Raw genomic sequence first — 72089 nt, forward strand, 5'->3', positions numbered from 1 at the left:
TCCCAAAGCACCAGCCACTGGCTCAGATTTTGGGTGCAGGTGAGTCCGAGCACCAAATCGACCTGTCCCAAATGATTTCCCCAAACTATAACATGGCTTTTCCACAGGCACGTTTTTGTGGTAACCAGCTAGATGCCCACCCACCTCTGCAACCAACCCACTCCACTGCTGCCAAATCAACGTGCCAAACCGAGCCAAAGCGTCTCGAAACAAAAGACTACTCAAAGAGGGCAGAGAAACAAGGAGGAAGTAAAAAGCGGAATCCTCCCAAACCGAAGCTCAAGGTTCACTTGAGCCTAGCCCACTCCCCTCGTGCGCGTTTCGCCTGATTGATACTGTAGTATAGTACAAGTGTCCAACCCGAAAGCGAGAACGTCACGACGGAATTCATTTACTATTGTTGGCCATGGCCGCCTATGCTGGGCTGTTCCGCGTCGCCCTCGTCCTCATCGCCGCCGCCGCGACCTGGGCGGCGGCGGCGGGGCTTCTGCGACGGGCCAAGGAGGCGGAGTTCATGGACTGGATGGTGGGGGTGCGCCGGCGGATCCACGAGAACCCTGAGCTCGGCTACGAGGAGTTTGCCACCAGTGAGCTCGTGCGGCGCGAGCTCGATGCCATGGGGATCCCCTACAGGCACCCCTTCGCTGTCACCGGCGTCGTCGCCACCGTCGGCACAGGCGGCCCGCCCTTCGTCGCGCTTCGGGCTGACATGGACGCGCTCCCTATGCAGGTTCTTCTTTGCCCTCCCTGCCCTCGCTTCCATCTGCTTTACTGTTCGGATTGTACTCTAACTCTTTTATGTTTGTATATATATTGGGCCGTCGCGTTTTAGCTTTGCTGCCTCCGGTAAATGAAAATTTCTTGGTTCGGCTGCCGATCCATTCCTATATTGCGACCATAGAATTTCAGGATTTGTTCAGCACCACTTGTTACCTTTGAAGAGGAATTGTTCTTGTTGACGCTCGGGTAACTCTTTATATATATATATATATATATATATATATATATATATATAGGGAAAATCCATCCTACCACCCGGTGGTAGTTACCCCACATGTCTCATATACTAACACGTGGTACTATATATACTACTTTATTATTTTAAATATGTTCATATACTATATCTAAGATATTTCAAAACAAGTTACATGAAAAAATTGCATATGAGCCCATAGTTTTTGTTATATTTGTGAAATACATATATATTTGTACGTAAAAAAAGCATACTCAAAAAATGGTACATACTCCCTAAAAATTTGTATATATACTACCTAATCATTTTTATATACTACATACTACACGTACATACTCTCGGTTTCGATAGATACTACATACAACATACAAAATGCAAGTGGTGATAACTACCACTGCTTGTAGGAAATATTTGTCCTATATATATATATATATATATATATATATATATATATATATATATATATATATATATATATTAGCAAAACTAAGATTGCAAAAATAAAGTAAAATCAGAATCTCTTAAACGAGCCCTGATGGGCCGATGGCTTCAGTTGACCTCTCAGCACTGCCGTGTGAGAGGTCATATTTCAAAGTCGGAGGATAGAGAATTGTATCCCAAATCTTCAAGTCGGGAGGCTCGATATCTTTGAAATTGACCGTGGCTTGAGGCAAACACTCGGTACAGTTAAACTTCTGAGTCTGGACAGATGGCTTGAGGCAAACACTCCTTTTCTTATTAAAAAAAGAGGGACATACACTAGCCTAGTCATAGCAGTTCCCTAGACATTTGACCAGGATCATACAAGAGTATGTTTATGGTTATTGTGGGAATGAAACATGTGATTAGCCTATATGCACGTATATAACAGTAAAGCTAAAATTCAAGCTTGCCTTGTGTGGCGATGAGACAATTATGCCATATTGTTATACAAGTAGATAATAATTTTGGGGCAATTATTATATGCATTTTCTAGAAGAGGATAGCATAATTGCTATTCCCAGTTACTGGATATTTGTTGTGTTTATTTGAATTATTTGTTGGTGCTAATTTAAGCATTGTAAGCGTCCTCTGCCCACACTGAAATATGATTAGGCTGTATTTGGCTATCACTTTTATCTATTTCAAGGGTCATGTTACTTATGATACCCTTATGTGCTGTCTTCAGGAAAGCGTGGAATGGGAACATAAGAGCAAAGTGCCTGGGAAGATGCATGGATGTGGCCATGATGCACATGTTGCTATGCTATTGGGTTCTGCTAGGATTCTTCAGGAGCACCGTGACGAGTTGAAGGTTAGTAAAGAAGCTCTTTTCTGGATTGTAAAAAGCGTTGTAATTTTCTCATTTTACAATGAAAAGCCGCAAGACGATTATAATTTTCTCTTTAACGCCGAAAGGGTGCTTGAAGGTTGACAGTTAAATATAGATTCATCATTTTGTTGTTGCTTTGAGTTTAAAAGGTAGTAACCTTGCAAACAAATAAATGAAAATGTAATCATAAGATCAGTATATATCAACACTCCACGTGCTTTATTTTCATACTTCTCCTTCTTTTCTTTCTTGTAGAAATCATCTGTTTACCAGATTAAAACTTTGACAGAACTAAATTATAACAATTCGATGTTCATGTCAGAGTGGTGATGTATCACTTTTGGTGGTATATATCAACTTTTATGGTTCAGAAACTACCTGATTCTTAATGCTGGCCATGGTAAATAAGGTTTTTGTTTGATTAAAATATAGGCGATAAAATTTTGGTATTTCCTCGATGTCCACTCCAGCACTGATGCTTCCTGAACTTCTTGGAGATTTTGCCAAAGGGCAAGTGCAATGATTTTTGTTTCTTTTTCCTCGACACTTCTTCTCAAGAGATGCACAATGTTGGTGATTCACTGTTTCATATTTCAAAACAACCATCACATTAGCAGTAATACAAATGCATATGTAATGCGCATGTGCATTCAGTTCTCCAATAATTGATCATGCAGCTTTGTTCAGACATCATACAGCTAGTCAAAGGATAGTTTGGTCCCCACTTCCCCTCAGATCAGTTATGTACAAACTGAACCATGTGGCTGCCTATATATCAATTATGTCAAGATCTCACAATCCTTGGCCAATTTTTTTTCCTATCTTGCAGGCATCAAATTTTATTTACCTGCAAAATTTGATGTTACAAACGTCTTGTTGTTTGTTTACCGTAGGGTACTGTAGCCCTTCTTTTCCAACCAGCTGAGGAAGGTGGTGGTGGAGCCAAGAAAATGGTAGAAGCCGGAGCTGGGGAAAACATAGAGGTCATGTTTGGACTTCATGTAGCTGACAGTGTGCCAATTGGTGTGCTGGCATCCAGACCTGGTCCTATAATGGCAGGGAGTGGATTCTTTGAGGCAGTAATAAGTGGAAAGGGAGGGCATGCTGCACTTCCTCATCACACTATTGATCCGATACTGGCTGCATCCAATGTTATTGTAAGCCTTCAGCAACTTGTTTCCCGAGAAGCTGACCCCTTGGACTCACAGGTGCTATTCAATCCTTGAGCTACTTGATTTATTTAATGACTGCTACTTTTTTTATATGACTTACATAGTTTTCTTTATCATGGCTATGTGATTTAGATAGCTCATTTGGTGGAGTTTGCGTAGATCATTTTGACCCATTTTTTAATACTCAAAACGTGTTAGGATCCTGAGGATTAACATGCCCATACCTATTAAAACAGTTATTTGTTCTGATTTACTGCAGGCTAACTAATCACATCCTAACATGGAAGCCTGTCTACTCCTAATATACCCAGAATTATGATCGTAACTACCAAAATTTCTTCGTTATCTTGTTATGGCGCTGCTAGAAGGAGGGCGCAAGAAGGCCGGCCAGGGGCCTTTTGCCCACGGCCGGGCAAGATGGAAGGATTTCCTTCTTAATTCTTGCTTTCATTAGATTGATACATCTCCTCTCTTTATATAGAGAGGTTTACTTGACTCCCAAGCAAGGCTTACTTGACCCCTAAGCAAGCGACCCTTATCTCTAATTAACCCTAAGACTAACGGGCTATACCGCCAGCCCAGGCCATTAGGCCCATTACGTACTCTAACATATCTAGTATCTGAATTCACAAGTTTTTTGACTTACACTCCTGAACTGTTTGTCTAGCATTATGGTTTAATAGATGAAATGATTTTCTGCATATTACAGTCCTATCATATGGATTGTCTTTATAAAATGTTCCCCTTGTCATGTTTCATACGTTCTCCCAGTCGGCTGCCTTTAGGCTATAGATATTTGTTATATGGTAAGTGGTGATAGCCCTAGTCATTCCTTTAGCATTGCCATATTGTTTTGGGGGTCCCATTCGCCCGTAGTCATTCCTGTGTACCCCAACATCTCATTACCCTCCTTTTTGTTGGCTTTATTCTGCAGGTAGTAACGGTTGGAAAGTTTCAAGGTGGTGGAGCCTTCAATGTTATCCCTGATTCCGTGACAATAGGCGGTACCTTCCGAGCCTTTTTGAAGGAGAGTTTTAATCAATTGAAGCAGCGAATTGAAGAGGTAACAACATTATAACTTGGGAATTGTGTGTTGTTTATGTGTCATTAAGTTCCGTGTGATTTGCTCTTGAAAAGATGAAGAAATAAAATTGACTTAAAGGAGTACGGTTGGTGCTTGAATTCCTCGTAAAAAAATTATAGTTATGCTTGCTATCAAAATGGCACGTCGAGAACCTACACTATCTGAATCGAAGATAACTAAGGCATAAGCCCCATGTGTTGGTAGGAGACCTCAATAAATTTTGTTGAAAGATTACTTGAAACATGTTACAATACATCAACGCCTCCAAATAATAGGAAGTCCTGATAATTGAAGGGAAGTGTTAACATTAACTTTTGCAAATTGACTTACTACAGTGCTGAAAATTGACATCTCTAGAAGAGTCGAGATAAAGAAAACAGAGTGTAGAATCAAGGAATATTGTTTAATGCATATCTGATGGTTGGTGTAGTTCGAGGTGAACAGACTGCCCCTGTCTATTGTACTATTTATAGATGTAAAATGATTTAACAGTACTATTTATACAAAGTGTTACAGCAGCTCGGCCTGTAGCCACCTATGTCAATTTCGCACTACGAACAAGGATAATCATAACCAAATGAGCCTGGTGGTCATTCTGTTGCCTGATTATTATTCTGTAGTACCACTTTAAATTATGAAAGTTGCAGTGTTGCATCATTTGGGTTTTGTAGAAAGGTAGTGCTTCTTGCTGCTTATTTTATCATGAACGGTCAAAGCTGGTATCGCTAAAAAAGGATATACAGACTCAAGGATCTGTAGTTTAAATTTCGTTTGTTTAACTTCAAAGGGTTATTTTTTGTCTCAGGTCATAGTCACACAGGCATCTGTCCAGCGCTGCAGCGCAGTTGTGGACTTCCTTGACAAAGATAAGCCTTTCTTCCCTCCAACAATCAACAATCCCGAGCTTCACGATTTCTTTGCGAAGGTGGGCAGTGAGATGGTTGGCCCCAACAACGTGAGAGAGAAGCAGCCACTGATGGGTGCCGAGGACTTCTCCTTCTACACGGAGGCCATTCCCAAGACATACTACTACTTCGTGGGGATGCTCAACGAGACTCGTGGACCGCAGGCGCCTCATCACTCCCCCTACTTCACCATCAACGAGGATACACTGCCCTATGGTGTGGCCATGCAAGCATCGTTGGCTGCTCGCTATCTGCTTGAGCACCAGCCTGTTACCGCTGCTAAGGTGGAACCTCGCGACGAGCTGTAGATGGTGTCCGTGTTGAATGAAACGGAGAAGGACAAGGACGTGCACAGCAATTGTTGGTGTGTGTGTGTGTGTGGGGGGGGGGGGGGGGGGGGGGGGGGGGGGGGGGGGCGGCGGTAAGGCTCTGGGCCAACTGAAGCAGACTTGTTCGAGGAGGACCTCTGTATCGCCAGGTGATTATGCAACTGCTTGTACATAATTTCCTGATTCGTTTTCGCATCTGCACTTAGCCGGGTCTATGTGCAACCTTTGAGTGCAGTGCTGAGACAAAATAAAACACCTCGGGGATGATGAATGTATCGTTCCAGCAACTACTGCCTCCGTTCCTAAATATTACTGTCTTTTTTATAAGATTTCAATACTAAGAAGACTAGGCCCGTAAGGGTTCAATTTTTCTGGTTTTTTCAGATTTTTTTTACCTTGTTTCTATGATTGACGCGTGTGCGTGATGGCCTTCTAGGGTGTCATCGAGTTTATTTTTCTTGCGGTCATGTTTTGTTTACTGTTGACATTGACATGTTGTGTGCTCTTGTTTATTGACGCGTGTGCTGTGTGGTCTTTTGGAAGGTCCCTATTTTCTTTTTAAAAGACTAGCAAAAGGTCCGTGCATTGTAACGGGGGAGAAATTGGCGGGTTCATCAAAACAGTCACCGGCATGGTATGATAGCATTAGATTGTGCCATGGCAGGGAGGCTCACGCTGAGGTGTAGACAAAATGTATATCAACTGCTTCTTAATCACAAAATGATCCTTACTAACTTCGATGATAAGGAAACTTCTTCAAAATATTGAAACCTGCACTTAATTAGCTTTATAGACACGTAGCATTTGCAGCAACACTAATTGACCTCACAAGGACATGCGGTCGACTTTGGGTCAATGTCGGTCATCCTTGCAGCATTCATGTGGTCGGCTTTGCAACATCATCCTTCTGACTTGAAATACTACCGACCGTCCTTGTAGCGAATGCATAGTCGGCTTTGCAACACAGCAGTCCGGCTTTTCCAGTAAATGAAGATAATGGCAACTGACGTTGATTGGCATGCTTCCGCTAGATGCATAGGACATTCGGTCTTGGAGTGTTGCATCCCGCTTGCAGCAACATTTGCAGGGTCTTGAATTCGGGTTACAACAACGGCGCTTGATCAATCAGGCTGTTTTTTGAAAAAAAGATATAATTTGGTCGCACAAAAAACATTCATGTATCTTCGTTCTTGGAGTGTCGTGTATTCCGTTTTGCACCATTGAACGTTCGATCAATCAGGTTATTTAAAAAAATGTAATTTGTTTGCACATAAACATTCATGTATTTTCAATTTTTTATAATGCGCCAAATGCTATTTTCATTTTTCTAACACTGATATACGATTTTCTCCTTATTACCGTCGTCCAAAGCGAGCTTGATGCTTGTGTGTGTGCCTCATCAAATCCTTGTATTTAAATTTCCACTTAATTACCCGAAAAAAGTTTCCACTTAATCACCCAAGGACATGGACCAGGCTTGCCTTCACCCGTCCTTTTGATCCCATGCATCCATGCTCCGCACCGCATGTTAAGCATCCAACGGTTTCAATTCGTTGCTCTTTTTTTGCAGACAAAAAGAAATTAAAAATCCTCGTATTTTCTCGTCCACTTCTTCTTCGGTACAACCCCTGAACACATCAACGGTCCAGATTAAAAGATACCCTTTCGTGAGAATAAGTGAGTAGAGATAGAATGGGAAATTCAGGTGAGGGAGGCGTACCGCGGCGTAGCGAGGCGCGTGTTCGTACGGCCCGCTGTACGCCCGTACGTGGGCGGTGTACGCCGCGTGAGGAGGAGGGCGGGCCCACACGTACTAAACCCCAATCCATTAATTCGGCGCGGATTAGGCGAATCCATTAACGCCGGTGTCGGTCCGCGGGCGGCGCGGATTTACACGCCACCGCCTGCCGCGTGCCTGCGCATGCCACCGCTTGACCGCCCGCGCACGCCGCCCCCTCGCGTACCAGGCATTAATCGCCGGCGCCGATTCACACGCCGCCGCCTGCCATTCTGTGCCCTTGACCGCCCGCTCAGCTGCCCCCCGGCATTGATCGCCGGCACCCCACCCACCCACCACTATGCCCTATAAAGAGTGCCTCGCGCCCTCCGTCGGCTCGCGCACCACCCTCGCCTCGCCTCGCCTTCTTCCCCTGTCGCCGGCGTCGCCCTCTTGCGCCCTTCCCCCTCGCGTGCCGTACCTTTGTTGGAAATATGCCCTAGAGGCAATAATAAATTAGTTATTATTATTATATTTCATTGTTCCTGATAATCGTTTATTATCCATACTAGAATTGTATTGATAGGAAACTCAGATACATGTGTGGATACATAGACAACACCATGTCCCTACTAAGCCTCTAGTTGATTAGCTCGTTGATCAATAGATGGTTACGGTTTCCTGACCATGGACATTGGATGTCGTTGATAACGGGATCACATCATTAGGAGAATGATGTGATGGACAAGACCCAATCCTAAGCCTAGCACAAGATCGTGTAGTTCGTTTGCTAAAGCTTTTCTAATGTCAAGTATCATTTCCTTAGACCATGAGATTGTGCAACTCCCGGATACCGTAGGAGTGCTTTGGGTGTGCCAAACGTCACAACGTAACTGGGTGGCTATAAAGATACACTACAGGTATCTCTGAAAGTGTCTGTTGGGTTGGCACGAATCGAGACTGGGATTTGTCACTCCGTGTAAACGGAGAGGTATCTCTGGGCCCACTCGGTAGGACATCATCATAATGTGCACAATGTGACCAAGGAGTTGATCACGGGATGATGTGTTACGGAACGAGTAAAGAGACTTGCCAGTAACAAGATTGAACAAGGTATCGGGATACCGACGATCGAATCTCGGGCAAGTATCGTACCGCTAGACAAAGGGAATTGTATACGGGATTGATTAAGTCCTTGACATTGTGGTTCATCCGATGAGATCATCGTGGAACATGTGGGAGCCAACATGGGTATCCAGATCCCGCTGTTGGTTATTAACCGGAGAGTTGTCTCGGTCATGTCTGCATGACTCCCGAACCTGTAGGGTCTGCACACTTAAGGTTCGATGACGCTAGGGTTATAGGGAAAGTATGTATGCGGTTACCGAATGTTGTTCGGAGTCCCGAATGAGATCCCGGACGTCACAAGGAGTTCTGGAATGGTCCGGAGATAAAGATTGATATATAGGAAGTATGGTTTTGGCCACCGGAATTGTTCCGGGCATCACCAGTAGTGTACCGGGACCACCGGAGGGGTCCGGAGGTCCACCAGGTGGGGCCACCAGCCCCGGAGGCCTACGTGGGCCAATAGTGGGAAGGGACCAGCCCCTAGGTGGGCTGGGGCGCCTCCCACCAAGGCCTAAGACGCCTCCAAGAGGGGAAGGGGGCAAACCCTAGGGCAGATGGGCCCTAAGGCCCACCCTAGGTGCGCCTCCCCATCTTCCCCTTGTGGCCGCCACCCTAGATGGGATCTAGGGCTGCCGCACCCCTTGGGGTGGGAACCCTAGGTGGGTGCGCAGCCCTCCCTCTCCCCCTATATATAGTGGAGGCAAAGGGACAGCCCAACACACGATTCAATCTCCCTGTTGGCGCAGCCCTACCCCTCTCCCTCCTCGTCTCTCGTAGTGCTTGGCGAAGCCCTGCTGGAGTCCCGCGCTCCTCCACCACCACCACGCCGCCGTGCTGCTGCTGGATGGAGTCTTCCCCAACCTCTCCTTCTCCCCTTGCTGGATCAAGGCGTAGGAGACGTCATCGGGCTGTACGTGTGTTGAACGCGGAGGTGCCGTCCGTTCGGCACTAGGATCATCGGTGATTTGGATCACGACGAGTACGACTCCATCAACCCCGTTCACTTGAACGCTTCCGCTTAGCGATCTACAAGGGTATGTAGATGCACTCTCCTTCCCTCGTTGCTAGATTACTTCATAGATTGATCTTGGTGATGCATAGAAAATTTTGAATTTCTGCTACGATCACCAACAACCTATTCCTCTCGCCGGCGAAGGCACGCCCCAACTTGACGCTTGAGGAGGCGGAGGAGCTCGCCCACTTCGTCATCCCCGCCGCGCCCGACGTGCGCCAACCGGCGAGGTGGCGCCTGAGCGTCGATGGCGTTCCTGTGGCGTCGGTGCCTGAGGTTGGCACCCACCTCTTCGCCCGCGCCGTCGGCCTGTACAGGGCTCGCCTATCGCCGGAGGAGCTCGCCAACCCCCAGTACGTCCCCAACAACCCCGACTGGGCGGACCGCCTCGCCGACGATCACCTGCGCCGCCTCCACGCCTACGCCGGCCCGCGCCCGCCCACGAAGCACAACCGCGCGCGGCGGCATCAGCTCTGGGATGGGCGCACCTTCGGGGAGGTGGTCGCGCCGTACCGTGCGCAGGCGGTCGCCGGCGCCGTGCCAGCTCCGCCGGGGTACGGCTTTGAGCTGTACCGCCGCGGCGAGGCGCGCTCGACCCGCGCCCGCGTCAACTTCGGCGCCATGCACCCGCCTTTTCTCCTACACGAACGGTCTACGGAGAAGGAGGTCAATTTTTTGACATCTTCAGAATGGCCTGAAATTTTGCATGTGAGTTAGTATGCCCACTGCCACACAGAATAGCACACTCACACAGAATAACTGTAACACCCTCGATGCGACTATAGCTCCCATGTGTCGAGGCACGACTTAGAGACATAATCGCATTGAAGGCATATGTCGCAAGTTAGGCAATCTTCACAAACATCCCATGTAATGTAAATAATAAAGGGGAGATAACATAGTTGGCTTACACTCGCCATGTCAATCAAGTACATAAATAACATTACATCATCCAAACACTCATGGCCCGACTACGGCGCCAAAATGAAAGAGAACCCAACATGCGACACGGCCCCGTTCACCCCCAACTGGGCACCACTACTGATCATCGGGAAAGGAAACATAGTAACATTGAGAGTCTTCGTCGAACTCCCACTTGAGCTCGTACGCGTCTCCTGGAGCGGAATCATCAGGCCCTGCATCTGGTGTAATAGTAATCTGTGAGCCACAGGGACTCAGCAATCTCGCACCCTCGCGATCAAGACTATTTAAGCTTATAGGTAAGGCAAGGTAAAATATGAGTGGAGCTGTAGCAAGCGACTAGCAAGTATCGTGGCTAACTTATTCGCAAAGGAAAGCGAGAAGAGGAGGCAAAGCGCGAGCGAGAAACTAGAGAGCAACCTGCGCAAACATTACTCCAACACCGTGTCCACTTCCCGGACTCCGCCGGGAAGAGGCCATCACGGTAACACACTCAGTTGATTCATTTTAATTAAATTAAGGTTCAAGTTATCTACAACCGGACGTTAACAAATTCTCATCTGCCCATAACCGCGGGCACGGCTTTCAAAAGTTCAAGTCCCTGCAGGGGAGTCCCAACTTAGCCCATGACAAGCTCTCACAGTCAACGAAGGAATAGACCTCCTCCCAAGACGTTCCGATCAGACTCGGTATCTCAGTAACTCAAGACACTTTGACAGAGCAAGACCAGCAACACCGCCCGAATGTGCCGACAAATCCCGATAGGAGCTGCACATATCTCGTTCTCAGGGCACACTCAGATAGGTCAAGCTACGAGTAAAACCAACCCTCAAGTTTCCCCGAGGTGGCCCCGCAGGCTGCCCGGTTCGGACCAACACTCAGAGGGAGCACTGGCCCGGGGGGGGGGGGTTAAAATAAGATGACCCGCAGGCTCCGGAAACCCGAGGAAAAAAGAGGCTAGGTGGCAAATGGTAAGACCAAGGTTGGGCATTGCTGGAAAAACTTTAAACAAGGCGAAATATCAAGGGGTTCCCATTATAACCCAACTGCATAAGGAACACAAAATCCGGGAACATAACACCGATATGACGGAAACTAGGGCGGCAAGAGTGGAACAAAACACTAGGCGAGAGGCCGAGCCTTCCACCCTTTACCAAGTATATAGATGCATTAAGATAACATAGCAATATAATGATATCCCAATAAGTAAATAAAAGATGTTCCAACAAGGGACGACCTCCAATCTTCACCTGCAACTAGCAACGCTATAAGAGGGGCTGAGCAAAGCGGTATCATAGCCAATCAATGGTTTTCTAGGACAATGGTGGGTTAGAGGTTTGACATGGCAATTTGGGAAGGCTTTCAAGCAAGTGGTAGGCATCGTAGCAATGGCATAGTAAAAGAGCAAGCAAACTAGCATAGCAAAGATAGTAGTGATTTCGAGGGTATGATCATCTTGTTTGTACAGTTGTCAGAGTTGACTGGATCCTCGAAAGCAAACTCAACGGGCTCCTCGTTAGCGAACTCGTCTCCCGGCTCTACCCAAACAAGACAAACAAGCAACAAGGATACAATCAACCACGTGCAAGACCAAGCAATATGATGAAATGATGATATGTTATGCGGGATGCGATGCGGGATGCAAAATGCAAGATATGACAGGAAACGCATGAACCTGGCCTCAACTTGGGATTTCAAGTGTGCCACTAGAAAGATGAGATGAAATCGCTTGAAAACGATATAAAGAACGCCGGAATCGGAGTTACGGTTTGGAAATGGCAAGCGATTCAAAAACGACACCGGTCTGCGATTTACAGCAAGTAGGCATCTAAATGCAATGAAATGAACATGCTACAACACCCAAACATGGCAACAAAATACATGGCAGGAAAGCATTCAAGATGCTTAACAAAAGTCTAGCACTGAGCTACGGCCAATTCATCCATTAGGAGGTTCAAACAAGCATGGCAAAAACGCAAATGGTAAAACATATCTCAGACTTAGTGAAATTAACACTTGTCTGAAATTTCAGATCATATAGCCCTCTTCGGAGCAACAAAACAACATGCTACAGGACCTGAACATGACAAAGAAAGACATGGCATGGAGCTACTCAACAAGCTTAACAAAAGTCCCTTAGTGACCTTGAGCCAAAAGGGATCACAAAATATACTAACAAGCACACGAACATAGCAAAAACATAATCAGTTTTCCGACTTAGTGAAAACTGGGACATGCTGAAACATAACTCACGAATTCATGTTTACGAGCTCGATGCACTCACCACGGTGCACGTCATGGCAAGACAAGCATACACCCCTTAAGAAGGCACAAAATGCAAACTAGACATGGTAAGAACAATGGCATAGCATGCACGGATCAACTACAATAACATCGGCAAAATCGCAAACAAGTTGACGATCTGCCCAGATTCGCAACGAAGCAAAAGTAGAGCTCGATTGACTCAAGCTAGGGTGCTCTATAATTGCAAACAAAGACATTGATGGATAGAGTACTACAAGATTAACAAAACATCCTTACTGATCATCCTCAAAAGAGGCACGGATCACTAGGAAACAACATGAACATATGGCATCGTGAGATAAACAATCCCAAGACTTAGTGAAATCACTAAGTCCCTGAAAACAGAATTAGCAAGTACACCACTTTGCAAGCTTGCACAAGTCACCACACACATCCTAAAAATACATGGGTTGCACCTCTGGAGAGATGACAAAACCCTTAACAAAACACATGTAGAACTCACGGGCATATCATGCACACATTAATCATGGCAAAAATGACAAAAGTGCTAAATGGAGTAACATATCTGACAATTAACTCAAGTAGCCCTCTTCTAACAGCATTTCGGGCATTAAGATGAGCTCAAATGAAAATGATGCAATAGAATAAAATGATGTACTCTCTGAGATGAACATTTTGATATGCTATATGCATGAATCGGAGCTACGGATGCGAAGTTACGGAGCCGCGAACATGGCAACTTGGATCAGGAATTTCGGGGACTTAGTGAAAATTATACCTTCGGAAAAAGTCAAACCGGGACGAAGTGGTGCGGGAGTGGTGCGGGACGGAGGGATCCGGTTCGGGCGCGGGCGCGTTTGGATGAAGGGAGTGGTGGATCTCGTCCACCTTCTTCTCCGGATCCGGCCGGCGAGGGACGAACTCCGGTGAGGGCGGCTCCGGTCGCCGGAGGACGACGCCGGCGAGGCAGCGGCTGTTAACGCCGGTGAACGGAGGCGGCGGGTGCGGCACACGAGGCGGCGGCACATGGCGTGCGAGGCGGCGGCGCGCAGCACGGCGGCGCAGGCGGCGAAGACGGGCGGCGCGGCGAGGAGCAGTCGGCGGCAGGGCGGCGCGGCTCCAGGCGGTGAGCGTAGTGGCGTCGGGCTCGCGCAGGCACGGGATCGGCGGCGCGAGATCCGGGCCCGGGCGGGCCGGATCTGGGTCTCCTTGGGCCCGCGGTGGGAGGAGAGAGAGGGCGGTGAGGTGGCGGCGCGGGGTTGGCTGAGGCGGCGGAGGCGGTGACGTGGCGGCGCGGGGTTGGCTGGAGTGAGGTGGCCGGCGAGATGGACACGTCCGGCGCGGCGTGGATGCGCCCGGCGGCGCGAGAGGAGGAGTTTTAGGGTTTCGTCCGTGATTCGAATGGGGGGAGATATATATATAGGCATAGAGGGAGCTAGGAGAGTCCAAATGAGGTGCGGTTTTTGGCCACGCGATCATGATCGAACGCTCTAGGACATGGAGCAGAGTTTGGTGGGTTTTGGGCCAAATTGGAGGGGTGTTGGGCTGCACACACACGAGGCCTTTTCGGTCCCTCGGTTAACCGTTGGAGTATCAAACGAAGTCCAAATGGTACGAAACTTGACAGGCGGTCTACCGGTAGTAAACCAAGGCCGCTTGGCAAGTTTCGGTCCAATCCGGAAATGTTTAATCCTCACACACGAAAGAAAGCTAGAAATGACCACCGGAGGAGAACGAAGCGCCGGAATGCAAAACGGACAATGAGGAAAATGCTCGAATGCATGAGACGAACACGTATGCAAATGCAATGCATATGATGACATGATATGAGATGCATGACAACGACAACAACACACGGAGACAAAGACCCGAACCCGAGAAAATAAATATAACTTAACGTCGGAAACGGCAAGAGTTGGAGTACAAATAGGGAAAGTTACATCTGGGGTGTTACAATAACCATACGCAATTTGAAGGATGTAACAAAATTCTCCGTCGGGACGTACAAAAAAAATCTTTAAGCGCGGATAGTCATACCTTACAACACTTATACAGGTCATGCTATATCAGTCCATAATAATTGTGAAGTGACATAGCAGAACGTACATAAGCATAATGAGGTATGGCTACCACAATTAAAAATTTGATGTTGTAGACGAATGAAGCTATTTAAACACGTTATTAGCCGTGAAAACTAGCAATGTGGGACTAAAAAAACAACACTGTGGGCGGTTGGCGCCACTAGAGGCGCACACACGGCCGGCCGCCACCTCTTCACCCATGCGCGCCGTGGGCCGCCCATGCGCGCCGTGGGTTGCCTGCCTAGCCCAGCAGTTTGTGCCGCGCGCGCCGGATGTTAAAAAAAATTCATTGCATATTTATTTTTCATGCACTAATTTATATTTTGTATTCAACATGGACGAAACGCACCCAATTTTTGCATGCGCGTGTGAGTGTGAGTGACCCCCACGGTCTCGCACGTCAGATTAGGATGGAATCGGAGTACGAACGGAAGTTGCGTCACGTCGGGAGACATTTTCTGGGTATTTTCACGGAGAAAATCGTAGTAAATGCATCGAGTGTCGAAACGCACCCAAATTTTGCAGGTGTGCTTGTGTGCCATACTGTAGCGTGTGGAAAAAAAATCCCGATGTTTCATGGCTTTGCGAAAGGGAACACCTATTGAATGCATGTCACACCCCAAACCACACCTCAGGTTTGTACTGTGAGTATGTGCCAACATGGACGAAACGCATCCAACTTTTGCGTGCGCGTGTGACCCCCACGGTCTTCCACGCCAGATTACGATGGAATCGATGGTGTGATTCCATGTTCCATAGAGAAGTGGATAAGTCTCGTTGAAAAATTTACCACCGCTCAATGATTTAGGTTCTACAAAACAGGCTTGGAAGAGATGTTGATCATTCCGTCAGTACAAATGAGAGATTTTTTGCTACATTTTATGATGTTAGGTTATAACCCAAACAGCAAAAAATTCATGATACAAGAACATAGTGGCAGTAAAGGCCTTATTTCACTTAGACCGGACGATGTGTTTTCAATATTTGGGTTTAAGAATAAAGGTGAGGATGTTTTTGGCATTCTTGCGATGGAAGGAAAAGAATTAATAAAGAAAATTCCTATTCAGTACGTTCACAAAAAAATGGTCACATAATGATAGATGACTTGATTCAAAAAATTGTGAGGAATAAATCCGCCAACGATGAATTTCTTCGGATGGTTGTTCTTGTTTTGCTGGGGACCATTATTGCACCCATGTCGGCTGTCTCCATACCAAAGGAGTACTACGCGTTGGTGCATGACGTGAAGCGGATAAGCACGTTGAATTTTAACGTGTTCACTTTGTTAACTTGTTTGACGGAGATTGATAAACTCAAGCAGGACGGCCGTGTGAGGCAATGGCCATGTGGCAACCTAGCCCTACTCCAGGTATGCTATTAATTAATGCTATTTCATATTCCTTTAATTTATGCGTTCGTAACTTATTTTGTCATTTTTTTGTAGTACTTATATTGGGAGAAGGTGCAGCCAACCACCGGCCATAAAAATGACCCGTTGTCGTTGCAACTTCCCCTAATGAAAAATTGGACTGAATCTAAAGCGGAGAAACGAGACAAGTACGACCTGGAAAATGGTCGTGGCCATGGATTGGTAATATTATAATTCTTATTTACTAGTACATTGATTATGCATTGAGAATGTTATGTACTCATGTTGTCATTGCATACTCACTTTGCAGATTGATGACTGCATTATGAAGGAGTATAGAATGAAAAAACTTGCAGATGAACAAGCTAAAAGCAGTAAGAAACATAGTAGCCAAAAGTCATCCATTACGGGAAAGAAAAAAGTGGACAATGTGTCCGAGGTCCCTGCTAATCTAAAGCCTTTTATGGACCGGGTTATGAATGATATGAAGGAAATTCGCAAGGAATTATTTCGTATGCCGGAGTTATGCGCACAGGTAAAAATGTAACAACTCTGGTATGCACTCTATTAAAATCGATAAATTAATAAAAAGATATAACATGTGACTGAGCTTAATTTTGCAGAGATTGTTAGAGAAAATGAATAAAACAGGTGTACGGTACAAACCGGGCACAATGGCAGAGGAGGAAGAAAATCTGTATGGACAGAATAGTGAGTCCAGTTATGAAAACAAGTATCCTAGAAAATAATTTCAGTATGATGACAAACACACACCTAATGGCCGAAATGGCAGTGGGCATTATGATTTGGATTCTGAAGAAGGGGATTCGTTTAAATTCAGTACTGGTCACTTGAGTAGCTTTAAAGATGAGAAGGAGGATCCTATAGATGTCCCGGAGCAGTCAGAAAAAAAGAAGCATCATCTCTAAAAATCGATGAAATAGAAGCTACAAGATGACAAGTCCCTCAAAATGAGCAAGAAGTGTCACATGCCTTGTCAGATGGTAATAGCGAGGTAGAAGAGAAGAAGGAGGTGATTCCAGAGAAGCGAAAGTGGTGTGCATCAAAGTACACAAAATCTCCTCATGTTAAAAAGACTCCGAGAAAACGTGCGAAATGTTCCGCGAAAACGAGTAAGTTAAACATGCTATGAATATATTTTTGGAAATTATGTAGTACAAATTTGTACTTTAACTTTATTGACTTGTGTTGTAGAACTGTTTAATGAAACAACCCCTCAATTTGATCATTCTGTGGATGATATGATGCGTGCCGCTGTGCAGTATGTGAAAGCGTACAAGCACTCACCAAAACATAAGAACCATGAAATATTCAACAACGATAAAGATGATAAACTTTCTGCGTCAAGAGTTTGCCAGATACTTAACCATGCATGAATATCCGGTGATGTATGTATTTTTATTGTCATGCTTATGTCATACGTTAAGTATGTTGCAACCATGTTAAATTTAGTCATTTATTTCAGGTAATTGACACTTATGCGACGTACATATCGGATTCAAGTATCGTTAAAGACAGGTATCTTGTACCCACACATAGATCTTACTGGTTATTGAACACTCGGTCAAACTCAGTAAGACGAGGAAAGTCGATAGACGATCCAGAAGGTTTAGCACATGCAAATGAACCTCTCAACAGATGCATGACAGAATATTTTGCAAAACCGAAGGTACCGTTTGTATTGCAAAATTGTATTTTCATTACTATCTTATGTAAAAGCCGAGCTTACTAACAATATTTAAGTTATGAAATAGGCTTATTTTGCTTTAAATAAGGATAAAAACCATTGGATTACATGTGTTTTGCACACTAGAAAGAAAGAGTTCCAAATTCTTGATTCTTTGAGGGGGGAAGAAAATATCTCTGAAGCTACCAGGAAATTCGTTGAAATTTTTGTAAGTTTCGTATTCATGTGTGTACAATTAACCATATAATTTGTTTACCGTATGTAGTCAACGTGTTCATATTTCTTTGTCAGAGAGAGCAACTTGCAGGAGATATTCAAGATGCAAATGACAGTGCTATTATGTCGTTCCCGGATGTGTCCGCATGGCCTATAGTCCCCTACGACATGCCTCAACAAGAAGATGGGTGAGTTACATGTAGCATGTGCTTTTGAAATACATTAATTGATCAAGTGCTATCTTACTTAACGTGCTTTCAAAATTGCATTTATGTTTTTTTAACACAGGAACTCATGTGGACTGTTCGTCCTTCGCTGTTTTCAATACTAGGACGAAGAAAAATTTATTACTGCTATTTCTCAGATGGGTACTTTTTAAGTATGAAAAATTAGTACATTATATCATATATAAGTGATGAAAATAATATTATTTTTATTACTTTTCAGGAATCTATTGATAGTTCGAGAGAAAGAATGATAGCTGGAATTATTATGTCCCCGAAAATAAGCTTACAGAAGTGAAGAACAAAGTAATTTGACTTGCGAAGAGGAAACAAAAATAAAAATATCATACGACAATTCTACATGATTGCCGAAATATTATTTGTTCATGACTGAGGATTATGTGTGGATGCTTTATTTTTTTATGTGAGTTTCAAATATTTTTAGCATGTCAAGTTTATGTACCCTGGCAATTTTATTAAAAATACATTTTAATCATTTCTTATTTTATTATTTAATTTATAATTTATGTTCAATAAGTGTTCTCGCGAATATACGATTTGGGGTTTTAAAATACTTCGATGATATATGATGACGATCTCAGAGGCGAGCGCCGGCCGCGCCGCACGTTCGCCGCTACATGGCGCACGTGGGCCGCGTCATCTGGCCAGCGGGCCCGCGCCGCGCGTCGCCCTAGGGTTGGCCGTTGCCGGCCCCGAGGTTGATTCTACATCGGCCCGCGTGCGCGCCTCAGCGCCTGAGGGCGGTGTCTACTGGATCCTCCTCGTATGTGCGCCCCTCTGCGGCCGAGGGCGGCGTCAGCCTCGGGATCGCCCTCTGTGTCGGCTCCTGAATCCTCCTCGTACGTACCGCCTCTTTGCGCCCGCTGGCGCAACTCACGGGCCAGCCGCGCCTGTTAACGTTATTTTTTTAAATTAAAGCAACCGGCGGCTGTGCAGCGTCTCTGATCGCCCAACATGCATTATTTATACACAAAATCATATATTTGTACGAAAAAATTGTATTATATTACATATCATATTAAATTTGTATAATGCATATCATATTATAACGTAAAATTTGTATGTCGCATATCATATTAAGCACAATGAGTATAGTGCCAACAAATATGACATAAGTAAACACCGATTACAAGTCTCCCGTATCGATGTAACGAAACAAATATGTAAGTATTATTCTTTAAGACAACCAAATAAATCGTCAACTGTAATCAGAAGTTGTTCTCTTTATTCAAACATTTCTTTGCTATGATCATCATGCCATGTTCCTGCATAGAAAAATTGTAATATACGTCAAAATTTTGTAAAGTATTAACTAAACAAGAAAAGAACGTTAATGAAATGGTGTGCACATAGTTTGGATTCTGAGGACAATTGTTTTTGAAATGACCTTTTCCTCTGCCTAAACCGCATAGACGTACATGAGGTTTCTCATCAAAACCTTTGGGTCTACCGTTTGTAGTCACGCCAGGTTCCTTACCACGGCCTTTGTTATTCTGCCCTTTCGGTGCTCCTTTCGTATTGATTTTTTCTGGATCACCAACAAAAACATGATTTTGATTTGGCACAAAAGCATCATCATGTGCAACTCTATGCTGTCTCACATAATCTTCCTTCTGAACATCCTTATTTGCTATCACATCCTCCAGAGCAGCCTTCAGTTTATCAAATAGAAATGGTTTATGACATGCCGCATGATTTGCTTTCGCAGACAAAATAGTCAACTCACTGTACTTAGTTCTCTCCTCAGTACCTGCCCATCCCCATGCGAAGAGATCGCTCGTGCGTTTCACGGGCAGTCCACCTCTAGCATTCTTGCTGAATCTTCACAGCACTAAGCACCTAGATAAGTCCTGCACGTTCAACCTGGCTAAAACATAAAGAACATGCTTGCATGGAAGACCTTTACGTTTCATACTATCACAACTGCACTTCACTGTTTCTTCTGAATTACTAGGTGTATAGTCCACTTGGAATCTCAGTTGCCTGTTATTTTTCCATGAAACTGTGAATCTCCTACTGACGGCTCCACTCAGTCTATCTATGATCTTAAGATCCGCTGCCTTCTTCATTTCTTTCTGCAAGAGGTAAAAGTTCACCGCAGTGAAGTCACGGGCAGCGGCTTTTTCAATGCATTTGAACTCGTCGAGTACTGGTACAGGGAGTGTCTGTGTGGACATGCAGTCGTCGTGTGACTCGTTCTCACGGAGCCGAACAATGCAGTTCTCATAATGCACAACCATATCAACAATTGTCATGCCAGAGTCAAGATGCATATGAAGGCAAGAGTCTAGACTCTCGCTCCTCTGGTTACTCCGCATACCAAGGAAGAACCCACTGGTGAGATATGACGCAGCCCAAAGCCTTTTCTTCGGGTACATCCTACGCAATCATGTTTCAGTTTTCTCCGACTCACATTTAGCTCTAAAAGCTGCCCATCTCGCCTCAAACTCATCATGTGTAGTGGCATAATAAATAAGAGACCTGAACTCCTTAAGGGACTTGTGGTGGAGGTGTTTCTGCATGTTTTTCTCAATATGCCACGAACAAAGTCGATGCCACACGTCATTAAGGACCTTCCTGACGGTCCTTATCATGGCTGCGTCTCCGTCAGTAATTACAGACCTCGGCTTCTTCTCACAATGAGCTCTTAAGAAGGTATGCAACATCCAAATGTATGTATCCTCCATCTCATCTGACACAACTGCACAACTGAACACAGTGGTGCAACGATGATTGTTTAGACCAACAAAAGGTATGAATGACATTCCGTACCTATTAATCTTGTAAGTGCTGTCGAAGATGATTACATCACCAAAGTCAAATTAATCCCGACGTGATTGAGAATCACACCAGAACATGTTCTTCAGCTTTCCTTCTGCGTCAACAGTGTGCTCAAAGAAAAAGTCTGGATCCCTTGTCTTTCTCGTCATCATGATACCAATCACAGTGTCCGCATCACCCTTTACTAGCAACTTCATTTTCTCCCTATAACACATGTTATAAAGCTTCCTCCTCCCGAAACCAGCCAGTGCATATGATCCATACCTACTAACGAAGTTGTCATAAATCCAATGTTTTTTGAGCCCAGCACCTGCCATTGCTAAGATCTCGAGCTTCTGGTATTCCTTTATCTGATTATGAGATCGAAGATATATAACTTCATCTGGTCTAGCAAGAGTGTGACTATGATCATCGCTGAAACTGCTGACATACCAAATGGAGCGCTCTCTGTCAACCTTCACAGTTAGATGGGCCTTGCAATAGCACCGAGTCTCCGCTCTCAGCCTGCGCTTCTTCCCTTCCATGGTACAAAACTTGGCCTATCGTTTCCCAGACCTTGAACAGAGAAACCTCCTCAACCGCCTACGTGCGTCGATACCCTTACTATATTTCAAGTTGTCCTTCCTAATGCTGAAGCCACGCTTTTTCGCATAGTCGTTATAGAAATCATATGCCTCCTCGTCTGTCCTGAACGTCGTGGACATCACCGTCCAATGCCTGTCCAGTGATTCTTGCTGGTATTCATCATACCCAGTATCAAAATTGCACTCATCACCATCGGCATCATCATCGTTTTCGCACGTGTCACCATCCTCTTCCTAAAAAAAATACAAACAACTGTATATGTTAGTAAATAGTTGTATAAGGACTATCATATGTATTCACTTTCCACTACTTAGTTTGCTCGAGCTGTCATTATAAGATGCACCGATATCGTTTTCGTCATTGGCATCATCGAAAAAATTTCACTGATAGTACCCTTCCACTTCCATCTGCGCAAATTGTAAATATGATATATAAGACTTGATGCGTATTTAATTTCACTTTAAAATAACCTACATAAATCTAAACCTACATGGCTTCCGCTTTCAGCATATGAATCATCTACATCCATATCCTCATTGTCATCATCCCCTCCTATCTGATCACAGTCAAACATGTTATTGTCATCGCGGATGCTTGTATTTAATATGGTTGAGAACATGCAGACCACTTACATTGCCATTGTAAGACTCATCCAAACTCATATAATTTTCGCCATCATGTTCGTCTTCATCCAATGACAATGATCCGTCGTCGCTACCGCCATCATCATCGTCATATCCTATTTCAACCTCAATCTATACACGTTCATATATAATCAAATATACATTCAAACATCACATAACATCTTCTCAATTAAAATCCGTTCTTAAATTACCATGCCAGCGCCTCGCGTACCTCGTTGCTTGTCGCCGGATACGAGCTGCCGGCGGCGGGGCGGAGGCGTCTGCCCGACCGAGGCGGTTGTCGGTGTAGCGCACAACGCATACGGTTTTTTTTCGTCGGCCAGGTACTGCCGGAGATGGCGACGGCGGCGCGAGAGGAGGCGGGTGAGGCGTGTTGAAGATAGGGTTCGCCGATCATTTTTTTAATCACTCGGGCGTACGCAGCGGGCGCGGGCGGGCGTGCATGCGGACGTGGGCGGCCGTGCGCGACAGCGCCGTACGGCGGGCGGGTAATATTATACGGCGTGTGAAAATGACCGCCCTACCCTTTATACGTCTTGGGGGGGGGTTGTACCGAAGACCACCTCTTTCTCGTCAATCTTCCCTCAGGATCCCCCGCTTTCTTCTCTCATCTCTCATTAAATCAAATCCCGCTTTAATATAAGCCCAGTGTGCCAGCATGAGCCTCCCCCACACTTTCTTCTCTCATTTAATCTCTAATAATTACCCACAACCATGGAAAGTACGAGCCCGCATTCTTCTCTCATCAAATCTCTCTCTCTCTCTATTTCCCACAATCCGGCTTAATTATGGGTGCATGTTTTCTCCTTCTATCGAGTCGTCATCTTCTTTCCGTCTGTTTATTGATTCTCAACATGGCTTGCTGATATTTTAGACAACTTGCAAGCGTATTTAAATTGGTGAAACTTGATATAAAGAACCGAGGTGGGACTATCTATAGCAAAAAAGGCAAGGTAGCTCGTTTGGCTGGGGACACCTCTGTGTCACGGGAGGTTGTGAGTTCAAACCTCACTTGATCGCTTGTTTTTCTAACTGGCTACTATTTTTTTGCTGCTCCCGAAACGGCCCAGTTTGGCCCATGCAGGGGATGCACGGAAAAAGAAGAACTACAAGGAAGCCCACGAACAGAATTCAGCACATACATATTTTTTAGTACCACCTCGAATATAAAAAAGAATTGAATCTCAAAAAATAAAAAAATAATAATATGGGTGAACGGATGAAAATTTTAAAGAAACGCACCTTGCTTTATTAGTAGGGGTATAGATAGATTCACTGTGGGCTGGGATGGTTGAATTCACGTGGTCATTATAGAGGCATGTGGATTGGTGTTGTTCCACGCGCCTTTGCATGGCTCATGCATGTGGCCACGTTACTATGTGACTTTGACGGTTGTTTCTTTCGTCGCCACGTTTCAGTTTTTAAATCGGTTTGTGTTAGTAGCTGGCCTCTGCGATCTCTCTCGAAGTCTCCCTTTGCGCCGCTCACCGTGTATAAAAGCGCTCGCTCCGGCCACCTCACCTCTGCATCGCCCCGCTACCAAACTAGAGCAGCTCCCACGCCTCACCTTACCGCCGGCTGTATGCCATCACCAGGCCCCCATATCTCCCTCCCAACTCCCATGTAGGAACCCCATCTCCTCTTCGCGTGGCTGACGTGATGTCGCACGCAGGAGTATGGAAAGTAGTGCGTCTAGGCCGTGACGGCGTGTCGTTCCCGTCGTCGTCGTCGTGGGCCCTTGCAAGAGGGTTAGGCGGCGCTGTGGTGGAGGGTACTACGCCGGAATGGGAAGGCCACGGTCCGGTGCTCTGGGCTACCGCGAGAGCAGCTTTGGCTGGGAGGGATACTGCTCAGGCGTTTGGTGCGGCGGCAGGGTGCGCAGCTCGCACATCCAGTTTGGCGGCAGGGCGTTGGCACAGCGCCACCGGCGCCGAGGCATGCGAAGAACAAGACGGCAACACCGCGGGCCGCCTCGGCGCACATCGTAGTCGTCCACCTCGACATCTCGGCGTACGCTCATGAACCGTCACGGAAGCCGTCGCGGATGTTGAGGACAGGGGGCCACCGATGGCGCATCCGCGGAGGGGACGCTCCGCCGTGCTACCACCTGACGTTGATCCTCCTCCTCTGTTGGCCGTCTCACTTAGCACACGGCCATACTCTAGCCGGCTGCTTCGGTCCGGCAATTGGCTGATACGACCACGTGTTCTGTCACTACCGAGGTTACTGTTATTTCATCTGAAGATGCAGAACACTTTGTCTCGATTATTACGAGTGAAACTACTAATTTGCATTGCACTGACAAGAGGAGGAATGTGCATGTCAAGAAACGAGCTAGACACATGTTACCAAGTCATCCATGCATGCAAGCAATGACGTGTAGAATTAGGATTGAGCAAACAAAGGAATCTGCATGCAAATTTGATCAGTTTTTGTTTGGTCCAGAGATAAACAAGGCCACGTGCATCCGTAAGATATTAGTCCTGTACGGAGTCCTGACCAAGTACGTTTTCCATCAGGTGCGGCCACCCGATCAAGGAGTATACTCGTGGACGACTATGAAGATTGAAGAATTGCTTTCTTTAAAAGGAACAGGATGGGGTCCACCTACACATAGCACAAGAAGCCGCACCATCAAACAAGTCGTCGTTGCTTTTGTTTCCTTAGATCGGATTAGATAAACCAAGTCGGTTAGTATGTTTTGGTAGGTCAAGTTTGTGTTTTCCTTGAATTAGGGGTGTGGCTAGCGTGTTAGACCAAACCATGGTTTGGTCAGCTATATTACTATAAATAGCCATAGGTCGGCCATTGTAAAGAGGAGGTTATGATTTATGAATAGACACGATGTGTTCTTAGGGTAAATACCCATATCGAGTTTTGGAGGAAGCTCTAAAAATCCCTAAGTTTCGAAGGAAGCTTTAGAAAACCTCTGTGTTGCGATTTCTCTTCGTGGAAACTGTTTTGCGCATGAGTACCGTCGTCGAGATTGGTTTTCTCGTGCTGGACCGTAAGGTTCAATCCCTCTACTTCGCGTATATCACGTGCGCGGGCGAGAGGCTACTACTGCCGAAGGTGAAGTGTCATGAAAGGTCGGGCCGCAACAACGGATCGGATCTCGCCACGAGGTCCGGTCTACATCACTGGCTGTCTCACCGGGCGAGTTCTACCTCGCGCACCACTGCCGGGCGGCCTCCCCTTCCTTGCCTGAAGAAAAGCAGTTGCAGCTCACAGAAGACGACATGCTGACCACGCCGACAGAGAAGGTTGGACGTTGCGGAGCAGGCGATGTCGAGGCCCGTGTGGCTGATGTGTATGGTCTCTCTCCCGCCCCTCCGATTCTCTAGCTAGAAGTTGACATTTCGGAAATTATTCTCTGTCCCTAATTCTCTTCTTTTTATTGTGCTTCTTTTGTTTGTATTCACGCCTCGAGCTGATGTTCTGAAGTGTGGTTGTACAAAATATTGTCAGATCTCTTTCCATGCACATTAGTTTGTTTTAATGCCTTGGAGTAGAAATCAAATCGACAGGGATACAAACTTGAGAATGAAGTTATATGTTTGCTGGATTTTGTTTAATGTATCTACATATAGTGCTTTCTTGTGAATAGTTTGAAATTTTGATGCACTGTCGGTTTTTTTGCCTTCCACTCGGCGACTCTGCATCTCATAGTGCTTTCTTATGAATAGTTTGAGAGGCAGGTTGTTATTGTACACATGCCTAGGTTGTTACAGATGAGGCATCTGTGAAGCAACTTTCTGAATGAGCATAAACATCATGGAGGACTTCAAGAACCCAAATGTTCCCAAGGCCTCAAATTTAGAGAGTTCATCAGATAAGGGCGATGTTAATGTTGGCGTGAAGTCAACAGAAAACCTGATGGAACAAGTTGCATTTTGAGACAGTAGCTGAACTTCACTGGTTGAGTTGCAGTGGTGTCTCTCCGTTTATCCAGATTACCTAATTGATTCTTCTTTGTCAATTGGATCCTTTTTCTAGAGGAGTTGCTCTTTTAATTTCAGTGTGGATAACTGAAGTAAATGATCGGCAGGACGGAAAGAGAATTGTGTAAACTAATTGTTAGCATTTTCATGTTCAATAGCGAATGTATGGCACCATTCACTAGGCAATTCTCTGGGTAATAATGTGAGGCTAGCCATAGCGGGGGTAACTTAGGTAGTAACTTAACACATCTCAAGACAATTTTGTTTATGTGGCAAGTATTTAATAAGGAGAGAAGTGTTTGGAGTAACATAATATGTTACTGTAACATAGCGCTTCCCGAGGTAAAACGAATCTATAAGGCAATAAATAAAACAATCTATGACACTACTACTAAGATACTTTGCACTATGGAGGTAGTAACTTAAACTAGTGTCATATGCATGACATTAGTATAAGTTACTCCCCACTATGACCAGTCTGAGCTATCTTTCTATCAGTTTTGCATTTTTCACGAGAGCACTGATATGTTTTCTCTACAGGTTTAGGGGCTTAACTAACCTAGAACCATTCTTCGCCATGGAAACCATACCTCCATCCTGGCACTAAATTTCGGTGCCGGTCAAGAGAAAGTTCAAGCTTGCCAAGCGTAGCTTTCTTTGGTCTGATCTAATCATGGAGGAAATGTAGGAAAATTAGATGGATTATGGATGGAGTAGCTACTACTCCCTCCGTCTGAAATTACTTGTCGCAAAAACACATAGAAATAAATGTATCTAGAACTAAAATACATCTAGATACATTCATTCTTGTGACAAGTAATTCTGGACGGAGGGAGTACATTTCTGAAGTATTGCCAAATAGTAAACTGCGCGCAATCGTATATTATGAGCAAGTGTCTTTAAGAAAAACAGTGGAGGGCTTCCGGTTCCCGTGTCATTCTTTCCTTAACCGTCTGTATCTCTTTTGTAGGGAGATGTCATAGAAGACAGTAAAACCTATTCTACTTCCTAATTTGCTCAACGCGTGTGTAAGTGTAACCTGCTGCACTTTTTGTCTCTGGGATTATAAAGGGAATTCAGACGGTTTCTTTTCCTTAGTTTCTGAATTGGGGCCATTTCTTGGACCATCTCTTTATGAATTTGGTAGTGTTGGGCAGAGCCCATTGTAGCGCATTCTGCAGAAGGTAGGGGCTCAGTCTTGGGAAGAGGATTTGTAACAGCGTATCCGCGGCAGAAATAAAATTAAAAATTCTATGCATAGAAAAAAGGTTTTTGGATGGATTTTAGTTCAGACTATATTTTCTTCACCACGGATACATTTCTTGCTATTTTCTACAAAATTTCATATTGGAGACAACAATCAGTATGGAGCGGCGTGCCTTCACAACATAATCATCGATGACCACAACTACAATGCTTTGAAGACAATGTACTGGCGCTACTCGGCCGCGTAAGAATAGAGCAGGACCAAGGATGAAGAGTTAGAAATATAGAAAGAACAAAAAGCAAGTTTTCAGCAAGACAAATCAACACGAACAAGGATCCTCGAGAAAGTTTGTCTCCAGTTTGATATCTTGCCGATCCGTCTAAAACCAAGACATGCATCCAACTACTGAACATTTTTTTACACTCCAAACGAACCACCACAAACAAGAGCAAAACAACTAGCTTCGTCTCTCTACCACTACATTACATAGACAAATCCAGCCTGAGGATCAACATCTTTATGCGCCCAGTACCCACTATATTACTACATACTATAAATCTTTTATGTATGTGCCAACTAGATGAACCGTTTCCTGTATAAACTACTTCGCCACAATTCTCCTACCTATGTACCAACTTGATGTACCATCCACTTGTATGAAGTAATTTACCACAATCAAATTTGGGACGACTTACAAAAAATTACAAAATAACTAAATAGCTGATTAGTCCATGTAGCGCGGCGTGCCGCCGCGCGCTACCCGCTAGTATAGACTACATGCCGAGCAAAATGGGTGAATCTCACTCTAAAATCCGTCTATATGCATCTGTAACTAATCCACATTGAAATCTCTAGAAAGACTTGTATTTATAAACGGAGGGAGTATTTGGGTTGTGTAGAGTGGGGACAAACATGAATTTTATGGCATGATTCCATCTTTTAGTAGCAAGAAATGGTCGAAAATATTCCAGCAAAAAGAAAAAAAGAAACGGTTGAAACAAAAGGTAATAGCACTGCAGGTCCTTGAACTTGTCCTCTATGTGATGGTTTGGTCCTTAAACTTGCAAAAATGGATTATTTGATCCTTGAACTTGTTCTCAATGTGCACATTTGGTCCTGGGCCAATCAACAACAACCAAGTGGAGCCAGCTAGGCCGAGCCGATCAGTGTCACAATTTTTGCGTTTAGCCCCTTTCTATTTATCGAGATTAACCCACGGGATACCTCTGCTGGAGTGGATAGCTAGCTCTCTGTAGCCTCGCCTCGACGCACCCATGCCAGCTGCTTGACAGCGGGGACGCGCGGAGGAACACGTCGGCCGAGGTGCCTAGGCTCGGCCGGGGGCGGGACGGTGGCACCGTCGTGTGGCGGCGAGGAGACGGCCGGGAGGTACTCATCGGTGTGACGCGCGAAGGTGGAGCGGCTGAAATGCCTCATCAGCCTCTGCCTACCCTGCAAAGACCAAGGGCTCACGGTGCCAGAGAACAAACGCATGAATGCAAGCATGCATCGACGACATGGAGGAGTTTTGTGCGTGCGTGCACATTCGTTACCTGTATGTACGCGGCGCCGATGTTGATGATCTTGCCGCTGCCGAGCGACCGGTTCCAGCGACGTCCGTGCAGGCGTAGTGCAGCCCGCGCGCCGCGTCGGCCGTCGTGAGGTTGACGAAGGCGTACCCCTCGTTGCTGCAACGCTGCCTGCTTTAATTTGCATGTTGCAAAACAGAAGAAGATAGTGACCGTGGAGTTTTTGAACTGTTGGAAGATTCATTCAGGCTAGAAGACCAAACTAATTAAAGTTATGCATGCTTTCATTGGTTGTTTGTTCCCTGGCTTTCTTTGGTTGTTTGTCGCTCGAAGAGCTCTTCGCCGCGCTGCGCCTGCCCCACGCCCTCGCTGGTGTCACGCTCCTCTCGCTCGACAACGGCGCGCTGGTCGGCGCGCTCTTCGTGACCACCGTCGTCGCGCTCGCTGCCGTCGTGGAGATGCGCGGGTTCGTGCGCGACCTCTGCTTCCTCTTCTTCGCGCTCTGCAACTTGTGCGCATGCTCGTGAGCGGCACGGTCAACGTCTGGGTGACCGCGTCCTTCGTGTCCATCTACGTGGCCTACGTCATCCTCGTCTGGACCTCCCAGTGCTGCGCCGAACCGGGGAAACCGCCACACCCCGACCTCGCGGCATCGCTCCTCCTAGAGGACGACGACGACGACGTACCTCCCCTACCGTCCTACTCCTCCAAGATCACGCAGGCTCCACGACAGCAGCCTGCCTGCATTACCTCGTGTGCGAGCTCCGTATGCCGTTGTACCTCCTGCGCCGCCTCACCCTCTCGGACATCGCCGCGTACGCTGGTCTCGGCCCTGCGCCGTGGCCTTCGCCGCGTTGGCGCTCGTGCTCCTCGCCACGACATGGACCTCGCACAACCCGGCGAAATCATCCTCGCGCCACGCCGCCACCACAACAGCGACGACCACGCGATCCTCCTCGCCGGCGGCGTCCTTGGCCTCCTCTCGCGGCCCTCGTCGCGGCCACAACGGACGCCGCGTCCCCTCCCCACGGGCGCCCGCGTGGCGTGGCTGGCGGTGGGGTTCCTGATGAGCATACTCTGGGGCTCTGGGCATACACCCTGGTGTGAACTGGTGGCGCGAACTGGTGGTCATCGGGTACCGTACATGGTGAGCGCGAACGCGAGCATGCTGGGCGTGACGGTGCTGGCATGCGGAGGCTCGTTGGGCGACCTAGTCTCCAACATGGCGATGGCGACGCACAGGGGCCCCGACCATGCGCAGATGGCCGTGTCATCCTGCTGCGCCGGGCCGCTGTTCAACACGGTGGTGGGGCTGAGGCTTTCGCTGACGCTGGCGGCGGGCGCGCGGTACCTGGCGCCGTTCACGCTCCTGGCAGACGCAGCGGTGTACGAGACGGTGGGGTTCCTGTGCACCGGGCTGGCGTTGGTGCTGGTGGTGGTGCCGGCGAGGGGCATGCGGCTCGACCGGGTGGACGGGGTGGGCCTCATCGTCATCTACCTCGCCTTCTTCGGCGTCCGCGTGCTTGTTAGACTGTATTTACATGTGTATATTGTAACGTTTTATACCACCTCATTATATATATATATATATATGTGATAGGCCACCCCTAGAGGGTTATGCCGGTTCCCCCAAAGCCTATTGTCTTACATGGTATCACGCTAGGTTACGTCCGCTTCCGCCTAAAAACCCTAAACCGCCGCCGCCGCCGCGCCCGCCGTCGCCGTCGCCCGACTGCTATGACGTCCGCCGCTGCGTCCGGCTCCACCGCCACCGGTTTTCTGCCGGCCTCCCTCGCGGCACTTCTCTCGAGGCCGCTGGATGCCGCCTCCCTTCAGGCGCCGATCGAGACACGGAGCGTCGGCTCCCTCTTCGCGCTCCCGCCGGCTGCTACTTCGCCCGGGCAGGCGCTTGTGGCCCACACCGCCGCCGCCCCGTCAACCGCGGCTGTCGCGCCCTCGGCCACTGCGCCGCTGGTGGCGGAGGACGTCGCGCTGGCAGGCTTCGCGGCGTCAACCGCGGCCATCGCGCCCTCTGTCACCGCGCCGGCTGCCCCTCTGACTGTCTCCACGGTGGTCTCACCTCGTTTTTGGAGTGATGCTTTCACCACTGCATGTTTTCTCATCAATCGTACTCCCACTCGTGTTTTGAATATGAAGACTCCCATTGAAGTTCTCCTTAATGAACAACCGGACTACACCTTTCTCAAGGTGTTTGGGTGTGCTTGCTGGCCCCATCTCCGTCCATATAACAAGTGTAAGCTCGAGGTTCGTTCCAAGAAGTGTGTTTTTCTTGGTTATAGCTCTCTTCATAAAGGATACAAATGTCTTCATGTGCCCACTAATCGTGTCTACATCTCTCAGGATGTTGTGTTTGATGAGCATGTTTTTCCCTTTGCCAAACTCCCTGTGTCCACTACCGAGCCACCTGTCATGCATTCATCCTTTGTTGCTTCTGACCAATTTGATGATGTTGCATATTCTCCTCTATTGTTGCCTAACCATGGTGCAGGCACTGGTCGTGGGGCTCGTTTGGAGATTCTGAAAGTGCCATCTTCCTCTTCGTCGCCATCGCCTTCATCCTCGGCACCTTCTGTTGTGCATGAGGAGCACATGGCGCCCCTGCATGGCCTCGGTTTCCGTGCTCATGCACGGCCGATCGACGTCCTGGCCCGGTCGCCTCTGGCTTCTGGGCTGCCTTCGCCATCGTCGCGCCCTGCAACCCCGCCGACTGGGCCGGCCTCCTCGGTCCCCGTCTCGCCCAGGGCGTCGGGGCAGTCATCACCAGGCCTGGCCTCGCCCGCCCTTGCCTCGCCCAGGGTGTCTGGGCCCTTCTTACCAGGGCCGGCCTCGCCTGCTCTCGCCTCGCCAAGGCCGTCTGGGCCGGTGTCACCGGAGCTGGCCTCGCCCACTCTCGGTTCGCCCATGGCCTCTGAGCCCCTGTCGTCGGGCCAGTCTTCGCCATGCAGCCCGGAGTCGTCTGTCCCGAGCTCGCCTGAGGTGATTCCTGCATCTCCGGTGACCGTCATGTCTCCGTCACCTTCGCCTCCGCCGGCTCCTGCTACTGCTCTACGTCCACATACGCGCAGTCGAAGTGGCATTTTTTAGCCTAAGCAACGTCACGATGGCACAGTTGCTTGGTTAGCGGCGTGCATGTCTGCTGCTCTCGCAGATCCATCCTCTGAGCCACGCACGTATCAAGCTGCTATGCGCATTCCTCATTGGAGAGAGGCCATGGAGCAGGAGTATCAAGCGCTTCTTCGCAATCAGACATGGACTCTTGTTCCTCCACAATCACGGGTAAATGTCATTGATTCCAAATGGGTTTTCAAAGTGAAGAGGCATTCTGATGGGTCCATTGAGCGCTATAAGGCTCGTCTGGTTGCTCGTGGTTTTCGACAGTGTTTTGGACTTGACTATGAAGACACCTTCAGTCCAGTGGTCAAGCCTACTACCATCAGACTTCTTCTCTCTCTGGCTGTTACTCGAGGTTGGTTTCTTCGTCAGCTTGATGTTCAAAATGCTTTTCTTCATGGTGTCTTGGCGGAGGAGGTTTACATGCGCCAGCCTCCGGGTTTCTCTGATCCGGATCGCCCTGATCATCTCTGTCGTCTGTCCAAGGCAATTTATGGTCTGAAGCAGGCTCCTCGTGCTTGGCATGCTCGTCTTGCAATGGCTCTTCGTGCTCATGGTTTTGCATTATCAACTGCTGACTCCTCATTGTTTCTTCTTCAAAGGCCTGAGGTTACTATGTACTTGTTGGTCTATGTAGATGATATCATTTTGGTCAGCTCCTCTCAGTCGGCTGCTACTGCGCTTGTTCGCTCACTTGGTGCTGATTTTGCGGTCAAGGACCTTGGGAAGCTTCATTACTTTCTTGGTGTGGAGGTTACTTCTCGTGCTGCTGGCCTTGTTATGACGCAGAAGAAGTACTCTCTGGATTTGTTGCAGCGAGCTGGGATGCTTAAGTGCAAACCGACGACTACACCCATGTCTACCACTGATAAGCTCAATGCTGTTGATGGTGTGCTTCTTTCTTCTTCTGATGCGACAGAGTACATGAGTATTGTTGGTGGGCTCCAGTACTTGACGATCACGCGACCAGACATTTCCTATGCTGTTAACCGAGTTTGCCAGTATCTGCAGTCACCCTGTGACACTCATTGGTCTGCTGTTAAGCGGATTTTATGCTATATTCGTTTCACGGTGGCTCATGGTTTGCATATTCGGCCGTCTGGCTCTGGTTGTCTTTCAGCATATTCTGATGCAGACTGGGCTGGCAATCCGGATGACAGGCGATCCAACGGGGGTTATGCTGTCTTCTTTGGCTCTAACCTGATTGCCTGGAGTGCTCGGAAACAGGCTACTGTCTCGCGTAGCAGTACTGAGGCTGAGTATAAGGTTGTGGCCAATGCCACATCAGAGATCATCTGGATACAGTCCTTGCTTCAGGAGTTAAGTATACCCCAATCACAGCCTCCTGTTCTTTATTGTGATAACATCGGTGCTACACACCTTTCTACAAATCCGGTATTCCATGCCCGAACGAAACACATTGAAGTTGACTATCACTTTGTGCGTGAACGTGTCTCTCAGAAGCAACTACAGATCAAGTTTATTTCTTCCAAGGATCAACTTGCTGACATCTTCACCAAGCCATTGCCTTTGCCACAGTTTGAGATTTGCAGGCGCAATCTTACCCTTCTAGATTCATTAGAAAGTGGCTAAGATTGAGGGAGGGTGTTAGACTGTATTTACATGTGTATATTGTAACGTTTTATACCACCTCATTATATATATATATGTGTGATAGGCCACACCTAGAGGGTTGTGCCGGTTCCCCCCAAAGCCTATTGTCTTACAGTGCTCGATAACCTCGGCCTCTGGTTCGAGTAGCGACGACAGCAAACAGAGGAAGCTGCTCTGCTCCCGTCAATGGCGACCACTGATGTACGTAGATGGAGGATGATAGTTGATAGATCAGATGCTTGTACAGTCGTAGTAGCACTAGCTAGTACTATAGTATTAGCCTGTAGGTGATTACCGATGGATTAGTTAGTGGTGTAATTGTTGCTTGTTTTGGTTGGCATCAAGATGATTTCCCCACGAGTTGAAATCGATAAACGACAGGGAGCTAAATGCAAAAGTGCGGCGCTGACTGGCTTGGTCCAGTTGGCTCCACTTGGCTGCTCATGATTGGCTCAGGACCAAATGTACACCTTGAGGACAAGTTTCAGGACCAAATAATCCACTTTTGCAAATATAAGGATCAAATCATCACATGAAGGACAAGTTCAAGGACCTGCGGTGCTATTACCTCTTGAACACAAGGGTTTGAGCATCATAAGTCTGATTATTACTGGTGTTCTGGCTTGAGAGTTGGACACCTGTCGATGTGGCTTGAAAGCATCGGCCCGCTGTGGTCGTTGGAGAAGGATTAGAGGCTCTGCGTGAGTCCCAGAGACCCGATCGGCAGGCAGGTCGCTTAACAAGCGTCGTGAATCCAGTATTTCATTTCTCTTTCCTGTTCAACCCTGCGTGCATAGTGTGGATTTGTAGCTGCTGCTGCATATTGACTAGAGGATTGTTTAGGGTAAGAACCACAAGACAGTACGTAAACGTGGTTGCATGCCAAGCTTTTTCTGTTTCACGACGAACCCCCAACTGCTGCCCATGTGAAAGAAACAGGACCGCCACCACTCAAAGTCACACGTACAGCATGCGACTGTTCGTAAAGTTGGTCCTGTCTTTTTTTTTGTTGCCTTGGCAGAAAAAAGCCGGCATGGAGATCCTCACGCTTTTCCTTTCGTGTCGGGGTGGGACACCAAACATGCCACAAACAAGAAACCGCGAGTGATCTGGAACCATGGAAACTCGACAGCACAATGGGCTAGAGATTATCGTTCTCAACAAGCCTGCTTCTTTTTATATCTGTCTGATTGATTGATTGATTGATGTCGTCGCAGTTATAACGGATCAGCAAACATGTACTATATAACACACCAGAATAATCTTTAACACACAGATGATAGCTGAGCGAACATAATCGTGACAACAGTAACAATATCATAAATCCGTAATAATCAGGCTAACAAGTAAAGTACATACATGGCCAATATAAAATTATATGGTAGAAACCTCTCAAATCCTCAGCTAACACGAAACCAAATCCTCGCACAAAGGCGAAACACGCCTCCCAACCATCAAGCTAGTTCCACTTCAACTAGTGTACCGGTAGATCTAACGACGGTACGTGCGTCTCAGTGGCGGAGGAAGGCGAGGAGGAGCACGGCGGCGCAACATGCTGAGAGCGGTGCCAAGACTGTGGTCACCAACGCGCCGGAGACCGGGGCTGGGGCGATGGCGGGCACCTCAGCGGCGGAGGCAACGCCGGCGAACACGGCCAAGGCCACGAAGATCACCAAGGCGACTACGGCGGAGGGAACCCTAGCCATCGATCTAGGTTGATTCCCGGAGGTAAAGTGGGATGATGGTCTAGCTAGGGTTTTTGATGCGACGAGCAATGGAGATGGAGGGAGATGCAACAAAGAGAGGGGGCCGTTATATACGGAATGACGGAAGGGAAGAGGAAGGGCCAGGCAGTTATATTCCAACCACAACTTGCTTGATAAAGTCGAATCGCGTTTCGAATTCCTTTTTTGGGCAGAATTATCGGCTTCCGTAAGCGGAATTTTAAGGGTCTCAACCGCGACTCAATGTTTTAACTTTTTTAATACAAGAACAAAATCTGTTTTTTAGGGGTACAAGAACAAAAATCTGATGCCTCCTAATTCGATTTGATTTGATGGGGTTCTGTACGATGGGCATAGGCCAAAATCATTATTCTGACCTTATTAGAAATCTTCAGCATAAAATGACCTTTTTTAGAAACTATTTTACAATCTAACCCTTTCTGAATCGCCAAACCTCATGAGCTCATGGTGTTACTGTCCAAAGTAGGCCATACTATTCAGCGTTGCTAGCCGGCCACGTGGCAAGTCAAAACGCCGAAGTTGCCCGCGTTGGTAGAAACGCCACACCTGTTGGCGTTGCTGGTGGGCGTGAAAACGCCAAAGTACTAGGCGTTGCACTCCTGATCCATTGCTACAACTAGCATCCAACATACTTTTGAGTTTTGATTTTGATGCATATATAAACATGCGCTAGAGAACAAATGATGTCGCTCTCTCCTGATTAAACGACGCTCACCTGCATGCAACATGCATGTGATCGATCCACCCTTCCATCCTCTTAATTAAGAGCAACTCTAGCGCGCTGATCCATTTTATTTACGCGTGTCTGTTTAGATCACCGTAGACAGAAAATGCACCAACCCAAATGAAGGCGGTTCGTTTTTCGTCCGCCTGTCGATCCATTCCTGGCTCAATTTTGGGCCTTGTTTGCGTTGGCGCGGACACGAAGCAAACACGCAGCGCGCGCCTACTCCTTCCCTGGTCCGCCAGTCGGTGGCAAAACGAACAGCCTCTCCCTCCAATTCCCCAAAACCTCACGCCCGCCCGCGCTCTCGGCCGCGAGCCATGGACGACGACCTCGATGCCACCGCCGGCCTCGCCTACCTCGCCTCGTCCGGCCTCACCCCGCCCCTTTCGGCAAAGGTAAGCCCCGCGCCCCTCACAAGACTGTGGTGCCGCCCAAGAAGAAGAAGAAGAAGCTGACGCCCGCAGAGCGGGCCTTGGAGTCGCTGGCATGATGCCAGCATGAACTTTGGGCGATGCCATGATCTATTGCCACGGGCCTTTTAAATTTCTGCACAGGCATGAAATGGGCTGCGACCTTGCGGGCGTTGGGCGCACTAAAAAAACAGGGCGAACGCCGGGCGGGCGGTCGATCCAAACAGATAAAAAACGGATAAAATGGTCGTTTGTTTTGGTCGACGTGTTGGAGTTTCTCTAACTAATGTATCGATCACAATCACAGGCCTGGTCAGTCAATCAGAGCTTAATTCCGTGGAATAAATAATCAACTGTTGCATTTTCTCTTGGGATCTTGCCCCTTGGAGGCCACGACGATGCACCTCACTCATATGCTTGTTGCATTTTCATGTGTAGGAGAATACAATCTTGCCATGCAGCCATTGGATCAATGTCGTCGCAAGATCAGTCAAATTGTCTCATGAATTGTCGGTGGTACGTATAACATGCATGCATCAATCGGAAGAAGGGTCAAACTGTTTCATGCATTGCCGGCGAGGTAACATGCATGCATGCTGGATGCTAGTTGTAGCAATGGACCAGTAGGGCAACGCCTAGGACTTTGGCCTTTCCACGTCCAACAGGAACGCCAACAGGTATGGCGTTTCTACCAACGCGGGCAACCTCGGGGTTTCAACTTGCCACGTGGCCAGCTAGCAACGTTGAATAGTACGGTGATTTTATTTTGAACAGTAACACCACAAGGTTTGGCGTTTCAGAAAGGATCAGATCGTGAAATAGTTTCTCGGAGAGGTCATTTTGTGTTGAAGATTTCTGACAAGGTCAGAATAGTGATTTTGGCCATGAGCGTATGGGATTCGACAACTGGAGAAGTGGAGAGGCGGCAGGTGGTTGGTGCTGGACAGCGATGGGTCAATTGTCTCAATTGGCATGCTTCGTTGCTTCTCTCTACACTTTGCAACATCTCATTGGCTGTCGCGTCCTTGAGATATAAATTCTCGCCAAGTTAAGTTACAGGGACTCTAGACGGACGCGGATTTTTGGGACATGCGGCCACACGATGCCGCTATCCTGGGCGTTCGCGTGCGCATCGTTGTAAGGGTATCTTTTGCCTTAGGGTTTTGGTGATGATGACAACACACGTGGACTAATCGTGCGCCATAGTTTTCTCAGGTACACTTTGTGTGGCGCAAGACGGTTAGGCTTTCCCTCTATGCGAAAAGATCGAAGACGGAGTTTCCGACGTTTTATTTCCTTTGGTCGTAGGATATCCGTACTATTAAGAGGGAATCCACATCCGAAGGTATTGAGTGAATCCTTCATGTACACATTCTCTGCAACCCCCATATACCCTCCGTTCGAGGAGAGAGAGGTTCCCCATCCTCTGTTCTGTGCAGTCCTGCTCTTGGCGGTTGTACCGCTTCATTAAGCGGTTGTACCGCTGGCCGGTAGTTCCGGTCTGACCACCGCCCCTAGTACCGCTCAGGGGTGACTCCCTTCTGTACCAGGTGCGGTGGTAGACCGGTGGTGGAACGGTAGTTTCGGTTTTTCTTGATAAACCGGTACTACCGGTGATCAGGGCGGTAGTTCTGCCTCGGACCCCACCGCCAGGAACTGATGGCCCAGTGGTAGTTCCGGTCCAACCTCCGCCCCAACTACCGACCTGAGGGGTTTACTTTCTGTATGTGGCCCAGTAGTGGAGCGGTGGTTGTGCGGTAGTTCCATTTTGTTCCGATAAACCGGTACTACCGGGTGCTCCACCGGAAGTTCCGCTCCTATGCGTTTCTGCACATAACGGTTGGATCTTGGGGGGCCTATTTAAGGAGGTGCTTCTCCTACCTCCCACCTACCTCTTGCCTCTCCCTCCCTCTCTCTCTCTCTCTCTCTCTCTCTCTCTCCTTCATTACTGCCATTAAAAGCTCTCTTGCCCGATCTCTCTCTCTAGCCACTCAAACTCATTGATTTGCTAGGGATTGAAGGAGGAGACCTAGATCTACACTTCCACCATAGGATATTTGATTCCCTCATACTTTCTTGTGTGGACTCTTGGGTGCTTGGGTGCCCTAGATGGAAGAGGTCACTTCGGAGCCACATTCCATTGTGGTGAAGCTTTGGGGTTTCGTTGGGAGCCTCCAATTAAGTTGTGGAGAGAGCATCAACCTTGTTTGTAAAGGTCCGGTTGCCGCCTTCAAGGGCACCAATAGTGGAATCATGGCATCTCGCATTGTGTGAGGGTGTGAGGAGAATACTGTGGCCCTAGTGGCTTCTTGGAGAGCATTGTGCCTCCACACCGCTCTAACGGAGACGTACTTCCCCTCAAAAGGAAGGAACTTCGGTAACACATCCTCGTCTTCACCGGCTCCGCTCTTGGTTATCTCATGCCTTTACATGTGCAAGCTTATTTGTGTTATATCCCTTGCTTGCTTGTGTGCTTATTGTTGTTGCATCATATAGGTAGCTCACCTAGTTGCATATCTAGACAACCTACTTTGATGCAAAGTTTAATTTGGTAAAGAAAAGCTAAAAATTGTTAGTTGCCTATTCACCCCCCCTCTAGTCAACTATATCGATCTTTTCAATTGGTATCGGAGACTCGTCTCTTTATTAAGGACTTTGCCGTCCGAAGAGTATGGTTGACACCGTAGACGGTGTGAAAGGGCACTCCGGTGTGAATCCAATCTCGTCTACGGCCGATGGGGGAACCGCGGTCTCTCGTGAGGAATTCAATGTGGCTTTGGACACATTGAAAACCTCCATGATGACCGAGGTTGAAAGCATGTTTAATAAATTTATAGAAGGGCTTACATTATCCATCACACCGTTGAAAGTGGGTGATCCCACTAACAAGGTGACGGATGCTAACCGCGACAAGGGGGAAGCTACTAGTCAAAAGGCTCCTTCTTCTAGCGGTAAAAATGGCACCGGCATCTTTGCCCATGTGGAACCTCCACTTGTTTATGGTGGACCAATTCCTTCCACTCATTTGAACCATGCCGGTCCTCCCCCTAAGATTGTGAAAAATGAGGACTTTGATTCTTGGGTTTATCGTTTTAAGCGTCATTTAAATCATGTGAATACTAATCTTTGGAGAATCATTGAATAAGGTTTCTATCCGCATGACCGAAGCAACTTCACCCCTAGAGAAGCCACGGACAATCAATTCAATGAGAATGCTCTCTTCATCATTCAAGATGCAATTCCACCCGAAAATCTCCCTCATCTTCGGCCCTTCGCCATGGCCAAAGATGCATGGCATTGTGTTGTTTCCCTATACCGGGGAAGCGCAAGCATTCAAAGCTCCAACGATGAAGTGGTACAAGATGAAGCCGATGAGTTTGCAATGAAAGAAGATGAAGAACCTCGTGAGCTTTATCGGAGAGTAACCAAACTCGCGGTCTCACTGCGAGATCATGGGAGCAAGGACACAGATGACAATTGGATCAAGCGCAAATTACTCAATGCAATGATGCCTTACCACAATGCCATGTCCTCCATCATTCGTCAAAGGCCGGACTTCCACACATTGTCTTCAAGTGAAGTGTTGGGTGAGTTTGTGGCTATGAGCATCTTGTACAAGACCACCGACAATGAGGTGCTACGTTCTCAAAGAGCCAAGAAGCCTAACCTTGCATTGAAGGCCAAAGTTAGTGTGGAATAAGAAGAAGAAGAAGAAGAAGAGGAAGAAGGGGAAAGCAACCCCGAAGATACAAAGTATGCCTATCATGAACACATGGCTCTTGCTTCAAGGCAATTTTGGAGCAAGAAGAACACAAAGCCCAACTTCAACAAGAACAACTCAAGTGGCGCGAAGGTCAAGCAACGAGTGAGGACTTGCTATAATTGTGGCAATGTGAGCCACTTTGTTGCGGAATGTCCCTATGAGAAGAGGGAAGACAATGGTGCAAGCTCATCCGAAAGGACAAGGCCAAGTCTTTCCCCAACAAGAGCAACTTCACCAAGAAGATTCCTCCCAAGGCGTTGGTGGTCCAAGAAGAGTACAATGAGGATGATGATGATGATGAAGATGGTGAGTCAGTTGCCATGGCCTCCATTGCCATTGCGACAACTCCACGGGTGTCTCTCTTCGACCCTCCCAATGAGAGCATCACCGCCAAGTGCCTCATGGCTAAAGCCACCAACAAGGTAACCCCCAACATCAAAACTACCATCATTAATAATCCCTCTTTGACGGATTGCATTGATGAACATGATGGTTCTAGTGTGGAGGAGAATGAGTTTGAGTCTTTTATGAGTAAACTCAAGGGTAAATCCAAGAAGCACTTCGTTGCTCTCTTGGAACAACTTGGTGAAGCCAATAACACGATCGAGGCTCACGAGGATACCATCTCTAAGATGGAGGGGCATAGTCATGACTATGCCGATGAGATATCGGATCTTTCCAATGCCCTTGAGGAAGAGCATGGTCTTCGTTTGGCTTTTGAGGAGTCACACAACGATGATCATGCTAAGTTAAAGAAAGATCTTGATCATGCTCTTGTTGTCTCTCGTGTGCTAACCTCCGAGAAGGCCATGCTTGGGGTTGATCTTGCTAGACTCAAAGAGGAGTTTGACTTACTTGACAAGGTTCACAAGGTCTTGAAGGGTGCTCATGCTAGCCTCAAAGAGTCTCATGATCAACTCCAAGTAAAGCTAACCAAGGAGAAAGCCACATTTCCTCATATGGTCTTGATTGATAATGCAAATGCCACTAACCCGTGTTGTGAGCATGTGCATCTTGTTGAGGAGAATGCTAAGTTGAAGGAGCAACTTGAGAAAGGCCTTGTGTCTTGCATACAAGGCGAGAAGAACCTCAACGATCTTTTGAGCAATCAAAAGGAAGTTGTGGCCGAGGAAGGGATTGGGTACACACCCAAGTCTAAGAACAAGAAGAAGAATCACAAGGCCAAACGACCTCCTCTCAAGCAAACCTTTGTGAAGGAGGGAGAGGGTGCTGTTAAGGAGAAGAAGAAGAACACCATGAAGGGTGGTGATGCCAAGAAGGGCAACACTTACCTTCCCAACAAAGCCGACGACTTTAACCCTTCTTATGTGTTATGCCGTGCTAGTGATGGATATGTTTATGCCAAATTTGTTGGTTCTTCTTATGAATACATTAAATGGTATATTTGGGTTCCTAAGACCCTTGTTACTAACATCAAAGGACCCATTACAAAATGGGTACCTAAAACCAAGCATTGATTTCTTGTAGGTGTTTGCTTCCGGTGGGGGATCATGGTTGCTCGATAGTGGAGCAACTAATCATATGACCAGAAGCAAGGACTTGGTGATGGATGTTCACAAGATTCCATCTATGCCCAGCAATGTCGAGTGGGGTGATGTCTCATCCTCTAAGGTATTGGGACTTGGCAAGGTTGTCATTTCTCATGATCTCACAATCGAGAAGGTCATGCTTGTTGAGTCCCTTGCATACAATTTACTTTCCGTTCAAAAACTTGCACTCATGGTCTTTGCCACTTTCTTTGATGTTGATACTGTGGCCCTCTTGTGCAGCAAGACTCTTAAAGTAGCCTTTGTTGGGCATGTCGAGAACGGTCTCTATGTGATTAACTTTTTGGAGCGACCCACTAAGATCGTGATAACCCACAAGTATAGGGGATCGCAACAGTTTTGGATAAGTAAGAGTGTCGAACCCAACAAGGAGCTAAAGGCAGAACAAATATTCCCTCAAGTTCTATCGACCACCGATACAACTCTACTGACGCTTGATGTTCGCTTTACCTAGAACAAGTATGAAACTAGAAGTACTTTGTAGGTGTTGTTGGATAGGTTTACATGATAAAAAAGAGCACGTAAATAAAAGCTAGGGGCTGTTTAGAAAAAGACACAAGTTAGGTTTAGTAGAGAGCTTGTTGTTACGAGAAAGTTATTTGTCCCTAGGCAATCGATAACTAGACCGGTAATCATTATTGCAATTTTATATGAGGGAGAGGCATAAGCTAACATAATTTCTCTACTTGGATCATATGCACTTATGATTCTCTAGCAAGCATCCGCAACTACTAAAGATCATTAAGGTAAAAACCAACCATAGAATTAAAGCTTCAAGTCCTCTTTATCCCATACGCAACAACCCCCTTACTCGGGTTTGTGTTTCAGTCACTCACGCAACCCACTATAAGCGAATCATGAGCGTATTGCAACACCCTATAGCGGGGATCCCTCACGCTTGCGCGACACGGAGAGCACCATAGGACAGAACCAATAATAAAGCATGCAACTCAAACCAATCACGGTCATGAAATAACCCATAGGACAAAACGGATCTACTCAAACATCATAGGATAGCCATACATCATTGAGAAATAATATATAGCGTTGAGCACCATGTTTAAGTAGAGATTACAGCGGGTAAGAGAGAGTTTACACCGCTGCATAGAGGGGGGAAGAGTTGGTGATGATGGTGGTGAAGTTGTTGGTGAAGATTGTGGTGATGATGATGCCCCCCCGGTGGCACTCCAACGCCACTGGAAGCGACGGGGAGAGAGCCCCCCTCCTTCTTCCTTGACCTCCTCCCTAGATGGGAGAAGGGTTTCCCCTCTGGTCCTTGGTCTCTATGGCGCGGGAGGGGCCAGAGCCCCTCCAAGATTGGATATGTCTCTCTGTCTCTCTCTGTTTCTGTGTTCCCAGATTCTGCCCTTTCACTCTTTCTTATATTCTCGGAGATCCGTAACTCCGATTGGGCTGAAATTTTAACACGATCTCTATCCGGATATTAGCTTTCTTGCGGCGAAATAAGGGCATCAACCGCCTTACGGGGTGGCCACTAGGGTCAGGGGCACGCCCCCTGCCTCGTGCCTCCCTCGGGCACCGTCTCGCATGGATTTTTTCCCCAAAAATCATATATATTCCAAAAAAATCTCCATCAGTTTTATCCCGTTTGGACTCCGTTTGATATGGATATTCTACGAAACAAAAAACATGCAACAAACAGGAACGGGCACTGGGCACTGGATCAATATGTTAGTCCCAAAAATAGTATAAAAAGTTGCCAAAAGTATATGAAAGTTGTAGAATATTGGCATGGAACAATAAAAAATTATAGATACGACGGAGACGTATCAACATCCCCAAGCTTAATTCCTACTCGTCCTCGAGTAGGTAAATGATAAAAAAGATAATTTTTGATGTGGAATGCTACCTAGCGTAATCTTGATCACATATCTAATCATGGCATAAATATTAAGATACGAGTGATTCAAAGCAATAGTCTATCATTTGACACAAAAACAATAATACTTCAAGCCTACTAATAAAGCAAGCATGTCTTTTCAAAATAACATGGCCAAAGAAAGCTATCCCTACAAAATCATATAGTCTGGCTATGCTCCATCTTCACCACAGAAAATATTCAAATCATGCACAACCCCGATGACAAGCCAAGCAATTGTTTCATACTTTTGATGTTCTCAAACCTTTTCAACTTTCACGCAATACATAAGCGTGAGCCATGGACATAGCACTATAGGTGGAATAGAATGGTGGTTGTGGAGAAGACAAAAAGGATAAGATAGTCTCACATCAACTAGGCGTATCAACGGGCTATGGAGATGCCCATCAATAGATATCAATGTGAGTGAGTAGGGATTTCCATGCAATGGATGCACTGAGAGCTATAAGTGTATGAAAGCTCAGACTGAAAACTAAGTGGTTGTGCATCCAACTTGCTTGCTCATGAAGACCTCGGGCATTTGAGGAAGCCCATCATCGGAATATACAAGCCAAGTTCTATAATGAGAATTCCCACTAGTATATGAAAGTGATAACTCAAGAGACTCTCTATATGAAGAACATGGTGCTACTCTGAAGCACAAGTGTGGTAAAAGGATAGTAACATTGCCCCTTCTCTCTTTTTCTCTCATATTTTTTGGGCCTTCTCCTTTTTTGGACTTTTTTTTATTTTTTTATTTTTTTTCGTCCGGAGTCTCATCCCGACTTGTGGGGGAATAATAGTCTCCATCATCCTTTCCTCACTGAGGAAATGCTCTAATAATGATGATCATCACACTTTTATTTAATTACAACTCAATATTACAAGTTGATACTAGAACAAAGATATGACTCTATATGAATGCCTCTGGCGGTGTACTGGGATGTGCAATGATCTAGCGTAGCAATGACATCAAAAAAGGACAAGCCATGAAAACATCATGCTAGCTGTCTTATGATCATGCAAAGCAATATGACAATGAATTCTCAACTCATGTATATGATGATGATGGAAGTTGAATGGCCATATATCTCGGAATGGCTATGGAAATGCCATGATAGGTTGGTATGGTGGCTGTTTTGAGGAAGGTATATGGTGGGTTTATGGTATCGGCGAAAGTTGCGCGATACTAGAGAGGCTAGCAATGATGGAAGGGTGAGAGTGCGTATAATCCATGGACTCAACATTAGTCATAAATAACTCACATATTTATTGCAAAAGTCTATTAGCTATCGAAAGAAAGTACTATGCGCATGCTCCTAGGGGGATAGATTGGTAGGAAAAGACCATCGCTCGTCCCCGACCGCCACTCATGAGGAAGACAATCAATAAATAAATCATACTCCGACTTCGTTACATAACGGTTCACCATACGTGCATGTTACGGGAATCACAAACCTCAACACAAGTATTTATACTAATCCACAACTACCCACTAGCATGAATCTAATATCACCATCTTTATATTGCAAAACTAGTGCAAGGAATCAAACATATCATATTAAGTGATCTACAAGTTTTATGTAGGATTTTATGACTAACCATGTGAATGACCAATTCCTGTCATCTCTCTAAATAGATATAAGTGAAGCAAGAGAGTTTAGTTCTTTCTACAAAAGATATGTCCATGCTCTAACAAATATAAGTGAAGCAAAAGAGCATTCTACAAATGGCGGTTTTCTATGTAAAGAGAAACAGGCAATCCAAGCTTCAAATGATATAAGTGAAGCACATGAAGCATTCTATAAAGCCATACTCAAAAGATATAAGTGAAGTGCATAAAGCATTATATAAATCAACCAAGGACTATCTCATAACAGCATGGTGCATAAAAGAAAAATGAAAACTAAATGCAAAATACGCTCCAAGATTTGCACATATCGCATGAACGAAACGAATCCGGAAACATACCGATATTTGTTGCAGAAAGAGGGGATGCCTTCCGGGGCATCCCCAAGCTTAGACACTTGAGTCTCCTTGAATATTTACTTGGGGTGCCTCTGGCATCCCCAAGCTTGACCTCTTTCCTCTCTTCCTTCTTCTCACATCGAGACCTTCTCGATTATCGAACACTTCATCCACACAAAACTTCAACAGAAAACTTGGTAAGATCCGTTAGTATAATAAAGCAAATCACTACTCTAAGTACTATTGAAAACCAATTAATATTTTGTTTTGGCATTGTAGCTACTGTAATATAACTTTTTCATGGCTTAATCCACTGATATAAATTGATAGTTTCATCAAAACGAGCAAACTATGCATCAAAAACAGAATCTGTCTAAAACAGAACAGTCTGTAATAATCTGAACATTCACCATACTTGTGATACTTGAACAATTCTGCCAAAATTAGGAAAAGTAAACAATTTGTATAGAAAGACAGTGAAAAAAGAATCAGAACCATTTGACGTTCCAGCAAAAAATGTAAAATCACGCACTACAGCCAAAGTTTATGTCCTGCACCGCACAAACCATCAAGCAAATGTAAACATCCTAAAGGCAAACCTTGGCACATTATTTTTATAATACAATGGAATTGTACAAGGGGATAATTATTTTTGTTGAAAAGTTTCTGTAATCAAGATTCACAAAGTTTCCGTGAGCATGAACAAAGTTCAAGGCTAGCTCCCACTTCAACAATGCTCGTCTTTCTCACTTTCGCTTTCCTTTTTGAAAAAGTTTTGGGTTCCCCTCTTTTTTTGTTGTTTTTTAAACTATATAAAAGCACTCAACAGAAGTAAATGACTCTCTAAAACTTCTGGGTTGTCTCCCTGGCAGCGCTTTCTTTAAAGCCATTAAGCTAGGCATATAGTGCTCAAGTAATGAATCCACCTGGATCCCAAGGTATATCAAAGCCAATTTTAATTAAGAATGATTTGTAATTTAGTAGTGAGCACAAAGTAACATATATCATGCAACAAAAAAGTCTAACTCTCTTCCTATGCATCGGCATGTCATAAAAGAACAATTCATGCACACAAAGTAAAGGCCAATTCATAGTATAAACAGTTTTTTGCAATTTTATCGTGTGGGAAACATAGAGAGGTGGAGATATAGTTCCTCTCTCATAATAATTACAAGTAGGAGCAGCAAGCACATGCATATTATATCTATCAAAATCATCATGTGTAGTAGTAAAAGGCAACCCATCAATATAATCCTTAATAAGCACAAACTTCTCCGATATAACGTAGTTTGCATAATTCAAAAAGATAATAGGACTATCATGTGTGGGTGCAATAGAAACAATTTCATGTTTAACATAAGGAACTATAGCAAGTTCATCTCCATAAGCATAATTCATATTGGCATCTTGGCCACAAGAATAGCAAGCATCATCAAAAAGGGATATTTCAAAAGAATCAACGGGATCATAGCAATTATCATAGCATTCATCCTTCGGTAAGCACGAAGGGAAATTAAACAATGTATGAGTTGAAGAGTTACTCTCATTAGAAGGTGGGCACGGGTGATCGATTCGGTCTTCCTCCTTTTGTTCTTCGCTCTCCTCCTCATCTTTCTCATCCAATGAGCTCATAGTTTCATCAATTTCTTCTTCCATACATTCCTGTAAAATATTAGTCTCTTCTGGGACAGCGGAGACTTTCTCAATAAACGCATCAATATCGGAATTGTATTCATAATTCTCATAACAATATTTAAGGATAGCTAAATTTTCAGGTCTGTAGACAGCATCATAAATATTTTCATATTCTTTGAACATATATTCAATTTCATAAGCACGCATAAAAGCAACAATTTTTTTTATTTGTTCCACATCATAGTAGTCATATATACCTCTAGCATAAGAAGCCAAAGTTTCATTATCATTAAATTCACATGAAAAGGGAAGGTGTGGAGCCTTCATCCTAGAGCAACAAGTATAATCATATCTCAAGCATAGTTGCCTAACATACCAATACAACATATAAATTTGATCCCATAATAGTTTCCCTTTTTGAGTCAAGCTATAATCCCTAAAGTATTCACGTTGATCCAACGTGTCTCCCATTACCAAATTGAATGGGGTTTTCTCTGGATTATCAAAGTAGTACATAATATCTGTCACATAACGAGCATCGAGGGTTTTAGGGGGTTCCTCATCTCCATGAGCAGCAAGTACACCTAATTTTTTTGGTATTCCGTGTACCATATCCATAACTAAAGATAAATAACAACTAAGAATAGCAAATAAAAAATTACTTAATGATAAAGCAAACAAGCACACACGAGAATATTCACCCCACGCTATTGCTCCCCGGCAACGCCGCCAGAAAAAGGTCTTGATAACCCACTCGCAATAGTTTTTGATAAGTAAGAGTGTCGAACCCAATGAGGAGCTAAAGGCAGAAAAAATATTCCCTCAAGTTCTATCGACCACCGATACAACTCTACGCACGCTTGATGTTCGCTTTACCTAGAACAAGTATGAAACTAGAAGTACTTTGTAGGTGTTGTTGGATAGGTTTGCAAGATAATAAAGAGCACGTAAATAAAAACTAGGGGCTGTTTAGATAAATACACAACTAAGTTAGGTTTAGTAGAGAGCTTGTTGTTACGAGAAAGTTATTTGTCCCTAGGCAATCGATAACTAGACCGGTAATCATTATTGCCATTTTATATGAGGGAGAGGCATAAGCTAACATAATTTCTCTACTTGGATCATATGCACTTATGATTCTCTAGCAAGCATCCGCAACTACTAAAGATCATTAAGGTAAAACCCAACCATAGCATTAAAGCATCAAGTCCTCTTTATCCCATACACAACAACCCCCTTACTCGGGTTTGTGTTTCAGTCACTCACGCAACCCACTATAAGCGAATCAAGAACGTATTGCAACACCCTACAGTGGGGATCCCTCATGCTTGCGCGACATGGAGAGCACCATAGGACAACACCAATAATAAAACATGCAACTCAAACCAATCACAGTCATCAAATAACACATAGGACAAAACGGATCTACTCAAACATCGTAGGATAGCCATACATCATTGGGAAATAATATATAGCGTTGAGCACCATGTTTAAGTAGAGATTATAGCGGGTAAGAGAGATTTTACACCGCTGCATAGAGGGGGGGAGAGTTGGTGATGATGGTGGTGAAGTTGTTGGTGAAGATTGCGGTGATGATGATGGCCCCCGGTGGCACTCCGGCGCCACCGAAAGCGAGGGGGAGAGAGCCCCCCTCCTTCTTCTTCTTCCTTGACCTCCTCCCTAGATGGGAGAAGGGTTTCCCCTCTGGTCCTTGATCTCCATGTCGCGGGAGGGGCCAGAGCCCCTCTGAGATTGGATCTGTCTCTCTTTGTTTCCGCGTTCCCAGATTCTGCCCTTTCACCGTTTCTTATATTCCCGGAGATCTGTAACTCCGATTGGGCTGAAATTTTAACACTATCTCTATCCGGATATTAGCTTTCTTGCAGCGAAAGAAGGGCATCAACCTCCTTACGGGGTGGCCACGAGTGTCAGGGGCGCGCCCCCCTGCCTCGTGCCTCCCCTGGGTACTGTCTCGCGTGGATTTTTCTTCCAAAAAATCATATATATATATATATTCCAAAAAAATCTCCGTCAGTTTTTATCCCGTTTGGACTCTGTTTGATATGGATATTCTGTGAAACAAAAAACCTGCAACAAACAAGAACTGGCACTGGGCACTGGATCAATATGTTAGTCCCAAAAATAGTATAAAAAGTTGTCAAAAGTATATGAAAGTTGTAGAATATTGGCATGGAACAATCAAAAATTATAGATACGACAGAGACGTATCAGACCGCGACATGCCTAATGGCTAAAGTTGACGTGTGATGGCTTTGGCATCGCCGTTTAGCCCATGTCAATATGAGATCTTTGCAAAGTCTTTTCAAGGGGGACCATGTCCATGGACTAACAAATGTTAGTTTTGTTAAAGATCGTGCTTGCAGTGCTTGTATCAAAGGAAAGCTACATGAAAAGACTCACCCTCCCACGACTATCATTTACTCGAAGAGGCCTTTGGAGCTCCTTCAGTTGGATCTTTTTGGGCCTCCATCCTTTGATAGTCTTGGGGGTAGAAAGTATTGCTTGGTGATTGTGGATGACTGAGGGAGTCCTGGATTAGGGGGTCTCCGGACAGCCGGACTATATCCTTTGGCCGGACTATTGGACTATGAAGATACAAGATTGAAGACTTCGTCCCGTGTCCGGATGGGACTCTCCTTGGCGTGGAAGGCAAGCTTGGCAATACGGATATGTCAATCTCCTCCCTTGTAACCGACTCTGTGTAACCCTAGCCCCCTCCGATGTCTATATAAACTGGAGGGTTTAGTTCGTAGGACAACATACAATCATACCATAGGCTAGCTTCTAGGGTTTAGCCTCTAGGATCTCGTGGTAGATCAACTCTTGTAATACTCATATCATCAAGAACAATCAAGCAGGACGTAGGGTATTACCTCCTTCAAGAGGGCCCGAACCTGGGTAAACATCGTGTCCCTTGTCTCCTGTTACCATCCGCCTTAGACGCACAGTTCGGGACCCCCTACCCGAGATTCGCTGGTTTTGACACCGACATTGGTGCTTTCATTGAGAGTTCCACCGTGCCGTCACCATAAGGGGGGATGGCTCGTCTTGTTGTCAAGGACAACATCACTTCTGGGGGAGCCCTGGCTGTAGGCCAAACTCTCCGACTAGGCGGCTTCGTCATAACCGCCCGCTCGGCCGTTGCGCCGACGATGACTTCTCGGGTCATCGAAAATAGCCTCCACATCGGCTCAAGATTCGCCGAGCAGATGGACCCAATGGAGCTCTCCTCTTTGAACAAGCTCTTGGATCGCATCGCCGCTCTGGGAGTCGCTACGGACTATGATCGGATCGGGCTTAAACCCGACCAAAGGGAGATTAACTCTCCGCTGGTCACCCATCAAATAGCGGTGGTGGAGGAGCAACGCGACGATTCTCCCTCTATCCTGAGGACGAACTATGTCCGGATTCCTGAGCTCTCCGAGCCGGATACCCGCTCACGGGAGGACATCGCCCTAACCCTGGACCTAGAATCAGGTCGCATACCGAACCCATGGAGCAACATCACGGAGCCCAAACTTCCAAGATCGGAAACTCTCCTACCCCGGGATCTCAGATTGGGTCAAGGTCTGGACTTAAATCCACCCACCCACCCAGATACAAACGATCTTTCCCACATTAGGCAAGCGCCCCAAGAGACAGTACATCACTATTGGGCCAGATTCCTCCTTGTAATGAACAAGGTCAAGGACTGTCGCGAGGAAGACACAATTTCGTTCTTTTGCAACAATTGCACGGACACGGGAATCCTCAACGCCATAAGTCGCCGTGACATAGCACACTTCGCTGACTTGGCGGCCATAGTATGGAAATACTATGCGATGGAAAGCGTCTGGAAAACCCAAACACAATTTTGGGACAATCCGGCTCTGACAAAACCCCCAGTCCGAACTAAAAGGGTGCACTCTCATAAGTCGCCCGACTAAATTACAAAGAAGCAAAAGCCCAATACAGGGCGTGGAACCGTATTGGAGGGATGGCTTAACGGGCCCTGCAAAATTCATAGTATAGCGGATACCATACCAACACATAGCCTTAGAGCATGTTGGGTACTCCGGCAGGTGGCCAAGAGCGGTGAGGATCTCCTCATCCAAAACACCCCAGAACACCCTCCCACGAATAACAATATAGTATTAACAGTCTTTGAGACCTTCGCCTCAAATAATAGGCGTAAGTGAGCACTCCACAGCCTTGCCGAAGTCTGCCACGTAGCAGCAATAAATCCATGGAGCGACACGGCCATTACTTTCAATGCGAGTGACGAACCTAAATTCCAAACAGCCCGAGCACCGGCTGCTTTGGTCCTCAGTCCAATTGTGGACGGCTTTCGGCTAACTAAAGTGCTCATGGACAGCGGCAGCGGATTAAACCTCATTTATGAGGTGACTCTTCAAAAAATGGAAATAGACAACAACCGTATTGAGCAAAGCACCATGACCTTCTGAGGAATCATCCCTAGTCGGGAGGCACGTTGCGCTGGGAAAATCACACTAGATGTGGTATTCGGCACTCCGGAGAATTACAGGTCCGAAGAAATCGCATTCCAAGTGGCCCCGTTTAGTAGCGGATACCACACCCTTCTAGGACGGGAGGCATTCACGATTTTTCAAGCCATACCCCATTACGGGTACATGAAGCTCAAAATGCCCGGACCCAATGGAATCATCACTCTAGCTAGTGATCCGAACATAGCACTCCGTGCCGAGAACAAAACAGCCGCACTGGCCCTCGAGGCATTATCCGAAGCCCTTGTGGCGGAGGAGTTAACCGCGCTGCGCTCCACAGTGGACAGGGACGACGTGATACTAGACAAAAGGTCCAAGTACACCTCCTTTAAACCAGCGGATGAAATAGTCAAATTCCAAGTCCATCCAATGGACCCCACAAAAACAGCATCCATTGGGGCACAGTTAAACCCCGCCATAGACGCCGCACTATGGGAGTTCCTGCGAGAGAATTGGGACATATTCGCCTGGCATCCTTCAGACATGCCAGGAATCCCATGCAGGCTGGCCGAGCATAGCCTTAACATTCTAAAAGGATTCATGCCGGTCAAGCAGACTCTTCGGTGTTTCTCCGAACCTAAGCGACAAGCCATGGAAGAGGAGCTAGCCAAATTACTAGAGGCCGGATTCATTAGAGAAATAAAGCATCCGGACTGGCTAGCAAACCTGGTGATGGTGCCAAAGAAGGACAAATCCTGACGCCTATGCGTCGACTTCAAGGACCTTAATAAGGCTTGCCCAAAGTATCCCTTCCCCCTCCCTCGCATCGATCAAATTATTGACGCTACCGCAGGACACGACTCATTGTGCTTCCTCGACGCATACTCCGGTTACCACCAAATTAAGATGGCGGAGTCCAACCAAGCCGCAACGACATTTATCACTCCATACGGCCCCTTCTATTTTAACACAATGCCCTTCGGTCTCAAAAACGCCGGCGCCACGTATCAGCGCATGATTCAGACGTGTTTGGAAAAGCAGATCGGCAAAATAGTGGAGGCATACGTCGACGATGTGGTCATTAAAACCAGACATGTCGACTCCTTAATAGACGACTTGAGCCTCACGTTCGACAATATCCGAACATATGACATTAAGCTCAATCCGGAAAAATGCGTTTTCGGCGTACCCGCCGGAAAGCTCCTGGGCTTTATCTTCTCCAGCAGAGGAATTGAAGCAAATCCGGCCAAAATCCGGGCTCTGTCGTAGTTGGCTATCCCAACTGACCTCAAGCAAATCCAGAAGTTAAATGGATGTGTGGCGGCTTTAAGCCGCTTTATCTCCCGACTAGGAGAAAAGGCACTCCCCCTTTATCGCCTTCTTCGGCGCACCGAACACTTCGAGTGGACGGACGCAACCACGGCCGGACTGGAAGAAATAAAAGCCATCCTGGCCACCAACCCAATCTTGGCCGCGCCAAATGTTGGCGAACCAATGCTATTATATATAGCGGCAACTCACTAAGTTGTAAGCGCAGTGCTCGTCGTCGAACGAGAGATGGACGAACATAAATTCCCACTTCAAAAGCCGGTATATTATGTATCCACCGTCCTCACTCCATGCAAATCACGGTACCCACATTATCAAAAGATAGCATACGCGGTACTCATGGCATCCCGGAAATTACGACACTACTTTCAAGAGTGTTCAATTACGGTGGCCTCAGAAGTACCAGTCAACGACATAATAAACAACCGCGATGCCACGGGCCGGTTTGCCAAATGGGCTATTGAGCTCCTCCCGTTCGACATAACATATAAACCACGGCGAGCCATTAAGTCTCAAGTACTGGCCGATTTCGTAGCCGAATGGACAGAAGCCGAACTCCCTAAAGAGTACGGCGCATACTCCAATTAGATCATGCACTTCGACGGCTCTAAAATGCTGGCTGGTTTGGGGACTGGCATCGTCCTAATCTCCCCCGCCGGAGATACAGTGCAATACGTACTCCAAATACTGTATACAGACTCCAATAACGCAGCCAAATACGAGGCCCTATTACACGGCGTCCAGATGGCAGTTTCCATGGGCATTCAACGCTCGGAGGTGCGTGGGGACTCGAACCTCGCAATATCCCAAATAAATGGAGACTTCGATGCCAAGGATCCGAAAATGGCGGCATATCGCAACGTCATCCTCAAAATGTCAGCTCGGTTCGAGGGGCTTGAATTCCACCATGTGGCTCGGGAAAACAACCAGGCGGCGGACATCCTCGCCCGTATCGGCGCTAAATGCGACCCTGTCCCACCTAACATCTTCCTAGAAAAACTGTTTAACCCATTTGTGGTATGGGAAGGGGACACCGGCAACAATAGTCCGGACCCGGCCACAACACCAGATACCGAACACTCTGACACGATTGGAGGCTCTGCCATCAAAATAACACCTTCAGCCCACGTAATAATGGTCGTCATCGCCCCGTGGACAGAACCATTCCTGGCCTACCTAACCAGGCAGGAACTACCCGAGGACCAAAATGAGGCACGCTGCATAGTGCGGCGATCTAAAGTCTACAAGGTTCACGAGGAAGAGCTTTATAAGAAAAGCACTACTGGAGTCCTTCAAAGGTGCATCTCCGAAGAGGAAGGGTGGAAGCTTTTGGCAGAAATCCATGCCGGACTCGGCGGCCATCGCGCCGCAGCCCGGGCCCTTGTAAGGCCTTCCATACAGGTTTCTATTGGCCGACGGCCCGGGCAGATGCGCAGCATCTGGTCTAACATTGTGTCGGTTGCCAGCTTTTTGCAAACCAAAGCCATATGCCGCCTACCGCTCTCCAAACAATCCCCATTACTTGGCCCTTCGCGGTCTGGAGGCTTGATATGGTCGGACCCCTTAAAGGGGGAACCCATAAGAAAAAATACTTACTGGTCATGGTGGATAAATTCACCAAATGGATAGAAGCCAAACCTGTCAAAACGGCTGAATCCGGACCGGTGATAGACTTCATATCTTGGGTCGTACACCATTATGGCGTCCCCCACAGCATCATCACTGATAACGGCATGAACTTTACAGCCGACGAGGTGAAACTTCGGTGCAGCAACATGGGAATCAAGCTCGATTATGCTTATGTCTATCACCCGCAAACTAACGGTCAAGTCGAGCGAGCGAATGGTCTTATCATGAGCGGCATTAAACCCAGATTAGTGCGGTCCTTAAAGGAGTCAAACACGCACTGGGTAGAGGCGCTCGACTCCGTACTATGGGGGTTGCGGACCACGCCAAGTCGCACTACCGGTTACACACCGTTCTTTATGGTGTACGGCGCAGAGGCGGTTCTGCCTTGCGACATAATTCATGACTCACCTTGAGTGCGCATGTACGAAGAAAAAGAGGCCGAGCTCGATCAGCAGGACAGTTTGGACACCCTGGAGGAGGAGCACGATGTGGCAAAGGCCCGTTCCGCATTCTATCAGCAATAGGCTCGAAACCTATAACGTTGGCGAACTAGTTCTACGCCTGCCGGAGAAGAAAAAGAACAAGCTCAAGCCCAAATGGGAGGGTCCCTTCATTATTGACCAGGTTCTGACCGGTGGAGCGTACCGTCTGTGGGATGCATCGGATAATCGACTCAAGCCAAACCCATGGAATGCAGCCAGACTCCGAAGATTCTACGCCTAGCGCCGGACTCTATGTTCATCTCCTTACCTTCGTCAATTTTTTGCATATCTGTCTTTTCTCTGTTTCTCCCTCTTTACTCTCTTCAAGGCCCTTAAAGGCTATACTTGTGTCTTGGTTACACAATCTTGACGCGCTAGCTGTGCTCATTATACCTGGAGGCTTCTTATACAGAAGCTTGATCTTATTATTTTTTCGGGCTTTATGCCCCGCACATGTGTTATTCTTCCACGTGTACCTTTTTTCGCCATTATATGCATCGATATGACTTAAGTTTTGGCCAAGCTGGGTTGCCTGGCTCTTGTATTTATGCCCTACGTTCCCGTTAGTTCGGCTAGGGCATAAGGGGAGCACCTCTGTGATTGTTACTGCCGGGTCAGCCGGATGTGTACCTCAGACTGGGTGAAGCTGAAAGCTAGCGTTCTTAAGGGAATATTTGGTTGGTGAATAAAAGATGACTTTTATCTAATTTGAAACATGCCCCCAGATGTTTATATCCCGCGCCTCTTTTCGCAGTTCGGACATGCACATTAGGGCATGCGTACCCAGGGAAAGGAACCCTTAACAGAACTATTCTCCCTGGAAGATATTTCTTACTACCCATGTAATATAACATAACTAGTTGGGTACCTGTCTATTCAAGCACTTATGACCCCTACGCCTGGTCTCCATGCATACCTTGGTTTTTACATAACCAAGCGGGTATTCGGATACACTCCGGACTGTCGGGTCCAGAGCTCGAAGCGAAAAGGTCCGCCATGACAAATGATTTACAATCCGGCTAGGGACATTACATATGTTACTTGAATTACATAGTCGCTAAGACTGATTAAATTCTTCTTCTATACCATCCAACAGGCTGTCTAGCCTACAATCCTGTTGGGAATACTTTGCGGCTAATTCTACTTGATCATACACTAAACTGACGGGGATCTCTTTCCCATCGGGCCCCACAGGTCCGACCTCGGCCATGTGGTTTGGGTCCGCTTTGGTATATCGTGTCTTCACCATAGCCCAGGCTTTCCTTGCACCTTGTCGGCAGGCTGATATCTTCCATAATCGGAAGCGCCGCCGCGCTCCCTTGAGCTTCTCTATAAGCTCCACCATGCCTCCTGGCGGGGACGCGGACGGCCACAAGGCTTGGGCAATACCCTGCATCACCTACCGAACTTGCTCGTGCAGTTGTGAGAGCTCTGGTAAAAGATCACCCGAAGACCCGGGCATCTCTTCCGCGGGACGACCCGTCAGCATACCTGCAGATATAACTCTGTTAACCGGCTTCTTCGCCGAACTCCTTTAAAAGTTCGTTCAAGCACTTACTAAAAATGCCGCACCGAAGCCGCTTATTCTCCTTCACGGAGTCCGCAAGCTGGGCTCGGACATCTTTCAGTTCCACGCCCAGCCAGATATTGGCGTCTTGGAGATCATTTTTCTCCTGCCTGACTCGCGTAAGCACGCGCTCACCAGCATTTCGTTGTCGATCATCATGTGCCGCATTCATCGCCACGACCTCTGGATCCACTCCGGGGCCACCTGCAACATCTATTGTTAGATTTGCATATATGCCACATACTACCTGGTACCCGTATTCTTTGCAATGGAAACAAGTGTTACCAGAGGGACCCTTCTCGGACTCCTTCAATGCGGCAACAGCGGCCCCCAGCTGGGCCTTGCACTCTTCCAGCTCTTGAGACAATTGGGAATTCTTCTCTGTAAGAACTTGCACAAATAATGATCCTTAAATCAGTTACACCACCTGTTTCAAGTCTCAGGGGCTACTGATATATATAATCGTCAGATTTGCTTACCCGTATATCCCTTACATACTGGTCCGTGGCTCTGGCTAGACCATTTTGAGCAGCACGGATGTACGCATCTCCGGAATTGAAGGCATCAAATGCCTCTGGTGAGAAACAAGCGTCACGGAGTACGGCCCGACGACGCCTGTGATTCATGGCGCTCTCCACTTTGGAATTTGTAGCGGATAGTCTGTCCGCATCCTCTATAGGAGGACATCCGGTGTCTGCCCCGCGTTAGCTTCCGCCTCTATGTCCAGCCCTGGAGCCCGACTGGTCGAGGCGTGATCGGCAGCCTGTCCGGATAGAGTCCAGCGAGCGTTTTTTCTGCTAAGAAACACGGACGTCATTGTATATTAAGAAAGACGACAACTACGGAGTGAGGTTTTGCGTCATACCTCTGTGTCGGCGTCTCCGTCCTGACCGCCTTCCTTTTTGTCCTACTGTAGGATCGAAAGTATGTCTAGAGGGGGGTGATTAGACTACTTGACCAATTAAAAATCTATCCTTTTCCCAATTTTAGTGTTTGGCAGATTTTAGCTATCTTAGCACAAGTCAAGCAATCTTAACATAATTCAAGCAAGCATGCAAAGAGTCTATGAGCAGCGGAAAGTGAAGCATGCAACTTGCAAGAATGTAAAGGGAAGGGTTTGGAGAATTCAAACACAATTTGAGACACGGATGTTTTTGTCGTGGTTCCGATAGGTGGTGCTATCGTACATCCACGTTGATGGAGACTTCAACCCACGGAGGGTAATGGTTGCGCGAGTCCATGAAGGGCTCCACCCACGAAGGGTCCACGAAGAAGCAACCTTGTCTATCCCATCATGGCCATCGCCCATGAAGGACTTGCCTCACTAGCGGTATATCTTCATGAAGTAGGCGATCTCCTTGCCCTTACAAACTCCTTGGTTCAACTCCACAATCTTTGTCGGAGGCTCCCAAGTGACACCTAGCCAATCTAGGAGACACCACTCTCCAAGAAGTAACAAATGGTGTGTTGATGATGAACTCCTTGCTCTTGTGCTTCAAATGATAGTCTCCCCAACACTCAACTCTCTCTCACAGGATTTGGATTTGGTGGAAAGAAGATTTGAGTGGAAAGCAACTTGGGGAAGGCTAGAGATCAAGATTCATATGGTGGGAATGGAATATCTTGGCCTCAACACATGAGTAGGTGGTTCTCTCTCAGAAAATGTGTATTGGAAGTGTAGGTATGTTCTGATGGCTCTCTCCACGAATGAAGAGTGGGTGGAGGGGTATATATAGCCTCCACACAAAAACTAACCGTTACACACAATTTACCAATCTCGGTGAGACCGAATTGAGAAACTCGGTCGGACCGATTTAGCAAACCTAGTGACCGTTAGGATTTTTGGTGGGACTGAGAAGCAACTCGGTAGGACCGATATGGTTAGGGTTAGGGCATAACGTAATCTCGTTGTGACCGATTACACAAACTCGGTGGGACCGATTTTGGTAATAAGCTAACCAGAGAGTTGGTCAGGTAAACTCGGTGGGACCGATCGCTCATTTCGGTGGGACCGAAATGTTACAAAAGGGAAACAGAGAGTTTACATTGCAATCTTGGTGGGACCGATCGCTCATCTCGGTAGGACTAAAACGTTATGAAGGGAAACAGAGAGATTACAACCCCATCTTGGTGTGACCGAAATCCCTATCGGTGAGATCGATTTGTTTGTGGCAGTGGCTATGACATCTGAACTCGGTGGCGCCGGATAGAAAGAATCGGTGGGGCCGAGTTTGACTTTTAGTTTAGGTCATATGTGGATGTGGGAAGGTAGTTGAGGGTTTTAGAGCATATCACCAAGCACTATGAAGCAAGAACCTCATCAAGCAACACCTCATCCCTCCTAGATAGTATTGGCTTTTCCTATAGACTCAATGTGATCTTGGATCACTAAAATATAAAATGTAGAGTCTTGAGATTTGAGCTTGAGCCAATCTTTTTGTCCTTAGTATTTTGAGGGGTCCACTTTCCTCATCCATGCCATGCCATCCATTGAGCTTTTCCTGAAATATTAATCTTGGAATGTCATTAGCTCAATGAGCTATATGTTGTTAGGAATTACCAAAACCACCTAGGGATAGTTGCACTTTCACCTACCCGGCTCCGGTGCCTCTTGTTGGTGAGTTGCTGCGGGTTCGGCACGACGTCCCGAATGCCTTCCCTGTAAAACACCATATGTGTACGATAGGTGAGGTGCATAAAAGGGGATCCTTTTTGGAGTTGGGATTTTGGTTTTTCTTACGTGCGACACAGGGAGTAGTCCAGGATAGTCAGCCATTATGGCCACCATGGCGTCGTCACAGCTCAGTTGATAGAATTGCCTGTCTATCATCTCCACGTATATGTCCGGATCCGCCTCGAGTCCGGGATCGAGGGCCCGGTCAGGGTCCTCCGGTTGTGGAGGTGGGCTGTTGACCTCCCTTGCAGCTTTTTGCAGTTCCTGCCGTGAAATGGCAAGGTGAGTACCTACGATGAAGAATGTGGGAAGGTTGGGAGTAAAGAGGTGCAACTCACCCAACTTGGAGGGTTGTACATGGAGAATCCATCCCGTGGCTTAATACGGGTCAACTCCTCTTCCTCTCCCTTGAACAACTCGGACAGAATTTTTGCTAAGGCAGCAGCGGAGTCCGGTCCCTTGCACCCGCAACGGGTGGAATCATCTTCCCCGTTAAAACACCACAGGGGGTGCCCTCGATATTGAAGCGGCTACACCCCCCGCATTATGCATATTGACATAACCTCGATTATTGTCAATCCTGATTGAGCCAGCGCTTTGATCCGGTTCATCAGGTAAAGGACTTCTCCGTTGTCTTCCCCCTGGGGGCTCCATGGGCACCAGCTTCGGCGTTTCTTCAGAGGAGCATTGTTGAACTCAGGAAGACCCCGCCGAACAGGGCCTGGAAGGGGGACGCCCTCCATGTAAAACCACTCCGAAGGCCAGTCTTCGGAGGTCTTCTTCGTAGTACCGGACAGGTATCCGATCTCGGTGATGCGCCATATTTCGGCTCCGCCCACCTGATAAAGTGACCCCTTCTGTGTGCGGGGCACAAGGCAAAATAGCCTTTTCCACAGCTCGAAATGAGCCTCGCAGCCCAGAAACAGCTCACAAAGGGCAACATAACCGGCGATGTGTAATATGGAAGCAGGGGTGAAATTATGCAACTGGAGGCCGTAAGACTCCAGGAGCCCGCGGAGGAAGGGATGGATTGGAAATCCGAGTCCCCTTAATAAGTAAGGGACAAGGCATACCCCCTCCCCCTTAGAGGGATTGGGAAGCTCTCTGCTTACTCCCCGCCATTATAAGTGGTGAGCCTGGCTCGGACGGGGATCATATACGCTGGAGGGAGAAATCCCTGGGTCTGCAACTCTACTAGTCGGCTCTACGGGACGGAACACTTCTCCCAATCACCGGGCTTAGGGCTACGGGAGCGGGAGGAGGAGCTGCGGTGGCCGGCCATGATGGAATGGATTTTTCCGAGCATGCTCCGATGGATTCTTGCCGTGGGAGGATGGTGCGGATTGGATCTAAGAATCCCCATCCCTTTAATAGACGATTTATTTACCTGGCTAGGGGGGCAAATGTAAAAACGCCATGGCTCCTCGCATTCGCTCAACGCGTGGAAGATAGCCCTTATTGGGCACAGAAGACAAGAAGTCTAACATTTATGGGAGCCGGACACTACTTAGCAGATATTCAGGATTTGGAGAAGAACCCGCCTTGCTATGCCAATGACAATACTACGCGCCGGACTCATCGTCATTGAAGCCTGGTTCAGGGGCTACTGAGGGAGTCCTGGATTAGGGGGTCTCCGGACAGACGGACTATATCCTTTGGCCGTGTTGGACTATGAAGATACAAGATTGAAGACTTCGTCCCATGTCCGGATGGGACTCTCCTTGGCATGGAAGGTAAGCTAGGCAATATGGATATGTAGATCTCCTCCCTTGTAACCGACTCTGTGTAGCCCTAGCCCCCTCCGGTGTCTATATAAACCGGAGGGTTTAGTCCGTAGGACAACATACAATCATACCATAGGCTAGCTTCTAGGGTTTAGCCTCTAGGATCTCGTGGTAGATGAACTCTTGTAATACTCATATCATCAAGAACAATCAAGCAGGACGTAGGGTATTACCTCCTTCAAGAGGGCCCGGACCTGGGTAAACATTGTGTCTCTTGTCTCCTGTTACCATCCGCCTTAGACGCACAGTTCGGGACCCCCTACCCGAGATTCGCCGGTTTTGACACCGACAATGACTATTCAAGATACACTTGGGTATATTTCTTCAAGAGGAAGAGTGAGACCCAACAAACCGTCATTGACTTTGCAAATGAAGCCCAACGTCAACACAATGCAAAGATCTTGACAATAAGAAGTGACAATGGCACCGAGTTCAAGAACTACACCTTGGATGAGTTTCTTAGTGATGAGGGGATCAAGCATCAATATTCTGCACCTTACACCCCTCAACAAAATGGCGTAGCGGAGAGGAAGAACCAGGCGTTGATGGATGCGGCAAGGACCATGATGGCGGAGTTCAAGTCTCCATACAACTGTTGAGCCGAAGCCATCAACACCGTGTGTCATGCATCAAATCAGCTCCATCTCCGCAAAGGCTTGAACAAGACTCCATATGAGATACTCACCGGTAACAAGCCCAACCTCAAGTACTTTCGGGTGTTCGGGTGTACATGTTTCATTCTCAGAAAGGTGTTCGTTTGTCTAAATTTGAGGCTAGAGCTTATGAGGGCATATTTCTTGGTTATGCTACAAACTCTCATGCTTACCGTGTCCTCAATAAGTCCACGGGACTTATTGAGGAGAAATGTAACGTGGAGTTTGATGAGAATAACGGCTCCCAAGTGGAGCAAAGTGGCACTTGTGACATAGGTGATGAAATTCCTCCTCAAGCCATAAGAAGAATGGGAGTTGGTTTTATCCTACCCATTGAGGAACCCCTTGTGGCCGAAGGAGAAGGACAATGCTCCACTCAAGTGGAGCCATAACCAACCCAAGGCCCACACGCTTCTGAAGAACAAAGTGAAGGCCCTCAACCTCAAGAACAAGACCAAGGGCAAGATCAATCTCAAGATGGTGCTGAAACATCAATTGATGTCCAAGCTCAAGTTCTCTCCTCCGAGCAAGTTCAAGATCAAGAACTTCCTTGAGATCAAGAACAAGCTCACGACGGCGCTCAAGATGATCAAGTGACTGCTCCTCGACTCACCCCCGAGGAGGAATTGGAGCGTCGTGCCGCCAAGATTGCATCCAAGGTCTCCACCAAGGGTCATCTCATGAATAATGTGCTTGGAAGCATTCAAAAGGGGGTAAGCACTCGTAGACAATTGGCAAACTATTGTGAACATCACGCGTTTGTCTCTTGTGTTGAAGCCCAAAAGGTCTATGAGGCGCTCGAAGATCCGGATTGGCTCAATGCCATGCATGAAGAACTCAATAGCTTCGGGTACAACAAGGTGTGGAGATTGGTGCCAAGGCCAACGGGGAACCACAATGTCATTGGAACCAAGTGGATATTCAAGAACAAGCAAGATGCTCATGGGACCATAGTTCGCAACAAGGCTACTCTCAAGTCGAAGGTATCGACTACAGTGAAACCTTTGCTCCCGTCGCTCGCCTTGAATCCATTCATTTGTTGATTGCTTATGCTTCCCATCATAACTTTAAGTTACAACAAATGGATGTGAAGAGTGCTTTTCTTAATGGTCCCATTAATGAGTTGGTATATGTCAAGCAACCCCCCGGGTTCGAGGATCCCTACTTCCCCGATCATGTGTATCAACTCGATAAGGCACTCTATGGCCTTAAGAAAGCCCCACGTGCGTGGTATGACCACCTTACCGAGTTGTTGCAAGATCGTGGATTTGAAGTTGGGAAAATCGATCCCACTCTTTTTACTAAGAAGGTCAAAGGGGAGTTGTTTGTGTGCCAACTATATGTTGATGATATTATATTTGGTTCCCCTAACAAATCTTTCAATGAGGAATTTGCCGCTCTCATGACCTCTAAGTTCAAGATGTCTTCGATGGGAGAGTTGAAGTTTTTCCTTGGATTCGAAGTCAAACAAAGAAGAGAAGGAACCTTCATCAACCAAGCCAAATACACTCAAGACATGCTAAAGAGATTCAAGCTAAGTGATGTCAAGCCGGCCTCCACTCCAATGCCCACCAAGTGCCAACTTGACATTGATCCCAATGGTAAAGTGGTGGATCAAAAGGTATATCGCTCCATGATTGGCTCCTTGCTTTACCTTTGTGCATCTAAACCGGATATCATGTTGAGTGTGGGAATTTGTGCACGGTTTCAAGCCGCACCTAAGGAAAGCCACTTTGTGGCAGTCAAGCGAATCTTTTGATATTTGGCTCATACCCCAAACTTTGGCTTATGGTACCCAAGAGGATCCAACTTCAAGCTTATGGGCTATTCGGACTCCGATTGGGCGGGAGACAAAGTGGATAGGAAGTCCACTTCCGGAGGGTGCCAATTTCTTGGTTGCTCTTTGGTAAGTTGGTCTTCCAAGAAGCAAAGTTGTGTGTCTCTCTTGTCCACCGAAACGGAGTATGTGGCCGCCGGGAGTTGTTGTGCACAACTTCTTTGGATGAGGCAAACTTTAAAGGATTACGGTGTCACTTGTGACAAAGTGCCTCTTTGGTGTGATAATGAAAGTGCCATCAAGATTTCTCTCAATCCGGTGCAACACTTCAAGAATAAGCATATTGAGATTCGGTATCACTTCATCTGGGATCACATTAGGTGCGGGGAGATCGAGCTCAACTACGTCAACACTCATGATAACCTTGCAGATATTTTCACGAAGCCCTTGGATGAAGCAAGATTTCGCGAGTTAAGGCATGAGCTAAATATCATTGATTCGAGCAATGTTGCTTGAACCCTTGAACACCCCACCATACTCAACTTTTTATCTTGTTTAGGTGTAGGCATGGACATAGGGGGAGTGTTGTTCTCTAATGAACTCTCCCTCCCCCATTATGCATAAATTGATCAATTCTTTCACATTAGCCATTGTTGATGGTACTTGTGATTCAAAGACGAGTTTTTGGTCATGGGCCCAAGGATAATTCTTCGCGCTGCCATACCATTTTAACTCAAACATAGGTGGCTTCGGCCACCGCCCTTGAGCTTAGGTGTTTTTCCTTGTTGTGTGTTTCTTTTTGCCTGGCTCTTTTCAGTCTCCTAGATGTTTGAATTCTCAAAAGAGTGGCTTTTCTTGTTTGCTTCTTGCACTCTTGAGAGTCTTCTTCATCATATTATAGTGTCTTCATTCCATCGTAAGCCTCCTCATCCCAAGCCATCTTTCTAAATGTACACAAGTTTGATCTCCTTTTGTGCTTGGGCTGTTGCAACCTAGCGGTACAACCGGTGGTCAGACAGGTTCTACCGGTCTTCCCTCCTGTTGTAAAGTCTCAGCGGTACTTCAGGTCCTGCATGAGCGGTTCTACCGCTCCTGCCTGTACCAGTATCTCTGACCGGTACTACCGGTGCTTAGACACGGTACTACCGCTACTTCTGGAGTGGAAGTACCGCTCTCAACCACCAGGTAGCTACAGTACCGGTACTACCGCTCCTAGGAGCGGTACTACCGGCTGACATCTGGGGCTTGTTTAAGGGGAGCGGCAGAAGGGGTTTCTCTTTTCCCATTCGTGATCATCCTTCCTCTTACCCCTAGCCGCCGGTTGCCTCATCCCTCACCCCGGAGCACCCTTAGGCCCTCCGGATCGGTCGGCCCTTCATCGGATCCGCTCCATGGAGGCCGCCTCCTCTTCAGTCTCTTCCATGGATACCGATAATGCACTGCTCTTCTCCTTCTTAGGGTTCCTCATTTTGAATCCAAATCTAGGGCACTATTTGTATTCCCACATTTTTGGCCAAATTGTTGGTGGGAGAGATCTGTATAGCTTCCTTCTATTTCCTGTGTGTATGTAGAGGTAGGAATATTGCATATAGATTCAAGAATGGGCGGTTCCCGTTCTTCCACTCGGCGGATTCACCCTCAGCGGTACTACCGCTCCTTGCGAGCGGTACTACCGCTCGAGCGGCACTACCGGTGGTCCTACCAGAACAACCGGTTTCTCTGAACCTGTATACCCTGTTTCTCTTCTACCCACTTACATGAGACCTATTCCGCTGCTCTTGTGTACATTACTCTCATCTTTGCTGGGGTTTCTGTGTGCTCTCTGTGTGTGTCTGCAGGTGGTTCAAGTTCCCGTGCTGCTCGGAAGCCGCAAAACACCAAGAAGAGGGCCCGTAGGGGCAAACCTTCGGATGACAACGAGGACTCTCAGGAGGTGGTGATTCTTACCAAGGCCATTCGTCGGGACAAGTCTGCTGCTGCCAAGCAACGTGTTGCAGTGCCCATGCATAAATGGAAGATGCCGGATTGGCAAAAGTTTCATTTCCAGGATCCATACACTCTTGCACCGAATCCCCGTTGGAACAACCCTCAGTTTCGGAATGAGTTACATATGAGGATTGTGTCAGAAGTGTTCGAGCATCACAAGAACAAGTTCACCCGGATGTGGTCCATTAACATCAATCATTGGAGGAACCACCCTGATTACTTTGGAGAAGCTCTGGCAATCTGTGAAGAGTTTGATTTGATCAAGCTCATGACCGTGAATTGTGATTTCGATGTGCAGCTCGTCCATCAGTTCTATGCTACAATCCACTTCGGCTCTGATGAGGAACGCCACCTCTCCTTTATGTGCCGTGATGAGTTCTTTCATGTCATGTGGAGAGCTTTCTGCTATGCTCTTGGTTATGAGGATACCGGGATTGAGGGTCAAGGTGGTATCCGTCCTCACGACCGTGCTCACCCCATGGACAAGGTGAAGCTTGCCCATCTATACATCCCTGGACATGGCATTGTGGGCAAGTCCAATGATCTTCTGCCAGTCTATGACATTATGCATCATGTGTTCCGTTGTGTGCTGCTTCCCAAAGTTGGGAATCAAGATGATATCTATGGTTATCTGGTGGATTTGCTAGTGGCCATGAAGACCAAGAGGGGATCCGGTGCCACGTTTGATGTCTCGAAGTGGCTATGGGAGGAGATGTACAATATGGTTTTGTACCACAAGATACCTATATATGCTCCTTTTGTGATGCAGTTTCTGAGCACTATGTGGGCAATCCGTAGGACAGGAGAGCCTCTCACCACTCCTGCCAACCTCACGGAGCATGAGGTCAAGGAGCTTAGGAAGAATAATCATAAGACCCCTCGCTTAGCTTCAGGCAATCAGGAGGATGTGTTTGCTACCCCGGACGACGAGGACTCTGAGCTAGAGCCTAGGGTCCAGCCCTCGTGGGTTGAGAAGCTGACATCAAAGATCAAGAAGACCTTTTGCCTGCAGTCTCACATTCAGAAGAAGCTCTACAAGGCTCATGTTGCTGAGAAGATGGCGCGTCGCCGACAGATTCAGTTGATGAGGCACCTCAATGTGTGATACGTCTCCATCGTATCTATAATTTTTGATTGTTCCATGCCAATATTATTCAACTTTCATATACTTTTGGCAACTTTTTATACTATTTTTGGGACTAACATATTGATCCAGTGCCGAGTGCCAGTTCCTGTTTGTTGCATGTTTTATGTTTCGCAGAAACCCCATATCAAATGGAATCCAAACGGGATAAAAACGGACAGAGACTATTTTTGGAATATTTGGAGAATTCCGGAAGAAAAATCCACGCGAGACGGTGCCCGAGGGAGGCACGAGGCAGGGGGCGCGCCCCACCCCCTGGGCGCGCCCCTGACCCTCGTGGGCTCCCCGTAAGGCGGTTGATGCCCTTCTTCGGCCGCAAGAAAGCAAATTTTGGGGAAAAATCACGGCGAAGATTTCAGTTCAATCGGAGTTACTGATCTCCATATATATACGAAACGGTGAAAGGGCAGAAGAATGGAACGCAGAAACAGAGAGAGACAGAGAGACATATCCAATCTCGGAGGGGCTCTCGCCCCTCCCACGCCATGGAGATCAAGGACCAGAGGGGAAACCCTTCTCCCATCTAGGGAGGAGGTCAAGGAAGAAGAAGAAGGAGGGGGATCTCTTCCCCTCGCTTCCGGTGGCGCCGGAGTGCCACAGGGGACCATCATCATCACCGCAATCTTCACCAACAACTTCACCGCCATCATCACCAACTCTTCCTCCCTATATGTAGTGGTGTAACCCCTCTTTTACATGTTGTAATCTCTACTTAAACATGGTGCTCACCAACTCTTCCCCCCTATATGATCCAAGTAGAGAAAGTATGTTAGCTTATGCCTCTCCCTCATATAAAATTGCAATAATGATTACCGGTCTAGTTATCGTTTGCCTAGGGACAAATAACTTTCTCATAACAAAAATCTCTTTACTAAAACTAACTTAGTTGCGTCTTCATCTAAACAGCCCCTACTTTTTATTTACATGCTCTTTATTATCTTGCAAACCTATCCAACAACACCTACAAAGTACTTCTAGTTTCATACTTGTTCTAGGTAAAGCGAACGTTAAGCGTGCGTAGAGTTGTATCGGTGGTCGATAGAACTTGAGGGAATATTTTGCAGGAGTCTATGGAAGAAGAAATTGATGAAACTGTGAGCTTATCGGATGAAAAAGAAGAGGAGGAGAGCGAAGAACAAAAGGAAGAAGAGAGGATTAGCTACCCGTGCCCACCTTCTAATGATAGTAACTCTTCAACTCATACATTGTTTAATTTCCCTTCGTGCTTACCGAAGGATGATTGCTATGATGATTGTTATGATCCCGTTGATTCTCTTGAAATATCCCTTTTTGATGATGCTTGCTATGCTTGTGGCCATGATGCCAATATGAATGATGCTCATGGAGATGAACTTGCTATAGTTCCTTATGTTAAACATGAAATTGTTGCTATTGCACCCACACATGATAGTCCTATTATCTTTTTGAATTCTCCAAACTACACTATATCGGAGAAGTTTGTGCTTATTAAGGATTATATTGATGGGTTGCCTTTTACTGTTGCGCATGATGATTTTGATAGATATAATATGCATGTGCTTGCTGCTCCTACTTGCAATTATTATGAGAGAGGAACTATATCTCCACCTCTCTATGTTTCCAACACGATAAAATTGCAAGATACTGTTTATACTATGCATTGGCCTTTACTTTGTGTGCATGAATTGTTCTTTTATGACATGCCGATGCATAGGAAGAGAGTTAGACTTCGTTTTTGCATGATATATGTTGCCTTGTGCTCACTACTAAATTACAAATCATTTCTAATTAAAATTGGCTTTGATATACCTTGGGATCTGGTTGGATTCACTACTTGAGCATTATATGCCTAGCTTAATGGCTTTAAAGAAAGCACTGCCCGGAAGACAATCCGGAAGTTTTAGAGAGTCATTTATTTCTGTTGAGTGCTTTTATATAGTTTAAAAAAATAAAAAAAGAGGGGAACCCGAAACTTTTCAACAAGAAAAGCGAAAGTGAGAAAGACGAGCATTGTTGAAGTGGGCGCTAGCCTTGAACTTTGTTCATGCTCACGGAAACTTTGTGAATCTCGATTACAGAAAATTTTCAACAAAAGTAATTATCCCCTTGTAAAATTCCATTGTATTACAAAAATAATTTGCCAAGGTTTGCCTTTAGGATGTTTACAATGCTTGTTGGTTTGTGCTGTGCAGGACAGAAACTTTGGCTGTAGTGCGTGATTTTACATTTTTTACCGGAACGTCAAATGGTTCTGATTCTTTCTGCAGTGTCTTTATATACAAATTGTTCATTTTTCCTAATTTTTGAAGAATTGTTCAAGTACCATAAGTATGGTGAATGTTCAGATTATTACAGACTGTTCTGTTTTAGACAGATTCTATTTTTGGTGCATAGTTTGCTTGTTTTGATGAAACTATCGATTTATATCATCGGATTAAGCCATGAAAAAGTTATATTACAGTAGCTACAATGCCAAAACAAAATATGAATTGGTTTTCAACAGTACTTAGAGTAGTGATTTGCTTTATTATACTAACGGATCCTACCGAGTTTTCTGTTGAAGTTTTGTGTGGATGAAGTGTTCGATGATCGAGAAGGTCTCGATGTGAGAAGAAGGAAGAGAGGCAAGAGCTCAAGCTTGGGGATGCCCGAGGCACCCCAAGTAAATATTCAAGGAGACTTAAGAGTCTAAGCTTGGGGATGCCCCGGAAGGCATCCCCTCTTTCTTCAACATGTATCGGTATGTTTTCGGATTCGTTTCGTTCACGCGATATGTGCAAATCTTGGAGCATCTTTTGCATTTAGTTTTCACTTTTATTTTATGCACCATGCTGGTATGAGGTAGTCCTTGGTTGATTTATAGAATTCTCATTGCACTTCACTTATATTCTTTGAGTATGGCTTTATAGAATGCTTCATGTGCTTCACTTATATCATTTGAAGTTTGGATTGCCTGTTTATCTTCACGTAGACAACCGCCATTGTAGAATGCTCTTTTGCTTCACTTATATTTGTTAGAGAGTGGGCATATATTTTTTAGAAAGAATTAAACTCTCTTGCTTCACTTATATCTATTTAGAGAGATGACAGGAACTGATCATTCACATGGTTAGTCATAAAATCCTACATAAAACTTGTAGATCACTGAATATGATATGTTTGATTCCTTGCAATAGTTTTGCGATATAAAGATGGTGATATTAGAGTCATGCTAGTGGGTAGTTGTGGATTAGTAGAAATACTTGTGTTGAGGTTTGTGATTCCTGTAGCATGCACGTATGGTGAACCGTTATGTAACGAAGTCGGGGCATGAGGTATTTATTGATTGTCTTCCTTATGAGTGGCGGTCGGGGACGAGCGATGGTATTTTCCTACCAATCTATCACCCTAGGGGCATGCGTAGTATTACTTTTCTTCGAGGGTTGATAAACTTTTGCAATAAGTATGTGAGTTCTTTATGACTAATGTTGAGTCCATGGATTATATGGACTCTCACCCTTCCATCATTGCTAGCCTCTTTGGTACCGTGCATTGCCCTTTCTCACCTCGAGAGTTGGTGCAAACTTCGCCGGTGCATCCAAACCCCGTGATATGATACACTCTGTCACACATAAGCCTCCTTATATCTTCCTCAAAACAGTCACCATACCTACCTATTATGGCATTTCCATAGCCATTCTGAGATATATTGCCATGCAACTTCCATCATCATCATAACATGACTTGAGCATTCATTGTCATATTGCTTTGCATGATCGTAAGATAGCTAGCATGATGTTTTCATGGCTTGTCCGTTTTTGATGTCATTGCTACGCTAGATCATTGCACATCCCGATACACCGCCGGAGGCATTCATATAGAGTCATATCTTTGTTCTAGTATCGAGTTGTAATATTGAGTTGTAAGTAAATAAAAGTGTGATGATCATCATTATTAGAGCATTGCCCCATAAAAAAGAGAGGCCAAAGAAGCCTAAATAAAAAAGGGGGGCCAAAGAAGCCCGCAAAAAGAAAAAGAAAAAGGGGCAATGTTACTATCCTTTTACCACACTTGTGCTTCAAAGTAGCACCATGTTCTTCATATAGAGAGTCTCTTGAGTTATCACTTTCATATACTAGTGGGAATTTTCACTATAGAACTTGGCTTGTATATTCCGATGATGGGCTTCCTCAAATGCCCGAGGTCTTCATGAGGAAGCAAGTTGGATGCACACCCACTTAGTTTCAGTTTGAGCTTTCATACACTTATAGCTCTAGTGCATCCGTTGCATGGCAATCCCTACTCCTCACATTGACATCAATTGATGGGCATCTCCATAGCCCGTTGATTAGCGGCGTCGATGTGAGACTTTCTCCCTTTTTGTCTTTTCCACACAATCTCCACCATCATATTCTATTCCACCTATAGTGCTATGTCCATGGCTCACGCTCATGTATTGCGTGAGGGTTGAAAAGGCTGAAGCACGTTAAAAAGTATGAACCAATTGCTCGGCTTGTCATCGGGGTTGTGCATGATGTGAATATTTTGTGTGGTGAAGATGGAGCATAGCCAGACTATATGATTTTGTAGGGATAACTTTCTTTGTCCATGTTATTTTTAAAAGACATGATTGCTTTTATTAGTGGGCTTGAAGTATTATTGTTTTTATGTCAAATGATAGACTATTGCTTTGAATCACTCATATATTAATATGCATGCCATGATTAGATATGTGATCAAGATTATGCTAGGTAGCATTCCACATCAAAAATTATCCTTTTTATCATTTATCTACTCGAGGACGAGCAGGAATTAAGCTTGGGGATGCTGATACGTCTCCGTCGTGTCTATAATTTTTGATTGTTCCATGCCAATATTCTACAACTTTCATATACTTTTGGCAACTTTTTATACTATTTTTGGGACTAACATATTGATCGAGTGCCTAGTGCCAGTTCCTGTTTGTTGCATGTTTTATGTTTCGCTAAAACCCCATATCAAACGAAATCCAGACGGGATAAAAATGGACAGAGAATATTTTTGGAATATTTGGAGAATTCCGGAAGAAAAATCCA

The 72089-nt window shown here is 46.3% G+C and overlaps 1 protein-coding gene, 1 long non-coding RNA gene and 1 pseudogene across 2 annotated transcripts; all 3 read left to right on the forward strand.

Moving 5' to 3' along the window:
- The first annotated feature begins 245 nt into the window (after positions 1-245).
- Positions 246-6153, forward strand: LOC123061312 (IAA-amino acid hydrolase ILR1-like 1). Its single transcript, XM_044484370.1, has 5 exons — positions 246-730; positions 2142-2267; positions 3179-3493; positions 4392-4520; positions 5347-6153. Exons 1-5 carry the CDS (start codon positions 407-409, stop codon positions 5752-5754), a joined length of 1302 nt encoding a protein of 433 aa, XP_044340305.1. The 5' UTR covers positions 246-406; the 3' UTR covers positions 5755-6153.
- Positions 6154-23881: 17728 nt separating this feature from the next.
- On the forward strand, positions 23882-25317 carry LOC123058340 (uncharacterized). Its single transcript, XR_006427161.1, has 2 exons — positions 23882-24669; positions 24967-25317. It is a non-coding gene; the product is annotated as an uncharacterized lncRNA (long non-coding RNA).
- Positions 25318-29402: 4085 nt separating this feature from the next.
- Positions 29403-35589, forward strand: LOC123056911 (cation/calcium exchanger 1-like; annotated as a pseudogene).
- Positions 35590-72089: the final 36500 nt, after the last annotated feature.

The sequence above is a fragment of the Triticum aestivum genome, chromosome 3A (assembly GCF_018294505.1).
Source record: "Triticum aestivum cultivar Chinese Spring chromosome 3A, IWGSC CS RefSeq v2.1, whole genome shotgun sequence".
NCBI lineage: Eukaryota > Viridiplantae > Streptophyta > Magnoliopsida > Poales > Poaceae > Triticum > Triticum aestivum.

What these genes read in the sequence shown, in the direction of transcription:
- LOC123061312 (XM_044484370.1), top strand. Translation starts at nt 407, where the DNA reads ATGGCCGCCTATGCTGGGCTGTTCCGCGTCGCCCTCGTCCTCATCGCC. An exon ending in TGGACGCGCTCCCTATGCAG is followed by an intron (nt 731 to 2,141) that starts GTTCTTCTTTGC and finishes TGCTGTCTTCAG; the next exon opens with GAAAGCGTGGAATGGGAACA. An exon ending in AGCACCGTGACGAGTTGAAG is followed by an intron (nt 2,268 to 3,178) that starts GTTAGTAAAGAA and finishes TGTTTACCGTAG; the next exon opens with GGTACTGTAGCCCTTCTTTT.